This window comes from Mchenga conophoros, linkage group LG22, assembly GCF_057382185.1.
Source record: "Mchenga conophoros isolate Kocher_MC1m ecotype Shallow Benthic linkage group LG22, M_conophoros_male_GT1.1, whole genome shotgun sequence".
Taxonomy (NCBI): domain Eukaryota; kingdom Metazoa; phylum Chordata; class Actinopteri; order Cichliformes; family Cichlidae; genus Mchenga; species Mchenga conophoros.
The window spans coordinates 15,112,943-15,172,008 of record NC_140546.1 but is presented as its reverse complement, the minus strand read 5'-3'; the positions used below and the strand labels follow the sequence as shown (position 1 = coordinate 15,172,008).

General features: G+C 42.1%; 2 protein-coding genes across 3 annotated transcripts in view; one reads left to right on the top strand and one right to left on the bottom strand.

Moving 5' to 3' along the window:
• The first annotated feature begins 34,073 nt into the window (after window positions 1–34,073).
• efna1a (ephrin-A1a) lies at window positions 34,074–47,011 on the top strand. 2 transcript variants are annotated; one of them, XM_085262356.1, is made up of 5 exons: window positions 34,074–34,419; window positions 45,363–45,658; window positions 46,450–46,515; window positions 46,629–46,724; window positions 46,847–47,011. In XM_085262356.1, exons 1-5 carry the CDS (start codon window positions 34,322–34,324, stop codon window positions 46,969–46,971), a joined length of 681 nt encoding a protein of 226 aa, XP_085118482.1. In that variant the 5' UTR covers window positions 34,074–34,321; the 3' UTR covers window positions 46,972–47,011. The 2 variants fall into 2 exon arrangements, with proteins under 2 accessions (XP_085118482.1, XP_085118481.1); XM_085262355.1 differs by having other exon boundaries at window positions 34,075–34,419; window positions 46,844–47,011.
• An 11,965-nt stretch (window positions 47,012–58,976) lies between these two features.
• dpm3 (dolichyl-phosphate mannosyltransferase subunit 3, regulatory) overlaps window positions 58,977–59,066 on the bottom strand; it is a 1,836-nt gene continuing 1,746 nt past the window's right edge. The window contains exon 2 of the mRNA XM_085263128.1: window positions 58,977–59,066. This exon is cut by the window's right edge and continues 1,452 nt beyond it. The gene's annotated coding sequence lies outside the window, so the exon portion shown is untranslated.

The window sequence follows — 59,066 nt, the reverse complement described above, 5'->3', positions numbered from 1 at the left end:
TTCCGCTCCCCCTCCAGATTTAGCTGTAATCCCTCATTTCTGGTTGTCACATCTGCGCAGCACTCAACAGCTGGGGAGCGACACACAAACAGCCACAGGCCTCGTGCGTGTGTGTGTGCGCGCAGATATGTAGGCTACATGTGCCCACACTTTGGGCATCTGGTCAAAACCTAAGCCCAGGAATAGCTAATCCTTGACTCTGAAAAAGTTGTTGTGACAGAGTATTTGTGTCAGGCTGATGATACAGGATGTTGCAGACTGACACGAGTAAGTCTCAAAGGAACTAGATAATACTGTCTGAAACTTAGAGGAAGCTATAAAGAGGATACATCTTGTCTGGTTTGTAAACAAATCCAGAAATCCAGACCGAAAAACAAGTGCTACACGCCTGTGAACACGGCTTTAACCATTTTGATTTGAGCCTCTGAATTTCTCTGAGAAGCTGTAGATGTAGTGAAGATGTGTTTACTTTTTCTTACTTTTCCTTGCCTCACATCTTTTTTATTTATTCATTTTTACATCACTTCATTTCCTCTGCTTTCCTCCTCACTGATTGGCTCGTGTGCTCCTTTGTCACCTGACTCAAATCCCCTGCCGCTCCTTATCTAAGGACCGCACTCCCATTCACCTTCACATGGGGTGACGGTTATGGTAAGAGGTTATGTTACTCATTATTTGGTATCATTTGTTTGCTATGTAAATTGAGAATAAGTGGATAAAAGTCTAATCTTGTTTTCTTGTTTACTTTCCAGACTGAGCCGTACACGTGTGTCTCTTCCCTTGTTTACTCTCACAACAACAATAAATCTGAAGGACTGGATTGTAATTTCATGGCTTATGCCTCTCATACATTTTGAACAGATGCCTACAGCACAAAGAACTTGATAGTTAACAGAGGACCCGGCATGACTTTGACATCAAATGATGCATTTTAGAGCTTCTTCTTTTGCTTAAACTTTGAAGCGACCAAAGTGCTCGGTGTATATTTATAAGGAGACTTTTAGATCAGCTAATTTCATCACTGAAAAAAATTATAGCTTTTAATCTCCACCAATCTACTTTTTTCCACTTTTTGAATTCAGGGTCACAGTAGCACAAGAATCTATCACAGCTATCACAGGTTGAGAAGTGGGATACACCTGGGCAAGTCATCAATCAGAATCAGAATCAGAATACTTTATTGATCCCTGGGGGAAATTATTTTTTGTTACAGTGCTCCATTTTAAACCAACATTAAGACAAGACAGACAATACACTAACTAAGAATAGTACAATATATACATATATATACATACATACATAAGTCACTTATAAATAAATATTTGGAAAAGAAACATGTGTAGCTGTAGCAGCAAACAGTGTGTTAAGTGGATGCGTTGTACAGGGAGATGGCCACAGGCAGGAAAGATTTCCTGTGTCGTTCAGTGGTGCTTTTCGGTAATCTCAGTCTCTCACTGAACGTGCTCCTGTGACTGACCAGCATGTCATGGAGTGGGTGGGAGGTGTTATCCAACATTGTCTTTATCTTGGACAGCATCCGCCTCTCCGACACCACCTTGAGGGAGTCCAGCTCCATCCCCACAACATTGCTGGCCTTACGGATCAGTTTATTAAGTCTGTTGGCATCTGCGACCCTCAGCCTGCTCCCCCAGCATGCAACAGCATAGAGGATCGCACTGGCCACAACAGACTCATAGAAAATCCTCAGCATTTTCTGGCAGATGTTGAAGGACCTCAGTCGCCTCAAAAAATAGAGACGACTCTGGCCCTTCCTGTAAAGTGCTGTGGTGTTTTTAGCCCAGTCCAGTTTATTGTCAATGTGTACTCCAAGGTATTTATAGTCCTCCACAATGTCAACACTGACCCCCTGAATTGAAACAGGGGTCAAGTGTTTCCTGGTCTTCCTGAAGTCCACGATCAGTTCCTTGGTCTTTGCCACGTTGAGCTGCAGATGATTCTGCTCACACCACGTGACAAAGGAGTCGACCACAGCCCGGTACTCTGTCTCATCATCCCTGCTGATGCATCCAACCACCGCAGAGTCATCAGAAAACTTCTGAAGATGGCAGGTCTCTGTGCAGTGGCTGAAGTCTGTGGTGTAGAGGGTGAAGAGGAAGGGGGAGAGGACAGTCCCCTGTGGTGCCCCTGTGTTGCTGATCACCTTGTCAGACACACACTGTGGGAGACGTACATATTGTGGTCTTCCTGTCAGGTAATCAACAATCCAGGACACCAGAGAAGCATCCACCTGCATTGCTGCTAACTTATCACCCAGGAGGGTCGGCCTGATGGTGTTGAAAGCACTGGAAAAGTCAAAAAACATGACCCTCACAGTGCTCGCCGGCTGGTCCAGATGGGTGTAGACACGATTGAGCAGGTAGATGATGGCGTCCTCTGTTCCGAGACGAGGCTGATAAGCGAACTGAAGGGGATCCAGATGTGGTCTTACTATGGGTCGCAGCTGGTCCAGGATGAGCCTTTCCAGGGTCTTCATGATGTGGGAGGTCAGTGCCACGGGCCTGTAATCCTGGGGGCCACTGGGACGAGGCGTCTTTGGTACAGGGACGAGGCATGATGTCTTCCACATCACCGGGACCCTCTGCAGACTCAGACTCAGCATAAACAGTTTATGAAAGACTCCACACAGCTGGGGGGCACAGGTCTTGAGGACAAGGGGACTCACTCCGTCTGGTCCAGCAGACTTGCCTGAGTGAAGTCTCCTCATTTGCATCTCAACCTGGTATTGAGTGAAGGTGATGGGTGGGGGAGGGGTGTCAGGAATCTCACAGGAGGCAACAGCGCCATGTGAAGAGAGAGGCTGGCACAGTGGTGTGGCTCTGGATTCCAGGCTGACTACAGGTGAGGTTGTGGGGGTAGGAGCAGACACTGTGGTGTCGAATCTATTGAAAAACAGATTCAACTCATTGGCTCTATTCTCACCTCCCTCAGTTCCCCTGCTGTTGGTTGGCCTGAATCCAGTGAATCCAGTGAAGTTAACTGACTTACATTAGTTTCTATCAATTAACAGTTAACCTTGCACGCATATCTTTGGTTGGTCAAAGGAAACCTGAGTACCTGGAGTCTCCACACAGGAAGATCCCAGCTGGCCAGTGGATTTGAACCCAGGACCTTCCTCCTATGAGGGGACAGTCCTAGCCACCCTTGTGCTGCCTAGCTTGAGGTCTTTCTACCTGATATTATAAGATAAAGTCCCTTGAGGAAACTGTTGTTGAACTGAATTAAATTGAATTGAACATTCAATCATCACAGAATAACACAACATTTGAAGACATAACGCTGTCCAGCTTTAAACCTTAAACTATTGTGAATCCATTTCATCTGATTTGGTGCAAATGAAAGTGACAGCAGGCGCACTGAGAGGCAAGACAAGACAAGACAACCTCCAAAAAGGGAATCGTCTGACTGATTTTTCTCTTGTTTGCTTCTTGCCAGTGTCCCTGCCAGTTAAACAGACTTTGTATTACACTGTAATAATCAAGTGTTTCCTTTATTTTACGAGCAGTGTTTGAAGACCAGTGAGTAAGGAACCACAATACTGTACCAGATTTCATTGGAGCAGTGGTTGTGGTGCAACAATGTGGGGAACTAGAGGAAATGTCAGGAAATGCTTGAGATCACCAAAGTTTGGATTCATGGTGGGAATCATGAATATTTAAGATTACAAACGTCAAAAATCAAGCTGCAGAATTCAAGTGGACACAAGTGCAGATAATTTTGGTTTCAATGGCATGTTGGTTTTGTCAAAATATTGATATGAGGAGGGATTTAACTCAACTCAAATCGGTTTACTTCAGCTGACTTCTTCAGACGTCACAAGATATCCTGACTCACTTCCCCGTGGCAACGCTTTTCCAAATGTCACATTGACAGGCTAACTTTGCTTCTCTTCTGTTTTCACGTGCTTTGATTCAACATCAGACAGACATCTTGTCTCATTTGAAAGCATTCAAAACGAAACAGGGGTACAGAGCATGATTTCACATACTGTGTTGTTAAGTTGTCATTGTTTTCATCGCTTTTCACTGCCAGCCCTGCACTGGCTTCAGCAGATTTTATTTTTTTGGCTGCAGCATAAATACTCTTTGAGACTGGAGCCAAATGCCCATCTAAGCCACATAAGACGTGTGAGTGGCACATTACACCAGCAGGCCACAATGATGAGATGAGATGTTAACACAGACTGGTGAAGAATTTAAATGAAGGAAAGAACAGACTGACATCTGGTTATTAGAAGTTGAAAGTGATAGTAATGTATACATAAAAAAAAACGGTAATTTTCTATTTATATTCAAAATCAAACATTATTAACTAAATATTTTTTGCAGTCTGTATAACTGTCTTTTCATTTTTGCACAGGCAGTCTTTTTTTTCTTTTTTTTTCCCAGACAAAGAGCCCCGCCTCCTCTCCGGTGAAGTCATGGCCAAAGGTTTTGGCAGCAACAATTTGAAAGAATATAATTTTTTAACAGAAAGAGCTCGTTTGGCCCGGAATATCTTTTATTTACACATTTAATTGCAATTTTATAAGAAGAAAAAGAAGAACAGAAATGGATCTGACTCTTGTTAAAGTGTGTTTGAAAGTGTCCTATTTGCCTTTTCTGTAGTTTGAATAGAAGCATTAAACTACTCACGGTCGTGCTGTAAATGTCACGGTCCTGGGTCTCCTGACCCAGCGTTTTTAGTTCTTTGTGATTTTTGTATTATTGTACTTGTGTGTGATTTATTCTATGGCTTCTAGTTTTGATCCCTTGCCCTTCATGTCTCTCTGTGTCCCCTCTGTTCTGTGTAATTGTGTGTCTTTGCATGTTTGAGTTTCTTGTTTTCTGTCACTCTGCATTGTGCATTATGTTCTCATGGTTGGTTTTTTGTTACTCTCTCTAGTCTAGTCTCTTGTGTTCCCAGCTGAGTATTTCCCTGTGTATTTTGGTTCTTAGACCTCTGCCTTATGGTTTATGTCTCTGTATTTCTTAGTTGCTGTCTCCACTGTGTCAAGTTCGCGTCTCTGTGTGATACTTCCTGTTTTACTTTGATGGTCCGTGTCTCATGTGAATGCGTCCTGCTTTGCTTGTCTCGTCAGTCCTGATTTCTCCCAGCTGTGCCCTCCTTCTGTGTCTCATTCCCCTCGTTACTTCCCAGTGTATTTAAACCCTGTGTTTCTCTGAGTCAGTGTCGCGTTGTCCCTCATGCTGTGTGTGGATCTCCCTGTGAGTTCTTAGTTTATGGTTTCCCAGTTTAGTCTAGTTTTGTATGTTTGTTCTACCAGCAAATAAAGCTGTGTTTTGAGTTCACCTCCCCGAGTCTGTGAGTCCTGCATTTTGGGTCCAACTCCTGCCTGCCGCACAGCGATTCATGACAGTAAATAAGTGTGGATCTCACAGGAAAAGGCAAACTGTATAGCTGTGTGACATCAGCTGTTACAGGAAAGGAACTATGAAAACACTTTGGATTTCCATTATGTTTCTGCTGCTCATGCAGGACTATTGTTATTCAGCTGTACAAGGACAGTAATAGCAATGAAAGAAAATAAACTGTGGCTGTTTTTGCTGATGTTTTCCAGGAGGCGGTGTATTATTTTGTTTCTCCTGGGTTTTATTTATTTTATTTATTTATTTATTTATGTAATTTTTTTTTTTTTTTTTTTTTTTTTTTTTTTTTTGTTTGTTTGTTAGTGTGTTGTTTGTTTGCTTGTCTTAGTTTGTTTGTTTGTTTAGAAACGGACAGAGAACTGACAGTATGATTATTGCAGTTGTATATTTATTTATTAATGTTTCTGTCCATCCAAAAATATTAATAAAAAAAAAAAAAAAAAAAAAAAAAAAAAAGAAAATAAACTGTGGCTGTTCTGTATGTGTACTCACTAAACATACAATCCTTACAAATGAGGCCACAAAACTATTTCACTTGGATATGCAAAGACTTTATTAACTGTTCTCAGGTCAGATTTTGATCTGAATGGGACGTTTTATTAATACCTGCACAGCTACTCGCATTAACTCCAGTTTTACTTTGTGGGCACTGGTATTAAGTATTTGCATGTCAACAAACTAGTCAAACAATGTTAGCATTGTTTGGCTGTTCGACTGACACCCTAAGGAGACAGGTGTTCCATATCTGTGATAAATACATTTGATTTTGAAGCCTATTTTTTTAACACACACCATATCACACCATATCACACTGAATTGTACAAGCACCTTAATAATTATGGCTCATTTTCTTTTTCAGGCAGTCTTTGTATAGTTTTCATGTAGCATGACCTATCCCCATATGAAAGCTTTTCCTCAGTTGGCAGCTTTCATTTATGGGAAATCCAACGTGGCGTGAATGCAGCATAGCTGTTGGTAGAAAGCCAGCAGAGGTCCGGGCTTTAACAAGGCACACCTGTGCCTAATCAAACCCCGTCTTTATATCTGTGAGTTTCAGTAAACACTGAGGGAGGCTGGGACTGAAATAAAAAATGACTTTCATTGTACACACACTACATGCAGTGCTACAGCCTCTGTGGTATGTTCCATATGGTGCAGCCCATCCAGAGTTACTAATCATGTACCAGGAGGCTTATATTTGAAAGATTAACCAATAAAATCAGCGCAGACTTTTTATTACTCCCATCACTCCTCCCCTTTAACTGATTCCCCACTGATTTATACTTCAAAAATGGATCTACTCAAAATCTCTCAACAGACTCAAGATAACTAAAGGGGTCTGAGTTGGATCAACATTTACAGAGTTTGACCACCTATCAAGTCAGAGTTTATATACAAAGGAAGGTCACCAGAATGGTGATGCACTAGGATGTGTCAGTGTGAGGAAAAACAATATAGATCCTAGACACCTTCCTTAAAACTCATGAGTAACATTCAAGCTGGTGGATTTACAACTTCATGATCATTACGTTATGTGGAAATGAGCCATCTTGAATGAGTAAAAAAGTTTTGAATTTCAATGGATAATCAGTCATACATAAATATTTGCTTGCTACTAGTAGGCATATGTTTGGAAAGGTACCAAATTCATCTAATATCAATCATGAGAAAATCATACAGCCAATGGAAATGAAGTATTTTACTCACTGTTGCAAACTAGAGACGGTGCTTTAGTGTAGGATTATACACACACATTATCAGTGATGCCTGGCTTGTACAGCTTATTTTCAAACTTAGGCGGGTCATAGTTTCTCAAAGGCTTTATTTATTTGTTTAACTGCATTTATTTATTTATTGCCCATACCCATATTAATAATCTCTCAAATGTTTTGTTTTTATAAAGGTTTTTTAAGCATTTCTGTCAGTTATTTTTTTTTTACCATTTGTGCCATGAATAGAAATGTACTGTAATAATAAACCCCTATGTCATGTTGAACACTTACTAAAAACTTTGAGCATTTTCCCCTATAAGGCTCAGCTTTACATTTGATCCCTGAACATGTCTATTAAATTTATTTAATAAACAGATGTGCAGTCAAACTATTTCAGAGGCCTTTGTAAGAGATTATCAGGAGGTATAATTTAGAAATACCCCCAAACACCTTTGTCTGCTGTCACAGTGGGTGTTGCTACTGTGTGTTTTGGAACTTTTTTCCACCACATTTCGCCCATTAACATCAATTGTGGGATAATCTGAAAGCATTAGCAACTCCATGGTGAAAACTGTGATCTCAAAAGTAATTTTAAAGATTAATTGATGTTAAACTGCTGGTTCAGACTTTTTAATTAAAGTAGTCTCTTAATGGGTCTAACTTTTTTCATCTTAACACATCTTATTTCACTTTTATGAATGATGATAATGATGTTCAAGCATTTTTTTAATCCATTTCTATGCGATTTAAATACAAGAGACTGTCATCCTAGCTCATTTCCCCCTAAATGACCCAGAACAAACCTCACTCCCGCTGTGGCGCTGAATTCCCAGAATGGGTGCAAATGTCTGTATTGACAGACACTGATGACTTCCAGGCACTTTCTCAGTTTATCTCCATATTGCTAATGCTGCTATCCTCAGATACATCCTATTAGCTGGAGTTTGAGAACATCGTTTTAATAGAAACCTTTTTGTAAACAGCAAGAATCATTAAAAGACCTTAGCTGGCCTTTTTTTCCCCCATAATCAACTGGCTTATTAAGGGACGTCTGGCCGGAAATGCATGGAGCGAAGCTCTCATAGCTAGCATGATGTGTTGTGCAATAACATTGATTTTATTGAGTGGCGTGAAATGAAAGGAAAGATAAAAACATCTGCAGCGAACATCTGTTTTAGATTTTTAAATATAAGCAAATGAAGTCTACGCAGGATGAATTCAGAGGATTGGCGTGTGAGGTGTATGTATCAGCAGGGGCCGGTGTATGTGTGTGCGCGAGTGGATACATGCTCAAGGCTGCACTTTATTCAGCAGAATGAAAACAAGATAGAACATGGTTACATGGTTCACCTGTCCTGGAAGAGCTGTTACACAATCCCTGCTCAGTTTAGAAAAACAACAAAACATCATCTTAGTGAAACAGAATAAAAATAACCTTGTATGACTTTCATGTGATATTCACGTCATCTTAATATCTTTGTTCCTTTCCCATCATTATCACACAAGCAGAGCTAGAGCTCGCAGCCTTGAATTGTGTCGAAGTTTTACATAACAAATATTCCTGCCTGCAGTGCCGCAGCGTATTATTTTTTAGATGAATTTGTCATCATTTTCCCCGCATGCACTGAGGGTGCATATCATGCCTTCGAGTTGGGTTATGTTTATTGTATTTAAGATAAGACTGATATTTAAATGTGTATTCAGAATTGCATAAATGGAAATTTTGCAGTTGCAGCAGTTTCATGACACATCAAGCCATTTGCACACGCAGGTAGGAAGCTGTAGGTGTAGTGTTTCTGTTTCACATAGTGTGTGCGAAGCAAGAGATTATTGCAATAGTGAAATGCATGTTTCTGAATTGGAGATTCTTAAAGCAATTAAGCTATTGCGAGCCTTCAGAGCAAGGGATGATTTTGTTATGGACAAAATGATGCTTAAAGATTAGAGAAGTACACTCATAAGTCCGGCCCTGCCCATTTCCCAAATATCCGAAAGTCAGCTGTTGTTACACAGTGAGTGAAAAGCAATTGAAAACACAAATCAATGAGTGGAAAAAAAAATGGCTTCACAGCTTAGTGGGTTACACATTGACTTAACAACTTCCCCAGTTTGATTCCGGGATTAGACCCAGATCCCTTTGGGGGGTTGCATCAGCAAAGGCATCTGGTGTAAATGTGTTTCCAAATTAAATATGCGGAGCTTCCCACTGTGGCAACGCCTTGTGAACAAGGGAGCGGCTGAAAGTAGCTTAGCCAGTGGAAACAAAGAAAAACCAAGTGTAAAACACAAAAGCCCAAATATGGTCATCAGTGATAGGTGGCCAGTATGGTCCTACCTTTGTGTGTACTGGTGAGACTTGGATTTCTATTTAAATTCCCTTAAAAATGCAAATGTGCTGAGCCACACAAGTTTATTATTAAAGGAAGCACGATGGCGAGATGATCAGTTTCTTTCAGGAGAAACTCTGGGAGGTCCAAGAACTTTTGTCTTGTGAGTTATCACAAAACAAAAATCAAAGTGGATATGGTACAGTATAGAAAAGTAAAAGACACAACCATAAAAGTGCCAAAATGTGCAAATACAACTGTGTAAATGTGGTACAAACAAGGATGGCCTGGATATATGGAATATGGTTTAGAGTTGCTCATTGCTCCTGGCAATATGGCGTAACCAGTGGAAAGGTTAGATGTTTTAAAAAACTTTTTAGGATGCCTTGGTTCTGTCTGTTTGCACAGTTGTTTGTCTACAGAGAGCCTACAAAAAAGGGTTTTTTATACCTATGCAAACCTGCCCCCACACTCCCAACAGCATGTAGCCTGATGTAGATCGTGGTTTGATTGGTTGATTGGCTGACAATTGTGCCTGAATAGGGGAGGAAGCAACAGCAGAGATCATCAAGGTAGGGAGAAAAACATCAAAGATTAAAAAGAGAAATCCAGCACAAGAAGCACAGACAGTGGTGACACTGGACACTTCGTTGTTTTTAACACTCACTTTCACTTCGACCCTTTAAGTTATAACTTTGCTCTTTTTTGGTGGTTGGCTGACAGACCAACAGCACAAACAAGAGCAGCTCACAGACCAACTGTACAACACACACAATGCCTCGACAACAAACACTCTCTGCAGGTAAAAGGACAGCTCATAGGTACCCAAAGTCTGCCAGCGCACTGCGAATGGAGATCCACATTATACAGCCATAACACTGTAACTTAGGGGTGTTTAAGTTGTGCCCCATGCAATGTTATCTTAAAAAGACACTGTAAATAAGTAAATGGCCTGTATTTATAGCATATAAATAAGCAACAAGGAACATAAATACATACATAATATAAAATAAATAAAGGGTTTTAATTTAAAGCTTGGCTGTGTTACCATTTATAGTGTTAAACTGCAACGTGTTAGATCAGACGATAAGCGAATGCTCATCTGTAAAACATCCTCATTGTTTGTAACATCTGTAAAACAGACGAAAGACATCCATTACAAAGTGTGTGTGTGTGTGTGAGAGAGAGTGAACATGTGTGCGTGCAACTAATTTTTAGCAGCAAACACTTCATATTATGAAGAAACTGTAATGCCAGCTGGTTTATATTAATATGAACATAATACTGACATATCTTTAATTATAATTTATGGCAAACTGTTTATGAATGCTCACTGACATTGCGCAGCACTTCTCCCACCAAAACCTCAACATCTTGCAATATAATATCTAAATATAACCAACTGTAAGTAGTGACATGGGTCATGATGCAAATCCTAGTTTTGCTGTGAAATCCTACACTTCTTTGCCCACCCTGACCCCCCCTCCCTTTGCAATTCTGATAAATGTTGTGCTTCAAGCACTCAAAGACATTAACTTTGCAGCTATACGTGTGTTAGCTGCGCATGATTTACAAGTAGTCACTAGAACCTGTCCCACCTACAGTATTTCATAATTAATTCCAGTGTCACTTTTGGATGTGACTGTGTACTGACTGTACCGTGCTTCCTGAAACAAATGGCCCTGCTATACTCATCCATTACTAGACCACCATCAGGTCTAATAAAGCTTCATAGTATTCCCCACCCTACTGACCAGCATGGACAGTATGATAAATCCGCCACTAATACGATTTTTCACTGAAACTGTGAAATTTGCTGATAGCAATGGGATGATTTAGAACAGGAGACAGTGCTGATCCTCCTACATCTCCTGGGATGAACACAGTGCATTAATGCCTCCTTGAAGCCCACAAGTGGAAATCCAGAATAAAAGCACATTATCCCAGATAGCATCCATATGTATCACCTCAACAAAAGGTCCAGGAGGGACTGCAAACAGACCATCCAGCTGTTGTGCCAGTTGTTTGGTAAATACAGCTAGGATTAGTCCCTGCTCTTAAGCTTGAAGATAATGATTTGAAATGGCCCAGGGTGAAAGGTCGATTGCATGTGTGCTATTCTGTGGGCGGGATAATATGTTTTCAGAAATAGAAAGACCTCTGCTCCAGGTCAGCGCCCGAGCATCCGCCGTCACACCACAACCGCCAGACTGAGATCGACATTTTAGATTTTTGGAATTAAAGTGACAAACTAATGTGAATGTCTTGCACATGCAAGCACGCACACACACAAACAACACTGAATGAAGCACATAATTTTCACCTTTCTGTTTCAATGAGCAACAGGCTGACAGTGACCTTACAAGCAACATCTGGATGAAGTCTATAATTCACACTGCAGGTCATGAGAGGTCTCTGCCAGCATAATGGACATTAGTGAGTGTTCGAATATAGCTCGGCCAATTGAGGTCAACTGATAAATGAATATAACCTTAACTTCCCTCAGATATTAAATAGTATTGTAAATAGACTGGAAACAATAATCTCTTTCTGCTGCAGAAGCTGCTGTTGAACTGATTTGATAAATTCATAGTAAAGGTCCTCTGGTCTGGATGTCAAGAAACTCATGGAGGATTACTCATGCATTTACACTTCATAGTTATGAAACACTGCAACACTTATTCATGATAGAAAGAATGATTTTGGCCCAAAATAAATCGTGAATCCATGTCCTGCCCCTGCTTTAGTGTCATTCTTTGTCATTTCTGTACAGGATGTTTCAGAAATGTTTCAGAAAAAAATTACTTTCAGAAACTCATAACATTGTTCCAATAACTACACAGTGAGCGCGTGCGTCATTCAGGCACTCTTGAGTAAGTAACCCTTCAGTAGTAATGATATCTTGAAAATTACAGCGATGCTATCTTCAGTTCAGCTCTGTAATAATAAGTTGTTGAAGTTCCTTTCGATTTTAGGTTTTGGTTCATTGACAACTTGTTACATTTTGTTTTCAGAAATAAAGCAAGAAAATTAAGTCAACCAAACATAAAACTGAACTTAGATACTCCCAGTTCAAAGTCCACAGAAACATAACTGCTAACATTTATTGGTTTACTGTTACAATCCATAAATGTGAGTTATTTTTAAATTCATAAGCATCACAAAGATTAGCAGAATGTTTACAAAAGGTGTGCAGCAAATGAGCTTGAACCTCAACAGCTAAGAGAAATGGAAGAACAACAGAGCTCCTTGCCAATTCTGTCATGTCCAGTCACTTTCTCCCGAAAAACCTGTTTAACAGACATGACTTGTCTCTCTTACAAACTGCTTTCCCTGCACAAACATGCTTCTTTTTAAAGACTCCTACTCCCCTGAGAAGACAGTAAAGTGAGCATGCATATTCATGACGGGTGCGTGTATTTTCCTGTCAGGGCAAAAGAGAGGAAAGCGTGTGCTGGGTAGCCCTTTCACGGATGAATCAGTAAAGGTTTTAGCACATTAACTAACAATGCATAGTGGTAAAGATGCACAGGACGCCATGCAGCAAGCTAGACTACAACAGTAATGAATGCACCGCGCTAGCACGAGAATTCAGCGTGTTTAAAAGTGATTGCTGAAAGCCCAGCCATTTTAGGGGGCACATCCGTGATGCAGACATCCCAAGGGGCAGCACCTGCCTTCTTATACAGGCAAGTATTTTTTGTTCAAACACACACATGCCTGCACACACAGCGTGCAGCGCCAGTTGAGGCTGTTGCTGAGGTGCAGAGTGGGGCCCACTTGGGTTGAGGGTCTTTGTTCCTCTTTCATGGGCTCTGCTTCCCTCTGATGATGGGCCCCATTGTCCATGCCTCCAGTGGACCTGCACCATTCAGGCCTGTCGATAAAGCCCCCTTTCACAAAACCAAAGCAGGGGAAGAAGGAGGGAATGAGGCACAGACGGGAGGGGAATGCGTTGAGGGAAGTCAGGAAAGGCAAAAGGAGATGGGAAGAAGAAATTTCACAGAGAAGCAGATGAGGGTTAAAAGCAGAAAAGAAGATGGAAGAAAGAATTAAGCAAGAGGTGTGTGAGATTTTTAGCTGGACCGAAGGAAAAAGAAAAACACTAGAAATTTAGAGAAACTAAATAATAATAGGATTCGAGTGGAGTATTTCAAAGTGAATGAAAGAATGAGGTGTCACTTCCTCATCTGCTGATCTGTGGACAGAAACTCTCTCTAGTTGTTTCCTGTCAAACCCAGAGCACATGAAAAGTCCATTGCATGACCTGTAATGAAGATCCACATGGAAATTAAAAACTCCACTGAAAAAATAAATTGGATAAGCAAAAGCAATTTTTTTTTCACTTTAAAGAAAGCCGTCCATAATGAGAGCTGTCATCAGCGCTGATTCGCAACAGTTTCCATTGCCGTTCAGCAAAACACTGCTTACGTAATTATGCAGATTTATTTATTTATTGTGTGTAACCATGCCACTGAACCAAACAGGGCCTTTTTTGTCCAGAAAAGCAGGAAAGGAGGAGGAAGAGAAGGCAAAAAAAATTGACCACTGCTGCTGTCATGCAGAGCCGGAGGGGATGCTGCTGAGAATGTCACACGGTGTTCGGTCATAGCAGCAGGGCTTGGCCTTGAGGCAGCCTCTTCCCTTTCTCCTCCGCAGGATTACAGGGGTGAATGGTGAGCACTCATCATGGTCATGTGTTTTCACTGCTACACACGGAAAACGCACAAGCAGAGAGCAGTCAGAAGTGGTAAACAGTAGCCAAGTACCGCAGGAAGACATGGATTGGGGCCACAGGCCGAAGAAGGACAAGGAAAGAATGAGGCAGCTGGTCACTTCAGATGGCAAATGAGCTAGTCTTCCTTCACTCTGACTCAAAAGCAGGAAATCAGAAATAACAGAGTTGAGATGAGAGCTATTTGGCCCTAAGGTTTAATGAGATCTTTCACCTTGTGAGGCTTTTTACCAAGAAGTTCATTAATCTGGCCAGAGAAGTAATCTAAAATTAGATGCTCTAACGATGAGTGTTTCAAACAGATTCTGTGTACTATTTCTGGCTAAAGCCTTGTGACGTGATGCGTTGCAGCAGAGGTGGTCGTCATAACATAATCTGTACTGAGCCCATCCAGAATGCTCTATGTCAGAGTGCAATATCCCGAACTGAGGCATTGTGCATTAATTCCTCGGTTATAAATACGCATCATGCGCATAAAATGCAAAGTAGGAGAACCGAGAGCAATCTTGTCTGGGCTGACACTTTAGATGAAGATGCCCTTCCAGATGAAAAAACAAACAAACAAATCAAAGCTGGTGACTCAGTTTGGCAAGTGAAACACTTTCATTTAGACATTTTTAAAGCTCAAATGTTAACCGCATCTGTGAGGGAAAAAAAACCTAACAAATTGCTTTGCATGGACTCATCAGAGGGAGTTCAAAGCAGCCTGGTAGTCATGGTATTTAAAGTCAAAATAAAAAGTGAACTTTCTGAAATGTTAAAAATATTCAGTGATGATTACAAAGCACTGCCAAAAGCTTCTGAGGGTGCATTAGTGTGCCAAAGCAATGAGCCGTTTCAGAGGTGCAGTGTCCGTAGAGTTTTCATTTTCATTCTGTCATTTTAATCCAGTGACTGAACCCATTACATGTCTGATATTTCACAGGCGAGTGTGCATGTGTGTGTGCAGGGTCATTCATAAGGCCAGGATAGATTTAACAGGTATCAGGAATAGAACTGAACAATTATGTAAGCTAAGACACCCACTAAATAAGCATTTGCATAAATCCCTGTCAAAAATAGACATCATTTGCAAAAATAAAAATGTTTCTCACTCACACTTGCATAAAAATACCAGTTTTATGAATGGAGAGGGGATTGCACATCCATAGGTTATGATGGTAATTACAGGCGGGTAAGAGTCGGAGACAGGAAGCCCTGAAACTGAGTGGCGAGTAAAGCCGCAGAGAGGATATGTTTTTAGAGGAGCCATAGATGTGTTTAGTGCCTGCACAGCAACAGGCACTGGTACAAAACAACAAGACAAGAAAACAAGAAAATGTAGTAAAAGCAGAGGAAAAATGATGAGGTGATAGTGTGAGAGTGTGAGAAGGAGAAGATTATACAGGGAGAGAAGTCATGCATCTGGTGACTGAAATATGTAGTCCTGCCAGCTGGTGCACGGTTTAATACTCGTTAAAAAAATAAGACTTGTTGAGAAAGTATACATAAATGCAAATTAGGGAGGCGAAGTAGATTGTGTCATTTGAGTAAGGGAGGTTTAGCAAGATGGGGGAGATAAAGAAAGGCGGAGAGAGAAGGATAGAGCAGGAGGGGTAGGTAAAGTACAAATTTGGAACCGCACAAGCCAACCACATGCTGAAAGACTGTAATTTGGATTTTCCCAGAATAGCCAGTAAACGAGGGATAGACGAGGGACAGAATAACATAAACTCTTTAGCAGCACGCAACAACAACACACTCCCCAAGGCGGTCATCATGGCACACACACACACACAAATGCACATATAGGAACAAATATAGGCAATGCATACACCACTGTACTTACTTACATGTCCACATACGTGCGCACGGATAAGGGCTAAATGCGCAGTGGCAAAACACTGTGCATAATTGGACTGTGTGCTCTCTGTTGAAAACATATAAGGTACAGCTCTAAATCTCACTTTGAATCGAATGAGATCAATGCCGCTCTCACGTCTGTATAGCTATGTAACTACACAAAGACGGAAATCATGCAAATGGGCAGCCTGATTCTGTCATGAAGTAACCAAATCCACCCATCAGCACGTCTAACGCTCACTCATGTTTGTTTAATCTGCACAAAAACCAAAGCATAAACACGACATGTTGCGGTTTTACAGGGGACTATTTCTTGGCTAGTCACAATGACTTGGCTCTGGGAAGTCACCACAACTCTTTTGTGTAACTCCAGAGTGAAATTCAACTGAATCTTGAGTGTAAATGTGGCATTATATTAGCCTCCCATTCAGCAAGACTGCCCTGCACTCTTCTCAGCCCTGAAAAACGGTGATGTTACAGTGTGGGTGGTAAAATACACAGTAAAGCGATCCCAGTTGTAAACAGTTTATTAAACTAATGGTGCTGACCAAAAGTGCATTGTGCAACTGTAATAATCTACATTTGATGACGCACTTCCACAATAATGACTTTTGTATTGAAAAAAAAAAGCATGTTGTGTTAATTAGTAAACTATAAGTTTTTTAAACTTTTGGACTCAACCAGGCGAGCTGTTCCGCCCTCCGTCCATTCTCCGAGATAAGACAAGCTACACATCGTGCACTCGTATAAATCCTCTCTTGTGGAGAGCGGAAATGAGAACAAAACCAAAACATAACAAAAAATGTTGAACGCCTCGTTTATCTTTTTTTCCGTTTCTCCTCTCCTCTCTCCAAACATTCGTGGTCTGACTGTAATCACTCTCAGACAGATTGGCGAAGGTTTACAAATAACTGCCGTCTAATTTATAAACACAGACCGAGTGCCAACAGGTTGCAATCAATCGGAGTCAGTCTGCGCCGATGAGCATCTCACTGGAGTAAGACACTCAACTGCCAACTTGTTGTATTCTGGTTATATTTCTATGTAAAAGCTAGCTTGCTGAGCACCTATGCTGCCCATATGGCAGTTAAATCCTGCAGCAAATTTAAGTAGTTAATGTGAGTCATGTGAAAAAGAAAAAAAGAATGACAATATATTACACATTATACCATGTCATTATTTATTTAAGTGAAGCCAAGTACACCCGAGATTGTAGAGCCACCTTTAGCACCATTAGCTTAGCAGGCATTTGTTTATGCACACATCTCAAGCCCCACCACAGTATTTTAGATTAAAGTCTAGACCTCAACTGGACCATTGCAACACCTTGAGTCTTTTCTTGTTCACTGTGATGCGCTTTTGCTCATTGTCCCTTTGCATGAACAAATTTCAGCCAAGCTTTAGCTGTTAGATGTCCTCACATTAGACTCGAGAATACTTTCACATACACAGTTCATAAAGTGGTCAGTGAATACAAAGTGCCTAAGTACTGTGGCTGCAAAACAAGCCAAAATCAAGGCTGATTATCAATTAATCAAGTGCATTTAATTAGCATTTTATTCTGCCTTTCTCCCCTCACCCTCAACTGGTCACAACAGATGGCTACATATGTCAAAGCCTGGTTCTGCCAGAGGTTTCTTCCTGTTAACGGGGAGTTTTTTCTTCCCACTGTTGCCAAGTTCTTGCTCATAGGGTTGGATTGTTGGTTTTTTTCTGTATTATTGTCGACCTTACACTATAAAACACCTTCAACACTGTTGTTGTGTTTCGGCACTACATAAATAACATTACATTTAAATTTAATTGGCTGCTACTTACCCTCTGAATTCCTGTGGAACTAATAAAGGTGTGCTTTTTTAGTTTTTCATACACTGCTTCTGAATTTGGGCCTATTTTTCTGTCAATTAAATAATGACACAATGTAATGTGTCATGCGTGACCACATCTGGGTTGTATTTAAATCATTTTAGAGTCTGCCAAGGACCATGTGACTCTTTATTATGTCCTGATTAGTAAAAGTTTAGAATGTAAAGAGGGTGTGGTTTCATTTTCATGTAACTGTATGTAGATGGCAACAAGTTTGTGTTTTATGCTGTTTTATCACAGTTAATTTCTGCATTATCATAAACAGATTGCATGTAAACTCAAATTTGACACCATTTAATCACAGACTGAATATATCTTTTTGCCTCCTTATCGCCATCTTAATGGCCCAAAGTTGCTTTTAAGGCAGCAACTGACTGTGAGTGAGTACCACAGTTTGAGACCATGGCTGAAGAAAAAGGTGACAATTTCTGTCTTGATGCCTGAAGTCGAGCATTTTTTGGTGGATGTGTCCAAGAAACTGGGGGACACTCAGTACTCACAACTTGTCAGTCACATCACCTTTCTTTGTACTAAGACCACAATTTACTAATTAAACATTATCAATAGTTAAGAAGAAATAAAACTAGTGACTGAGACCATAAAATTACAAGGAAAGGGTTTACTGAAGTTCTAGGTCAAGGATGCTGAGAGGTCATTCTTTGCTGATGCTTAGAAAGAATGCAATTTAAAGGCACTGTTGCATTGACTTTACTTTCATATCTGTGTATATTTAAAAGAACAAAGATTCAGACAGTAGATTTTATAGCTGTTGTTTTAATGCTAACAGCACACTTGACACAATTTTTATTTCCACTGTTATCTGTGTTTCTTCTGTAATCATTGTTTTCTTTACTGACACAAATCCGCCTCTGCAGCCAATCATGCACTTTCACAAGCACCTAATACGTCCAGTACATCGGAAAACAGCTGAAACCAATAATCTCATCAGCAGCAGTTGTGTCATGGCTGATTTATGACTTAGACTTTAACACATCTACACAGGTGTGCAAGCACCACACACAATGAGCTTTCGATATCAATCTAGTTGGAGGTTATGTCCTCATCAAGATACTTTCAGCTGCATGTCACCTGTGCAGACAATGCACAAACATGTCTCCCAGCAGCCGTCTATCAAACTTACCAATGGCTTTAAATACACACAGATTCCGAGTAACTGGACACAGATGTTGTGAAAAGCTCTGCAGAATCTGACATGCTGTCTAAAACATTCACAGCATGGTTTGCAGAGAAGTATAAACAAAGTGTCAGTCATCACAGCGTTGAAAAGGTTTAAAAATCAGCTTCAAGCTTTTCCATATCTGGTTTACATCCAGCTTGAGTTAATTATCATGGGAGTGGAGGTTGAAATAGCATGACTCTGTCTGGAAGATAGCTGGTTTTAATTCCGCATGGAAATGGAAAGAAAAAAAAACCGTTATAAAACAATGCACACTTTACTTTCGAGGAATGTGTTACTGCATAAGAGTGATATGGTGTAAGTAGAGTAAGGTTTAACCTTTGTTTCCAATGATGGAGTACAAAAAAAATGCATGCGTTCCTTAGACTTTCCCTGTTTACTTTCAAAATGCCCGTAACACATGATTCACATCATGAGCGACCACTCGTGCCTGATGGATTGTGGCATTCTAATCCTGGAAAAGACCACTCCCATCAGGACAGAAACTTCTCATTATAGAGTAAGGGTGATCACTCAAAACAACCTCTCAAACTCAAGGCCCGGGGGGCCAAATCTGGCTTTTGTAAATTTGAATCCAGAAAGCCAAGCACACTGCAAACTTAGTTTCTTAGATTTGTAGTGTTTTGGGCATTCATTTTCATTTTAAAGGGCTTCACTAAATGGTTAAAAGGCTGATTTGTTGAAGCCTGTATGTGGACCAGACTGTATGTAAGATTTGTAAATGGAACATATAATCCAGTATATTCTGTCCATATATAGTTATGTCAACTACATCTGGCACTCACCGCACCAAAGAGACAAGAGGGCGCAAACCATGCCAGTCAGAGCCACAGGACCCCTTCATAGGTGTCGAACACTCACCCACCTCTACGTGTTGCTTGATTTACTGGTATTTAAAGTCCCTACTGTGTTTAAACTTAAAATGAAAACTGTGAAAAGACTTGTTCTGTTTCAGCAGGTCAAGTGGAAGAAGTGGGTCAGCTGTTGATTTTAAGTGGACCGCGCTGGTCTTCTGGTGTTGGCCCTCGGGCTAGCTGTCGCGGATATTAAGAATATGCTGTCCTTGTTAAGAAACAATAATTTTCACTTCAGGATTTTCACCCTATGCTTGATGAGTTCATCTCATTCAGCACAGCCTAGAATAAGCTTATTCCTCCACCAGGTTCCAGTGAATTTACATCTTGAGTCAAGAAAAAAACCCATTTTTAACAAGAGCTTGAAACTAATTTCCATGAGGTCGGGATATTTTCCACTGTTATTTTTTTTCTAACACGTAGCAGAGAGAAGACATCTGCACTGCTGGAAATACTTGTGAGGTTTAGGTGAGGGACGCAGTATACATGGCATCCATTTACAAGCAGTAAATGCACCAAATTATTAGCTGCACGATTTTCAGTTCAAGCCAACGTTAACTAGAGAGCTGGCAGGTTAAAGACCAGCTAATGTCAGGAGGGAAGGAGCTGAAGTGGTTTAAGGGTAAGCAAATGTTGGTATTTTTGTAACAATTAAACAACATGTAACTCATTAGTTAAGGTCAGACATGCTGGTAGGTGGATTTTATTATGTTACTTAGGACCCAGCTGCAACCCCTCAGGACTGAAAAACGAAGCCAAAGCAGAAGTGCCAAAAACTATATTTCCTCAGTGGCTACTTGGGGCTGGCTCCAGAAGACTGTCAGTTCTCATAGACTCCAATGCTGAAATTGCCCTTTGACTAACTTATGTGTGCACAAAAAAGGTAATAATGCCCATGGCTTGATAACACCTGTCTATGGCGAGAGAAGAGGGTGGTTTTGTGTAACGAGCTATAAAATTTGCAGCACATCAGTTTCGTGTTCTGCATTGGAACTACGTTAACTACTGGAAACCAGTGGATGCAGTCAGTGCAGCTCAGCTTCCATCATTCATACAGAATCTATGGTTTTACAGACTTGCTATTTCCTCTAATTTCCTGTTACCAAACTGAGTTTAACTAATGTGTTGCTGTTATTAGTTCCATGTTCCTAGGGTATAGGCACAGGGGTTGAAATAATACATTTATATACATTTTGTATTTCACATTTTTTAATTAACACAGATGAATAGTTAATAATCAGGTTAGTTTTTCCCATTTTAGTAATCTGCAAATATCCTTTTGGAGTATAAACAATTTTATTTGTCAGCTATTTTAGTGACTGAAATGAGCAAGTGGGCTCATTATGAACCCAGTATATACTCCATGTAGCAATTTTTGTTTAGCTATTTCTATTTTTAAGACAGAAAAGAAACACTGCAGATAGCAACAGAAGTTTGACTTTACTGAGTTTTTGGTCCTCTTGCCCTCACGTGCTGAACGTGGCTGCTCAAGTGGCCTGTGTTACCAATTAAACATAACCAGGTATCTTTCTGTTAGCTTCCTTCTCTTGCTCTGATGTGAGCACTCACGCTAAGCAGTCACAAGTAGATGGTTATCAGTTTGTTAAGTTTACCCATAGTTTCCTATAGTTGACTATAAGCATGTACATGAAAAGGGTGTTTTGAGCACGTGACCAATTACAAACATCTGGTGAACTCTTATCTCAAATATATCCTGGTCTTGCCTTAAAATCCAACTCCCAGGATATAGCAGCTTAGGTCTGCAGCTTAAGTTACCATGAAAATGTATCCTGGTATGAGGTGAACCACCTTAACACTGAAACCCAAAGTTACCTTGATAACCTCAATTCCTGTTTTGTAGTACAGGCCTCTGGTGAGTTGGCCATGTTTCACTGGATAACATCCCAACTGCAGTGAACAGAGAAGTGGAAAATTAGGATAACATCAAAGGGATTAATGCAATTCCTGTTTATTAAAAACAAATAAATAACCTATGAAAAGCTGTAGTAGGATAATGAGTTTTACAAATTCATTGCAGAACCCCACTCGTTCACTTGACAGCTGTACACCAGGATAGCTATTTTTCATATAGCTATGATTTCTTGCCACAGTCGTCATCCTTGCTTTGCTAGTTCAAAGAGCTCTGCAGTTCCCTGCTGCTGGGAATGACTCAGCCAATCAGAGAAAACAAGTTCTCCTCCCAACTATGCGTCATTATCTATTTCCTGAACCTTCCTGTCCTAACTCTGTCTTTTGTGGTGTTTAAAGGCATTCAACACATCTGCAATTTTCATCGTTCATTAGGCAAACCAAATCACCTGAAGGTAAACCATCATGGCTAAAGCACAAAGATGAGCCCGCTATGGCTTCAGTCATTCGGACTGATTTGATTTGAGATTGAATTTCTTACCAGCAGTAAACAAGCTGCAGGGCACACTCGACATGAGGCAAGGGGAAAGCCTTGGTTGTCATGACAAGTCATGGAAATGAGTTTGATGGTATTGTTATGCACAATGTGTGGGGCATTATTGTCCAAACTGTTGGCAAAAATAATACCGAATGTGGGTTTTTTGTTTCTTCTGTTTGGTTTCTATGACTGCTCTTTTGCTGCGATGCCAAAATCATTAGGGGGGTAAAGTGGGTAAGCTTGATCATGCACTGGCATTCTATCATTTAGGCAATACTCCACATTTAATGGTGGTGACATCTACCCAAATTGTTTGTAAGGCTATTTTGTTTCCATGTGGAACAAAACTCTCGTCATGCAGATTTGACCACATCGTTTTGCTGTCTGTGAATGGGGCAGCATTTTGTTCCTGAGTTAACAGAGATCTCACATACACAACCAATTATTTCAGTTCCCAAGGTCATTTTGCTCTTCAATCCAGAAATAAAGACATTTTTTGGCAAGCTCTGAATCACAAATGGATGTGAATAAATCATTCTAATAGTGAACACTGACAGTCACGATCTTTAAGTGGTTTTCATGCAGCTTTGAGCCAAATGTCCAGGCTAATTATATTTGATCCAGGGATCTCCTCATCACACGATTCTGTGCACCCTTAAAAAATTATGAATAGGGCCCGATGAAAGATTGTTATCACCGAGCTACATGTGTTCAAGTGTATTTACTCAGACTGCAAAGGTGCTGCAGGCCATTAACACGCCCGTCAAACCTGCGTGCATGCAGACAAAGCAAAAGATGTGCATACATGTTCATACCGATGCCTCTGTGCACACTTACTTAGAGCACACGCTTTATTTTTGTAACAAGACAATACTCGTGATTGTATCCATATATGTTTATACTTCTCAGTTTCAAATGTTATTTTTGCACCAAAGTGTTTAGCTGGTTTCAAAATTTAAGCCACCACCACAACAAAACAAGTCGTTCTTTTTTTCCCCCCATAAAACGGATGCAGCACTTCCACACTCAGAGGTCATGTCCTTCGCTCTTGTCCTGATCGAATCCTGCTGAGAGTGATTCTTGATAACAGCCATCTCCAAACACTCACTGGAAATCAAAAATGGCAGATGAATTGAACCAGTTTTTGGAAACCTCATCTGATTGATTTCATTCTCACTGACTCTCTAACACTGGCACTGTTGAGTACTTTTAATACGATTAGTGTATCTGCTGTCATGTCAATAAAGTTTTTAAAGGCTTTAAAAGATATCCCAGGAAGCCTGGAGGGTCATCCATAAAAAGAAATTTTCCAAGAAGAAAGCAAAAGCTTTTAATTGATTTTTCATCCAAAATATCATCTGTCTGGTCGTTTGCTCATCTAAAAACAAGCCAACTTTTTTTTTTCTAGAACTGTACGTGGTGATATTTGAGGATTTTCAGTTTGGGTTTTGTCTCCTAGTTACACACCCATGTCTTTGTTGGTGACGATAAACCAACTCATTTGACCCATGAATGGATTTAAATAAGTTGGTTTTCAGTTTTTTGTGGTCTTTTGTGTTTGGTATTGCACAGTGAGTGTTGTGTTTCAGCATTCGTAATGTGGTCGCCGCTCACACGAAAGGGATGTCCAGTAGTAGAGGGCGAAAGGGTGGCGTTCGTGAGCGTGAACTCAGATGCCTGCAACTGTGCAATCTGCAAATGCGGACTGAATGAAAATATCAGTGTCTTTGTTTTCAGGGTTGTCGACACATACGTTCCTGCATTTCTAAATGCATATGTCTCTGCAGTTCTAGGAAGTCTCCCTTTTTTTTCTTTAAACTTCCATCTGCGTGTGTTTGTATATTTGCACTGGAAGAAAGCTGGGAATGGCCAGAGTCTGGACAAAACAGGCAGACAGACAGACGAACATGCCAAAATGTGACCAAAAGAGAGGAAGGCAAGGTTAAAAACAAGGAAGGACAAGAGGAGGAAAAGACAGAGAGAGCTTGGATGGTGGAGAAAGTGGAGAGAGACGGGGCCCCTGACCTGACCACACTTACACACTTGGGCCTCTCTCTCCTTGCCAGCTGTGCATTGTGGTCGACTCAGAGAGGACACACTCGCACACATATATACTTATCTACGCATGCTGGCGATGAGGACATACTTGGCCTGTGTGAATGTGTGTGCATGTGTATGTGAGCATAAGTGTGTGTTTGGATGTGACAGCCTATCCATGCGTGCTAAAGAGAGTGCGAACGCTACCAGAAATCCTACAGTCTGTGTTTGTTTTTCCTTCCAGCCTTTTTCCCTTTGTTTTCACATCCCTGAACCTGTATGCACATCTGTGCATGTGTGTCTGTGCGTGTACATATATTTACATGTCCGCTGAAGTGTGCTGGTGGTCATTTCCATCTGTTTTTCTTGCTCTGCCACTCGAGCGCGCAGGATATTGGTGTGCAGCGTGTCCCCCTGAAGCACTCCATCATCTCAGTCGCTTCACTGTGCGTCACGTCTGTGAACCATTAGCAATGTTGAGCACAAATGGAGTAATTAGAAATAAGTACTCAAAGGTGCAACAGAGAGACCCTGCAACCTCCCACAATCCTTCGCCGCATTCAGTGGCCTCTGTTCCCACCATTGGATTCTGACTGTTGCCCAACGCGCACATCTCTGCAAATAGAAACGGCCCTGCTAACAGGCAATGTGGGCACCCTGTGTTTTCAGAGCAGGCCTCGGCGAGTGCTGACTGGTTATTTTTACCATGTGTGGAGTTCCGTTGGACTGGCAGGGGAGAGAGGTGCAGGGAATGCAACATGGTCAAAGATTTAGTGTGGAAAGTTCCCTCTTAAGACAGTATTTGTCATGTCTGTGTATTATTCACAGTGTGTGTAATGCACACGCTGTGTGTTTATGTGTGTGTATGTGTAGAATACACTGTAACCAAATGCGGGTGGGCTTTTACAGTATCTGTGCGCTGTGTTTAGGTGAGAACTGTCCGTGTGTTTGTTTGTAGGAGTGTTGTGTGTGTTCGTCTCCCCATTTCTAGGAAACAGGCTTTCCTTAGCAAAGCAGGCAGCAAGCAAATCTGCTAAAACCTTTGCGACCTCCACCCACAAGCACCACCTCCACCCTAACCCACCAGGAGAAGATGGGAACTGATGCTGGCATCCGAAAGTTAAGGTTTGGAGTATCAGTGAGATGCACGCACACATGCGCATTCAGATAGCCACAGATAAACTCATGCCCACACAATGCCCACATGTTCATGTTTGCATGAACGTGGGGACTTCCCCATGCAACCTCATGCCATCTCAATTCAGCGCCACCAAGTGCAAAGTTGTGTACATAGAAGAAGGAAAAATGCAGTGGAAATGTTGTACTTCTCCGGCTGAGGTCAGTTTTGGAGACAAACCCCATGTTGAAGTAGAAACCTGAAATATGTGCCTTAATCGCTGTCCTCACTCTGCCCTCCAGCGATACGTGCTCTTGCCCAAGTCAAACAAAGGACAAAGAGGGGACTCGGCACAAACATATTTGCATTTGCACACAGTTTACTCTTGAGTGAGCGCAAATGCTGTGTGCAAAATGGATCCAAATAATCGTAGGTGCAGGCTAATTAAGATAACACATTTTCCATTGCTTATAATCAGTCACATATGCAAACAAATCTGCTCACTATGCATAGATTTTATGGACCCTCGTACGCACATGCACATAGACATAAACGTAAACACGCTGGGGCCACCATAAATTACAGTCGTCCCATCTGGGAGCATTAAGAAGCTGTTAATGAATAGGGTGCTGGAGCAGCAGCCACAAGTGGAGCGAGGCAGCTGGAGGAGGGAGGGGTGCTGGAGGCAGGGAGGATGGGGGGTGGGTAGCATCTGGGCAGCAGATATGTGTGTAGTCATGTAAAAGAGGTTGCGGTAACAGTGCACGTCTTGGGGGAGGAGAGGAACTGAAAGATCTGTTTTGAAGCCAGTGCTCTCCGTGACCTGCCTGGTAGAAAATGCTCTGTATGAGCGCTTCAAACACAAATAACCATAATCATAATAATCTTCCTTGTAACGTGAAATTCTGCTGAAGGTCAAACGTGAGTACTCACATTTTAAGCTCCAACATCTAACATTATTTCAAGATGAAAAGCAAAATAAACCCAGTTCCCTCACAATCCCTGATACATAATGGGCTGCAGGGAAAGGAGAGCCCAGACTAATGACTTCACTTTATCTATGGGAGGTGTCAGAGGTTGTGTGGCAACAGAAGGGCCAGTTATCTTAAGTGACCTTTTAATACTCTAAGCCTTTTCAGTACACTTCCAGTGGCGGGCGTTCAAAGTGGACACATGGGCAATACACAGAGCAGAAGAGTGCCTCAGAAGGAGACAAAAGACACCACCTGTATGCTAATGCATTGTGAGGCTTTCAGAGAGGGCAGCAGTGCAGAAGCACAAGGATGAAGTGTGCCGCTCCTTTAAAGAAAGCCCGGGGCTATAAAATGGAAACAGAGGCCAAAAATTGATTTCGGACCTACGTTTTTTAACAAGTAGAAAGGCGAGAAACAAGAAAAATCTGAAGTGTGCCACTTTATGGGGGAGAGGGTGCTGTAAAATTGATTTTCTCCTTCTTTATAAGGCTGCAAAGAAGAGAGACAATAAGAGCAACGTGGATGAGTGAGTACAGGATGGTGCTGAGGAGAGAAGAAAGGGCACAGGCAGTAAAATTCATTTCCAATCTATGTGTTAAGTAATGAGAAAGTGAGAATGGTGGAGTGTGCCACTTCAGATGGCAGGAGGTGCCTGAGGAGACAGATAGGACCAAGGGCTGTAAAATTCATTTTCCCTTCCGCTCTTTAAGTAATGAAATAGCCAAAGTCTCTGAGGGTGAGTGTGGTGTCTTTGTCAATAAGCAGAAGGAGGGAAAATGGGGCAATAAAATTCATTTCCTTAGTCTTTATGCTGTGTTTTCCTAAGAAAGAGACAGGTTTGTCTAGCAGAGTGTGCCATGGCAAAGGGACCGCTGTTCATATGGAAAAAAGGAAGCTGGGTCAGAGGCTATAAAAGTCTTTTTCTAATTGCCTCAAGTGATAAAGCAGAGTAGCAGCATGTGCCTGTTGAATGGAGGGTGGAGTAATTGCTATTAATGTGATTTTTAGAGTAGCACGCTTGCACAAAAACCTAGACCATTCCGCCTTCACAGCCCTGGACCACACATGTGTTCCCTTTGCTCATTCATAAACAGACTTATGTAAACACATCTTCAGCATGCATGCAGGCACACCAGTCGTGTCAGCTAGATTTACCACTATCTCTGTGCTCCTTTAGACTCTGGAGCTGCAGCAGCTTTTTTTTTCTCCACGCTATCTTGTTTCAGCTGAAAAGCCCCGAGCCATCTATTTACCACACTGTCTCTCACTGTGTATACATTCCGACCTCTGCGCTGTGAATTTTTCACACCGTCTATTACTATATTTCAGCTGCAAACTCCTGAACCGTTTTTAATTATATAATGCTCTGTCAGTGCACTTTTTTTCCCCACTCTATCAGCCAAACAAGCTGCAAGAAAAAAGAAACCTCAGAGCTGGAAAGTTGCATGGATACTACATCTCATCTGTCAGCAGGAGTCTGCAGCAACTCCACTGTAGCTGTTGAGTGAACATGCATGTAAAGTATAACCTGTTAGCAACAGTGTCACTGCTGTTGCTATCAGTGTGACAGACAGAAGGGCATGATTCTGGGCAACTGCCAATATCTCCTCTTTCCCTCAAGGCTGCCGAGGGCCGATCGGTGCTAGAAAGGTCTGGGCACTTTGGACAGATCTCTGTTCTTCCAGGGAAGGAAGAACATTTTCCTTTCAGTTCAACATATTTCAGGGGATAACGAGAAAATACGGATGGCTTCTGCAGCCGTAGGCGTAACACTGTCGCCACTAAAATTTAGTTAAGATGACTATACTCTGGGATCAGGTGCATTAGCCTACAGCTTCCTCCAAAAAAGTGTCTCTGCAAGCCTTGTCACCTCTATTCAACTTCGTGCTCAGCTGGCACCTGTGAGATTTTTAGAGCTCTCCGTTAAAAAAATCTTGTTGTGTAAGTGCAGTGCGGTGCTAGGCTTTTTAAAGAACAATATCATTTTAGGTTTGCTTTCCTCTGAAAAAAATCAATACACCGTAGTATCGCTTTATTTTGCATGGCAATATTGTCGATCGATACATAGAATAAATAACTCAAGATATAGATAACTAAATAACTTAATCTAATTGCATAAAAAAGATCCTGACAAGCTTTTAACTTTCAGGACATAATCTATACCAGATGAAAGGTGATAAATCACCGTATATGTTACTGAAATATTCAGCATAACACAAAATATCAAAAATCGCAATATCGTATCGTGGGGTGAGGTGATTCCCACCTCTATATCTTTGTATGTGATGCAATAAGGTAATTGTGCTTGTGCTTGTAACTTGGTTGGCAACTTATTCACACTTAGCCCCTCATACACTCTCAGTCTGTTGTGCTGTTGTGTCAAGAAAAAGCAGGGGATGGTAAACAGAACCTCTGGGTGGTCCCCTTTCTCCGGACTCGCACTCCCTGGACACACTGTAAAGTCTGCTGACAGGAGGAGAGCTCTTTTCTTTTCAGCACAACCTGCGTCGCTGCACTCCTCTCCTTTCTGTTCTGTCGCTTGTTTGTGGCTGCCAGAGTCTATGGAACTGCCCTCATACATATTGAAGGGGCTTTTGAGGAATCCACCAGTGTGCGGCTTTTTCATCCTCCTCTCCCTATTTACATTTGAGTGTCAGTCTCTCCCTCTTTTTCTCCCTGCATCTGTCTGTATCTCTCTAAGAAGTACTTTTGCATTCCACTATTCAATTTAGGTTTTTCTCACCCTTTCCCACCTGCCCACTTTGATGCAGGCCCCCCTGTTTTCTCACACCACTTAGCGCTGCCTAAATATTTCTGGTCTTTGTTTTGTGCCAGTCCTTCTCTTCACTCCATTTTTTTTTTGTTTCCAGAGACATGTCTTGTTATATTCCAGTATATCTCTAGATTTTCTCAATGTTATTTTATGCCATTCTGGCATATTTCCATCCCTTTCTTTGGGTCCTGTTTCTTTTCTGTTCCAAAATTCAGTATTAATTTATTTCAGCTGGTTTTAAATCATACTCCCACATCTCCTCACGTCCTATTTATTATTTTCTTCCATCAATCGAGAATCACTATTGCATCCCGTGTCCCTGTCTCCCCTGCATTTGTATTTTATGCCTCATCTGAAGATCTTATTACATCTTGTGCCTCTCCTCTCTCCCTCTGTCCTTCTTATTTGTTTCCTGTCTATTTCTATCTTTCTCACCCTCTTGCCAGCCCCCTCTTATTCATTTGGCATCCGTCCCTCCTTCCGCCTCTCCCCGGCACTCACTTTCGCCTCAGATATATTTCTGTGTACACATTAAGTCTCTTTTCACCTTGATTCTAAGCCGTCCTCCCTCACATCTCTTCTTGTTATTAAAACTTCCTGTAGATCGCCATCTCACATGTAGAATTTTTAAAATGTTTTCCCACTGCCTCAACTGGAAGGGACATCTGAGGCGGAAATCCATTCATTGTCAGCCTTTCCTGAATTACTCTGCATTGCCCAGAGTAAGAACTGCATTGTTCATTTGTTTGCCTGTGAGTCACCTGCAATATCTCAGACACCATTTACCAGATTTGGACAGTTTCAGGGAAATGATGCATTGCACCTTAAAATTTCAATCTTCCCAAGGGAGGCAGCCATAATCACAGGTCAGTAAAAGTAGCATGTTGGCTAATTGCTGGCCCAAAGGTCTCCCTGCATCATTTATCGGTGAGACGTGTTTATTGCTGCCTTATGGTTTGTCCCCCTTTTCTTCATTTTTCCCCGCATCCTTTCACGTCACATATTGTCCTTCTTAAGTGTATCTTTTTTAAGCCCCTCACTCTGATCTCTCTCGCCTCTTCATTTTAGCTTTCATTCTTTGTCTTACGCTCTTGTTATCTAACATTGTGTTTGCATTTCTCCTCAGTCCTCCTCCTCATCCTCATCCGCCTCCTTCTCAGCTGCTCTTTGTCTCTCAGTATGCGCTTCTGTGATGGTGGGTATGCAGGCATACATTTTTGTGTGTCTGTGTGCGTGGGTGCTTTCCTGAATGTCTAAGCATACCGACTGACCAGCTGTCAGCAAGGCCGCTAACTGAGATGGCGCCTTAATAGTTTTACCTGATCTTCAGTCTTTCAGCTGGCAAACTGATCACTGGATAAGGCTATGCATAATCAACCGCTGCTTTATTTACCTCTGATAATTAACCACAGCTAATTAAGAACTGGCACTTACAACTTCATCGCTTTGCTGTAATGTGATCGGTTACTTACTGATTGCTTTGCTCTAAAACTGCTCCACCTAGTCATTAGCTTTGCTTTCTTTTGCCTCAGGAAAGTTGAAGAAAAATCATTTGTTCCAAAGGAGGCAGAACGAACTTCTTCACAAGCAAACCACTGGAAGGAGGGCTATGCTATCTTTACAGAGAATTTCATAAGAGGAGGTAGACCTGCGCATTGCTAATTACTGGAAACACTTCACTTCATTGTCTGCAAAGAAAGAGCTCATAGGTCCAGGAACAACTCCTGCAGAGAAGCTGCAGTGACTAACAATAGAGGACAAAAACCAAAGAGGCCGAGACACACAGTGGACTGGGCACCGCCGGGCTGCTCCAGAGTTCACACTATCACAGGTCGCTTTATGTAAATAGATGGTGGGCTCTTGTTTGGGGATGGGGACGTTATGACAGTCATTAAACCTCTCATTTGTATTCACAGCCAAGGGACCAAACACTTTTCCGTTAATGGTTATGCAGGAGAGCGTGAAGACGGAAAAGGACCAATGATCTCCAACAGAAGAAAAGGAGGCAACTTGATGTGGATCTTTTCAAACTTGCTGCTCAGGCTCACGTAGACTAACATGTTAAACAGGTTAAAAGCCCTTCCCCAAGCATAACTTCAAACAGATCACCTGAAAAGGTATATATTAGAAATTTTATACATTCGGAGAAAAACAAACCCTCCATGGTTTGATTTATCTGTTCGGGATCATGGAAAGTGCATTTCTATGACATCATCTAATTACACTGGTTGAAACGGTTGAAAAAAAAGCAAATTATGGACAGGCGAGTTCCCATGCCTGCATAAAATGGTTCTCCCTATCATTTTCCTATATCTTGTTTTCATGCCACGGAACAGGCTTGGTGCAAATCCCGTCAGGATTTGAGGTGAAAAGGGTTGTGTTTATGTGTGTGCGTGCGTTTGTGTTTGTGTCTGTGCGGACATGTACGCCTGCAGAGATCCATTTTTGCATCTGTCTGTCTGTATATATACATGCATATATATATACATGCATATATCGGGCTGAGGTGCAGTTTTGTTCTACCCCGTCTTTCTTTCTGTTTACTCATTCAGAAACTCAGGTTGGTATGAAATTAAAGGTCTGCTCATTTAAGCCCCGATAGAGTTTTGACATAAATGTCGGCGTGAAGAAAGCGTTTCCACAAAAAAATTTGATTGCAATGCAAATGACAATTATGTTTGCAGTCCCTCTCAGCCTGTTATCTTGCCACCGAGCCAGAGAAAACAATTGGACTCTCAAAAAATTGATCCACTGGGATGAGCGCTCTCCATGAATACAAAACACATTATTTTGGATGACCTGCTTGACACTGAATAGCACACAATTACCATGTATATATGCCTTTCTGTATTTGCTCTGTGTGATATGAAATGGTCTTTCTGTTTGGACAGAATTCTAAAACACAGAATGCATTGTGAATACTCAAAAGCCCCGAGCACAGAATGCCTGTAATATAAAAAAGGCTCCTCTTGAGTGTGTGACTTTTGCAAGAGAAAGTAAATAATACTCAGAGTTTATGTAAACCTCTTAGCAAAATAGCAGTGTGGGTGTCTCATACTGGCGATTATTCAAAGACGAAGGACAACAGAGCACAGAATCAGACCTGGGTTAACAGGTGATGCAAATAGATATTAGTGCTTTAATCTGCTTGGAGCGCCAGATGAGTGGGATGCATCTGCACCATGACAATTAAACTGTCAAATAAGCTGTTGATTTGCGTTCAGCAGTCTACCTGGCAGATCAATTATCTTGTTAAACTGTCAGCTACAGTCTTCTAGAATTCCACGTTTTCTTGTGGCTAAACACCAAACTGTATGAGGCGTGTTTAAACACAAGCAGAAAACCTTAAAAGCTTCGCCTCACAGATGCACTGAGCTTAACGGGCTCTGAGAAAGTAATAATTTCTTTCACTCTTCTGCTCTTATATCCTGTGGAATAAAACACCTTTCAGATTAAGTCTTACAGTGTGGTTACATCAGGAGTGTATCCTGCACCCTCTGCACTCGTTCTGCGTTTTCTTAAAAATCAGCCAAACACCTGCAGAGTTTATCCGATCCTGTCCCTAAGTCTTATTTACATCCTAAAAAAGGAATCAATCCTCTCATCTGAAATCATTATCCCGAAAGGTTTCCCCTCACCCCCTTTTTTCCCCCGACTTAATTTAGATTTTTCATGTTTTGAAAGCTGTTATGCTGCTAATCGGGCATAGCAAATAAAGTGCTGTGTCAAGTAGAAGCAGGCTTGAAAACCCCTTCTGGCAACAAGGCCTCACTATGCTGAACAAGCAGCCCGTGGTCCTGATTATCCATGTCAATGGAACAGAAAATGAGAATAAAGATTTGCAGTGTAACTGACAGCAAGAAGGTTGCATGCTTCCAGTTAAATCTGCAGACTTTGTATTTGGCCATGTAGAGCTCTTTACCATTCAAATGGCATCCACGGTTTGAAAGCTAGATCCTATTTTTTCTTCTTTTTTAAACTTTCTAACATACAAACTTAAGCCCTTATAGTAATGATAGGAATCACACAGTCATGGTCATCATTAATGTCTGTCATCACGCAGAAGAGCCGTTGGAGATAAATCTACTAGCAACAGTTTGAGGAATCACTATAAAAACATACCAGATGTTGCTCAACGAGTTCTCAAGCTAGGGGTGTTGCAATTCAATGATGGATAAGGACATATGAGAAAGGAAACACACTATTTCAACTCATGCAAGTGAAACACAAAATCATCTTTTGGATACTGTAATGTACAGATTTTGTTTATGATGAGTTGCAGAGGTAGCAGCATGACTACTATTAATTTTATGATGTAATGTGTTGTTCATGTTTCCAGGTTAGCCCAAGCTAAAAGTCTAAACAACTGAAATACTGTTGCAAGTTCACTATAGATGTAGCCATATTCAAGGATTCCTGCTTTGCAACACGTTTATAACAATCCACTAACGGAACAAAAGCATTGACTTTTGGTAGTTTATAACAAGAGCTATCAATTACAGATTTATTTGAATACAGCTGCTACATTAGGATAATGTGGACGCACGAAAATCTGCAACATATGACATGTATTTACACTTGAAGCATAATAAAGTTACGATTAAAAAATCTGGCATATAAATCACAGCAAACCCTCTGTGTGTTTACCCAGACACCCTGTACACGCCGGAGTGATGACACACACACACACACACACACACACACACACACACACACACACACACACACACAAACTTGCAGAGAAACCTGTGCAGCTCGCTTCTCTCGGACAGCCCTCTGATTGGTCTCCTCTGCCATAGGAGGCGTGACACGCGGAGGTGGGCGTTTCACAAAACCAACCTCCACTCAGCTCAACCTCTCATTCACTACGGATTTGTCGAGTAATCTCAGTCTCCCTTCACTTATTTTTTTTTTTATTCCTTTGCGAATATACAGAAATCTCTCTCAGATCTGCTGCGTGCGTTAAGTTTTTTAATTAACAGGTTCACGGATAAGCTTCCTTCGGTAAACTTTTAGGTGTTTTTTTTTTTTTTTTTGTGCACAACCTACCTGAGTTGTGTTCCGTCTCTGCACGCCTTCACTCCTCTCCACCATGGATTTGGTTTGGATTGTGGGCTTCGTTGGGAGCGTCTGCGCCTGGTTTGCTTCAGCGGAGCGGCACAGTGTCTACTGGAACAGCACAAACCCAAAGTAAATATGTTTTCCATTTTCTAATGTAGCGCACTTCGAATCGTCTTTGCGCACTCTTGTTTCTTAATCGGTTCTACAAACTGATTTACTTTTGGCATCAAACACACTTTTAACCGCATTTGCAGTGTTGGCAAAGCCGTTATCTTATATTCAGATGCACGCTGAATAGTTGCAGCTCATGTATATTCAGCGAGATGCCTGTGATGAGCGCCTGATAGAATCGACTGTCTGCTGTTGTCATGATAATGCGGGACAGTTAGGAGTATCTTCCCTCTTCGCCTCTTTCTGAGCTCTAACCTGTTATCGTGGTGTTGTTTACCTGTAATTCTTTGTTTAAACTGTCCAGATTTAATCCGTTTCGCAATCTGTGTAGCCTACCTACACAGCAGCATTAGTTACACCAGGTTATGCCATCTGTTTATCTTTCTGGGCTGATATTGAGGCAGTTAAATAGTTCACGCTTAGTAGGGAAGAGAGCTGCTTTAAATGTAAATGCGGGGGGAGTAGAGGAAACAGCGGGTTTCTGAGGTTTAGGACATTTAATCTTTGAATACTGCTTGTTTTATCTTGCCTGCATGTCAGCATGTGGATACAGTGTTTTGTATGTGCGTGTGCTTGCAGCAAACGTGTCAGTAAACTTCTCTTATGTCTGTATTCATGAGTTGCACTTCTACCCGGGTTTGGATACAATTTTTCCCTGGCAAGGGTTGTATTTTTCTTTTTCCCTGTTGATTTTTACAGGCTTGACTCACTGCAGAATGTGTTGAAAGCTCTGTTGCAATATCCTCCCCATCTGACACCGAGTCCTAACCTCTGAGTAGAGTGGGAGGTTGCCATATCTCCTAAATCAAGAGATATCACTTGGGTTCTTACGTGGCTGTCAGAGAGACATAGGGGTGTTCATATTTCAGGTGGTAAGACGAGTAATAATGGTGTATGACAGTGACAGAGGAGGTAACTTGAGGCCTGCCCAGTAGGTCACGCTGTGGGAGAGAGATAGATTGCTCAGGGAGGAGAAATTGGAGCTCAAATTGTCAGGGTTAGGGGCCATTTGGAGTAAGTGGGGGTCAATTAGAATTATGGTTGATGATGGCTGGGGTGACATGGCTCAGGGTACGAAGAGGGTTAGGTTTTCACTCCACAGATGAACCTCTACGTGCACCCCTACACAAACACACACACACACGATAGGGCAAGTACAAACAGGTACTCCTGGCAGGCAATCCCTCAATCACAAACCAGCATGTTCAGTCGCACCAAGTGACGCCGTCTGAATCAATCAGGGCTGGGCTTACACACTTTCCCTCTGGTGGGCAAACACATATTGTATATTCAAGCGTTCTTCCACACAAGTTTACGTTCAACCACTTTCTCCCTCCTCATTTCCCCTGTGGTTAAAACAGCAGTTGCTGTTCTCAGAAAGTCCGTAATTACAACGACAAAGCCTTTCACAGGAAATCAGAATGAAGTCCCAGATGGAAAGGCGTTCTGCTGTGTCCCTGCTGTGGAATGACAGTGATCATTCCCATATATATACTGATAATCCGTCTTTTTGCACTTGCTTTTTTTCCAGATGACTGTGCTAAATCTCTCCCTTTAGCTACTCTTAATCCTGTTTTCACAGAAAAAGCACGAGAGTTTTTATTTGGTGCTTTTCATCATTCACCGCAATCTCCCCTCCCCTTTGACCTGTTACTTGATAGCGTGTTTTCTTTTTGTTGGTCCGGGTTAATTGTTCCATCCAATTGGTCAGAGAGCCATCGTTAATCAAATTGATCTGAGAGTGATCGCTTTAGTCCATGTGGTATATACTCATTTCCTTTTTTCCCCATATGGGTGTGTTAAGGGATTTAGCAATACACACACACACACTTGCACAGTTTCCCTTCCTAACATGTTTGTGTGCACAGCTTGGGGCTTGCTGACTTCCAAAACTTCCAAGGTCATATCTGCCTGTACCTAAGGACTTTTTATGTTTCAGCACAACAAAATCTCCTACTGTGTGTGTTTGTGTTCGTGACCTTTTTGCTTGCTGGCATATTTGCGACCTTTGTTTCTGATTAGCAACAGTTTAATCACCAGCCAGGTTTGACTGCCAGAAAGAGGCTCACCAGCGTTCAGCTTTGGTCCCGGCATGCCAGCGTGTGTTTTTTGTAAAGGGAGTGTCTGCGCATAAGCTTACTCACATACACAGCATCGCCAGATTCAAGTGACTCACACGCTCTCATACACATTAACCCAGTCTCACACACACACACACACACGCGCGCTACACATTTGGGATTGATGTTGACATCGGCCCAGGAGCCCCCTGGACTCTACAACTTCGATGTGAGGCAATAATCTGCTCTTTCAGTGCTTCTTACTTCCTTTTCCCTTTTCCCTGTTGACAGAGCATGAGAGGACCACCACCTCCACCACCCCCACCTCCTCCTCTGCTTTGTACCTGTCTCTCCCTCTCTCTGGCACCTCCCTCCCCCTCTTCTTGGCCAGGTTCCCTCTGCAGCCTGGTTCTGTGGGCTCCGTGAATCTGTTAACCGTTTCATGGCACGCTCACACACACACACGTTTGATCTCAAAGAAGTCTTTTAACTAATCTCTTATAATTCTGAAGTGATTTTCAGAACAGCTGTTTGACATTGGGTTAGCTGCGTTTCCAAGTAGTTTCAGCTCACCGTTCCTTCGTTAAAATGAGCTTGCTTCCTGCTGGCTCACACGAAAGTTATTTAAGGTATGTTTCACCCGCATGAAGCATTTTCTCGGTTTTTATCCGGTCAATGTGGCTTTTTTGTGATGCTCCCCATACAAATTGGGGCTTGCTCTTCACGGTGGGCCACAGAAAGAGAATAGTAACTGGTGTGACTGATCGAGGGTCAGAGTTCGCTATGTGATGAAGTGGCACGGCCTCTATCAATCTGTCAGTCATTCTGTCACGTCGGTGGTCCCTGAATACTGGCTGCCACTCAGGCCAGCCCCTCTTCACACAGCCGTGGCTCTGCCTCTGGGAAACTCTTTCTTCCCTCTCCTGTCTTTTCGGTCCCCTTCACTCCTTCACCAGCTTTTATCTCAACTTTACAAGCTGTCCCTTTTCAGTCTATTATTTCCTCACCTCCAGCTCTGGTTCTCAGAGAAGGGGAGAAGGAGGGAAGCATGGTAAGAGGTGTGGAATTTTTTTTAAATTTTTTTTTTTATATATCATTCTTGGCACCCACAGCGAGCCGTCACAAGGCACTTTGCCCTTTCCTTCAGGGAAAAAGAACCCCCCCCCACTCACACATACACACACTTTGCACTTTACCTTTAAAGCTTCCTTCTTCTACTTCCTTAAGAAAGGCCACTCCACTCTTCCCAGCAAAACTGTTTTCGCTCTCCTTTCGGCCTTTTAACGTGCCCCTCTTGAACGTCTTGCTTAACAGTGGAAATGGTGGAGCCTGTCTGAGAGCTCAAGTTATTAAAGGAGAGAAATGAGAAGGAGAAAACACAGAAGTGTATGTGTAGGAGTAAGTAAAAGTGTCTGTGTGGGTGCATCCATGTTTGAGAGATGAAACATAAGACTGGCTAGTCCACTGGCGTGATTTGGTGCGGGCAATAGATATGAGATGCTTGCAGTTTCCAATTTAAATGAATAAAAATCTAGTTGTTTTTTTTTTATTCTTTCCTCATATACATCCAGAACACTTCACTTTTCAAATCCTAATCCATCTTTAACCCCCTGGAATACCCTTCCCCTCCCCCTTCCCTTTAGTTGGTCTCCATATTTCTCTCAAAGTGTCCGCCCCCCTCCCCTCTCACCACTCTTAATCTGGCTTTGTAATCTGTCTGGTGCATTCAATCTGGAAAAAAAATGCTGCCTCGTCAGGCAGATGGTAATCACCTCTTTTGGGTTCAGTGACCACTCAAGTGTGTTGATGATTCCCATCTTTACAGTCTGCAATCATAATAAAATTTTACCTCAGTGATCACATTGATAAGGTTCTTCTTTTCCTTCCAGCTCACTTGTTCTTGCAGAGTCAGAACAGGAGGGCTTGTTTTATTGACTGAGCTAGATAGTGAATCGGGCCAAAGGTTTTCACTTCCCGCAGGCGTGATGTTGGTGTTACTAAAGTCTGCACGCTGTCTGCTGTGTGTCTCCTGCGAAGTGTTGCGCTTCCTGGTTACGTTTTTCCCGGGAAAACAGCGTATCCTGTCTGCACAATAAACAATACATTTCTCACACACCAGCACACGCAAGGGTTTAAAGGTCTGGATAAAAGGAGCTGATTGAATTTCCCAGGCTCACATTAGAATGAACACATTTAGAGTAAATAACTGAGCAGGGATTAATTGTTTAATTAGGGTTTGTGTTCCAACTTTCAAGCCAAAAGGATGATTTGGGATCTTCCTCCTGTCCCCGCCCCGCTGTCAAATCGCTGCATGTCTCTATTTGGGATTCTCCTCTGATCAGTTTCACCTCGTTTGACCTCGGCCAGTGTTTCTGCCCTCTGCCCGTCCTCATGCTTCTTTCTTATCTACACACCAGACTTCCCCTGCACCTTCCCGCTATGCTGCTCCAATCTGCTCTGCTTTACAAGTGTTCAGTCCCAGACATAAAACCAAGGAGGAAGAAAAGCTCCATTAGTACACAGATTTATGATTATGTTGCAATTACAATTGCGAACAGACCTCGCACTCTCTTTATTAGATGTGTCTGAGCCAGAGATTATGTGTGTGTGCGTGCGTGTGTCCTTCAGACTTGTTTGTCAATTCCTGGTGGCATTCAGTGCACGATGTGTTTGATTGAGGAAGAATTGGCCAGAAAGAGTCGGATATTATCTTTGAAATGAACCATTGTGGTTGTTTTTGTTGTGTAAATATCAGCTATTGTGTAACTTTTTTGTTTTTCCTTCTTTTTTGGGCCTGTTTGTTAAAGGTCTAGATGTAGTGTGTAAACTTGTCTGCACAGCAACTATCGCCACCCCTGCAGGTCAGCTGTATTACCATAATTTCTACTTGACGTCATAAGCAAGAGCTACCATTTAATTAAAGGGGTTTTTGCCTGTACTCACATATTGTTAATTCTCACTGGAATTCATTAAGTTACAATCTGAGATTGTTTTTACAGGAGGAAAAAAAACATTAAACATGAAAATTTTATTTCATTGAAAAAAATCAATCTTGCAAAATCGATTTTCTTATACAGATATTTGCCTGCTGAGAAATGTGATGTCAGAGATGACCTTTCTGCTTTGGCCCTTATAAGATACAAATGGCTCAGGGGACAGTATAAGGCAGCTGGAAAGAGCATATGTATTCATCTAACCCTCCTTAGTGCAGTGGAGTCGGCCAATTATTTCTCTGCTGAACTTAAAGCTTTGTCTCTTCGCTGGGTGGCAAAAGGAGCTCAGCTAGGTCAGCAAAGCACGCCGGCAGAATGACCAATGAACCGGGCGGACAAAGGTTGAATGACAAGACCAGAGAAAGCTGATTGAGATGGATGGTGAAAAGTCACACGGTGCAAAGAATGAAGGCTGAAATATTATGTTAACGGGGTTGGATCATATTTGTTTCTATGATGACCCCTGCATACCCACATCACATTGTGCTTGGCTATGCAAACGGTGGGTCAGAGAGCTGCATAGTTGGAATACCACCAGAAAAGGCTGCGATTGGTTCAGCAGGTCTGAGTGGGGGGAGTGACAGAGTTGACACTAGGATCTGGTTTGCTTATTGAGTGTTGAGAGATAGACAGGGAGTGGGAAGGGTCGGCTGACGTTGATGGATGAATGGGTAGGTAGATGGATGAAACAAGAAGAATCCGAGCAATAACATTAAACAGTCCCGCTTAATCAGCTAAGTTTGGATCTGGAAAAAGCTTCACCTGTCATGGAGTCATGTGGTTTTGAGGGATTTATCTTGAAAAAAAGTACTCCCTTGTGTCCATTGTCTTTCAGCATTCTGTTACCACCTCTTGGTTCCCATTTTTGCACGGACACATTTGCACACACCCACACATATATAGCTATACATAGACAATGTGTCTTTTTTGAACTCCAAATCTTCAGTGAAAAGCCATAATACCCCTTCTCTATGTGAGAACAATAGATGTGGGAGTGGGGAAAAAAGCTCCACCCTGCCTGTCTCACCCCTTACTCTGTCCCCAGCCGTCATTCCCTGCTCTGGGCCTCGCTGTCCAGTCTAAGCCCCTGTATTAAGTAGGGTCTGGTGCTGATGAATGGACCTCAGTTCAGCCACTGCTCCACCCAATAATCCAGGCTTGGGCGAGCCAATTAGGTGGTCCCCACATTCCGGTTCAGTCATCCGTTGCGGAAAATAATCTTGTTTATGTGGTTAGGGTGACTGTATGAAGCTCTGAGAGACAGTGGGTTAAGAAGACAGGAACTCTTTTTGGAAGCTGTAGTGAGATCTGTGTAGTTTGTTCTACAATGACCTTTATGGACTTTAGAATAGATTTGAATGAATCTTTACAGAGATTAATTCCCATTATCCGTCTGTAGAATTTAAAATGCTTAAAGACCCTTCTTGCTGACTGTCCATGTAGAAAATTCTCTGCTGACTTGGCAAGTGTCCGACCTTTGATCTGCGCCGCAGCTTCTTCGCCTCAGAGCTCTGACATTCCACAGGGTGAGAGAGTACAGAGATGAGAGGGTGATGGATGGATGAAAGAAGGGGATAGAGGTAGACAAGAAAGCAAAATGCAGGCCAGAGAGATTAAAGAAGAGATTAGACTCCTGAAGTTTCCTGAAAAGGCTCCAATAAATTAGGAATTCCTTCTCAGAAGAGGAGGAAGAGTGGTAAGGAGCAACCTGTGACCACTTGGCATTCCCTCGCTATCATCTCTGTTCATTATTAGCATTTATTATCCACCTTATCGCCACTGAAACACACTCCCAGATTCCCCAGAGCACCAGAACAGCAACACACACACGCACACCTACTCAGACATAAACAATCCTTGACTTGAATGTATCAGGCTGAGACAGACACTTGCACACAATCCTTGTTGCATATCTGCCATAACTCCACAGATCATCCGTAAGTAGAGTATTACTCTGCTACTCCATGCTGAGTTTACTGAGGCTTCGAGTATCACTGGCATTAAAAGGCATCCTGGGAAAAAACAATGGGAATAAACCAAAACAGCCTTATTGACTCAGAGAGGGAGACAATCTGGAGGAGGGAAATAACAAGGGACACACACTGGGGAAGGCTGAAAGTGAGAGGATTTTGTTTGCTAAAGTGAAGGTGGCATGGTTTGACTTTGTTGTTAAACTGTGTGACACAGGGGCCAAAGCTCTCTTTGAAGTGAGTTACCACAATCAGTTAATTAAGCTGATGATGTGGAACGTTTCAGTGCTGAGGCGTTGGGGGGTGAACAAAAGGCAGCAGGATAATTAAAACTATTTGCCATTAATAAAAGGCACTAGCCAACATCCCCTGGTGCGTTTTCAGTGGCGGTTCTCCCTGCTAAGTGAAGCACTCCATCAGTGCGGGCACACTGTGAATAGAAACACTGTATGAAACGGTGGCATTGATAGAGCAACAGTAGCACTCACATAGAAACATTTACTGGGTGAGACTTCAAAAGCCATTCCCAATTCAAGCCCTTTGACCCACCCCCTTCGCCCACGTCTATTCATCCCCCCGCGCTCTCAAGCCTGCAGGGGCTGGGAAGTGGGGAGAGGGAGGACATAATTACCCCCTTCTAGGGCGACTTTAATACCCTTTTTTTGTGTTTTAATTGCACCCCCTTCAACCTCCTTTCTAATGAACACATTGGGACCATACTACAACCTGTTTGTAATCAGGACTAGAGGTCAGGGAGGGACTGGCTATAGGGAGTTTGTTAGTGTGCGCGTGTGTGTGTGCTCAGGGTGTGCAGTGGGCTGATAACTCTGTCAGGCAAAAGCAGAGAACAACGGTGTTTGTTCAATAGTGTTATCGATTCGCCTGGAATTGAAAGCGGCATGGGGAAAAAACACTTTAACAGCAATCTGGTAAACAGAGCATGGCAGGCAAACTGCAGATAAGCACTAAGCTGCCTGCTCCGTAGCAAAATTATAATTATTCCTCTCCCCACCGAAAGTTGGCTGGAACTTGTTGGCAAGATGGAAGTTTCATTGGTCCGCTAAAAAAGATGCTTGGTTTCTAATGGGCCCGTGTTTCTGGCTTATCTGGCCATCGGTATTGATGGCATGCAGTCAGGCAGAGAGAGGCAAAGGGATGGGGGAAGGGAGCCAGAGGGGTAGTAGGAGTCAGGGCCCACAGTTTGGAGCCACTGTGTCTATCCTTTTACCAAGGGGGTACCAGGGAGACCCCTGGCAACAAACAACAACACCAGCTAACGAGCGACTGGAGCCAGGGCCTGTGCACTTTGATTGTTAGTCACACATATGGACCTTGTCACACAAACACAAACTCCCCAAATGCTACTTGTTACATTTAAGGAGTGGGTGGAGGTGGAGGTGGTGGGTTGATAAAAGCCAGAATTCTCAAAGAAAAGCCTGTTTTAGGAAAGAAATGCCATCACTGGTGTCAGTTTAACACCCCACAGGCTTTTGGGAGCTCATAACTCCTTGAGATCTGTAGATCTGATTAAACAGCAGTCAGTTAGCTATCTCTCTTTAGGGTTAGTGTCGAAAGGCTGTCAAAATATGCGTATATTCGTTGCAAAAGCAACAAAACTCTATATTACACACACATTCGCCCTGTGTGTTGTAAAAATATTTAAGTCTGTCAAATTTCATCTACTCTCAGGGAACCCCTGGCGATCCAGAACAGTAGGAGACGGTAAACTGATAGGCATCGAGCTCAGTACCATGGGAGGAGATGTGTGTCTGCCTGTGTGGGTTCAGTGGGTGTAAATAGTAGGTAGCTACAGCTTTAGGTTGTTGATAGATGGGAATTACTGTGAAGTAAGTGTGATTTTGTGTGTGTGTGCATGCGTGTGTGTGTGTGTGTGTGTGTGTGTGTGTGTGTGTGTGTGTGTGTGTGTGTGTGTGTGTGTGTGTGTGTGTGTGTTGCTTGTGGTCAGCTACCGCTTCAGGCTGGTGATAGATGGCTTTGGCTGAGAAGAGAGCATTAGCTGTGAGCCGCCCCTGGAGCTTTCACTGAGTCAAGAGGATGGGGACAAAGCTGAAATACCTTCAGTGACAATTCCCTGGAGACAACCTCATAATATCTCTGATGGTATCCCCCTGAGGGCGAAGGACTCATGGACAGTTGAGATAAGGCCAAATGAAACTGCACCAAAGTATTCTAAATTGTTCTTTAAGTAGTCTAAGCTTTCTGCAGTAATCAGTGTTTATGTGCGCACATGTGAAGCAAACTAAAATGATGCTTTTTGTGTAAGTGCTTTTTTGAGCCAGCTCTAAGAGGAGCTGGGAAGTTTAGTTTACTTAAGGACCATAGTAAAAAGGGTGGAGAGGGTGGAAGAGTGAAGGGAGGGTTGAAGGGGGAGGCAGACAGTCTGACTGTCTCTATCTGTATTTGTAATGAGAGGGAGTGTGGTGGAAGACAGTTACAGACTGTCACCAGACTCATGTTGTATCTGTGCCTATCTATCTGACCCTAATGAGTGGGTTAAGACAACCCTGTTCTCAAAAAAAGCTGGGACGCGGTGTAAAATGTAAGCAAGAAGAGACAACAGTGATTTGTAAATCACCTGCATTTATTTAGAAAATGAATCAAGGCAACATATCGGATGTTGAAACTTGGGGCATTTATTGTTTTGTTTTTTTGAATTTGATGCCAACAACTCGCCTCGAACAAATTGTGGCAGGTGGGTCTTTACTGCTACCGCTGTCACGTATCATCTATGAAGTGTTGTAAGAGTTTTAGAGCTGAGGGATATCTGTGTTTTTGTACTATTCTCAAATTCAGCTGCTCAACAATTTGGGGCCTCCTTTGCCATTTTTTTTTTTTCAAAATGCGGTGACCAGGCCGAACTGCAATCTAGCCAATTTACCCCTCCTCAGCCCCCTAATTTTTTTTTACTACTGAGCTATGCTGCTGGAATATGTACACAATGTGGTTTTTCTTGCTGAAATCAGCTAGAGCATTCATGAAAAGGAACATGGGAGCACATGTTTCTTTAAAAGCTCTGTTTATTGTTCAGCCATGATGGCGCTTTGCTAGATGTTTAGGTTACCCCTGCTGTGTGCACTAAGACACCATCAGACCATCACAGATGCTGACTTTTGAAGTGTGTCCTGAAACAAGTGAGGAGATGCAACAGCCATAATTTCTTAAATCATTAAGATTGGTTCAGAAATTCCACTTTGCCTTAGTCCGTCTTATCCTGTGGCAGATGCTTTTGCCATTTCCTTTTGCTACCCCAGTTATAGTTTGTCTATCCTGTATGTTGTATGTGACCTTTATTTATATTCTTGTCTCTATCGCTCGCAAACTCAGGTGTGTTTCCACTTTTTCTGTCATTATGCATTCTGCTGCTCTACCTGTGTGTATGTTTGTGTGTGCATGTAGCCTGCAGATGTCAATACTCATCTCCTGTGTTGACGGGCTAACTGACTACTAATGTTTCTCGGTAAACATCATTCAACTCCAGGGAGACACGGGATCAATGTGCACTCGTTGCTAACTCTCAGCACAGCAGCATCAGCTACACTGGCCTCCCGTTCATCCATATTTATGGGCGTGTCCTCTGCAGATCACTTTTTCCCCTTATCGCGTTTTCCTTCTTCGTTCCACCTGAACACGCATATACATCCTCTCATACAAACATTCTTTCTTTCTTTTGCTCTATATCTCCCATTCCTAGACCTAACAGTCTTTCCTCTGATTTCCCTGTTGAATACCGGCGTGTAGCCGATCAATATATAATCAGAGGTTTTGAGGCTTATATTTATTACTGCTCCGATGCTATAAGCACGGTTATCAGTCTCCTGCCACTTGAGTAACCTGCGTCCTCTCCCTCATCCCGACAGGTTTCAGCGGGTCGACTATGCTGTGGAGGTGAAGCTTAATGACTACCTGGACATCGTCTGCCCCCATTACCCGCAGGGTGAGGTGCCATCGATGGATGCTGAGCGATACGTGCTCTACATGGTGGAGCGGGAGGACTACGACAACTGCAAGCCGCAGTCGTATGACCAGATGCGCTGGGAGTGCAGTCATCCATTTGCCCCTCACGCTCCTGAGAAGTTCTCTGAAAAATTCCAGCGTTTTACTCCTTTCACCCTGGGAAAGGAGTTTCGCCAAGGAGAGAGCTACTACTATATCTGTAAGTGTCACGGATCCTGTCCTAGTTCCTAGTTAAACTCATTTTCTAATAACACAGGGAGCATGCAGCCAAGATAAATGTGCTTGGAACTACATGCCAACTCTTCAAATTGACAGCGTTTTCCTGTTCAACATATTAGCTTTTGGATGTTTGCATGACACAAAGTCAGTCATAGAAATGTGGTACTTATGTAATGATGACTAGATGCTAAACACTAATGCTAAGCGATCCTTAAAGTTATCCTAATTCATGCTAAAATAAACATGGACGTCTTTTTGAGACATTTCACTTGGAAAAAAATCTTTTAATCTTAAGGTCATTGCAGCTTGTTGCCTGGAAATGATAAAAAAAACTTCATGTCAATCCATCTAATTATCCCTGATTCACAGAAATCTTATTTTTGCAACAAAGTGTGACCTGGGTGGCGTTTGCATGTTTGTGTACCAGGTGTGATAAGCTGCAGCTCAGTGGCCAGCTCTTTGAAAACTGGGGCGCTGGCTCACTTTGCCAAGTTTTATGCAATACTAGCCTTGCTGTAAACTGACCACAAAGCACAGGCAATGTTGTCACCCTGGCCATGGTTGTAATTAGATAAACGGCAGGACAAGACACACTCTGCCTGATCACAGATGGCTTCCCAGGGCTTTGTACCGTTGTTTTTCTGTTGCCAAGGGTTTGTATGTCAGTGTTTGTATGCGCGTGTGCATTAAGGTGGATTAAGGGGCCAAGAGAGGATAAGTGTATTAGTAAGGATGTTAACGCCTGTTTTGTTTCTTTCTTCTTCCCTGCAGCCAAACCTTTGCACCACCATGGCCAAGAGTGCCTGAGGCTGAGGGTGGACGTCATAGCTGCAGATGGTAAGTTTTTGACCACCCTCTTGGATGAAAGGAAAGCAGTACAGTCACCTCTTAACAGTCGTGTTTTAGGCTATTGCAAGACAGAATGATTGATGGCCTTTTTTTTTTTCCAGGCTCTCAAGAGGCCAGAGTGGCTAAAGGGGGCACAGGTGGGACTGCAGTTGGAGCCGGTGGCGGGGTTCACAACCCATCCAACGGTCTGCCTGCAGGTATGTAGCCCAACCCCGTGTCCTATCTAATTATCCCTGACCCTAAAACAATCCAGGTACATTTGGGGTTTATGTAAATTTATGGTACTAATGTGTTTTCTTTGTCTCCTGTCCTCAAGCAGATGACCCGGTGGTTATCCTGCCAGATGTTCAGAAGAGTGTACGGACAAACTCCGCAGCGGCAGCTACATCCCTCTCAATCCTCTCAGTGCTAGTCCCATTTTCGTTACTGTTTTTGTTGCACTGAGAATACATAAAAAGGATTTCTGTTGGCAGACTTTTTTTTGGGGGGGGGGGGGATATTTTTGGGGTTTTTTTTTCAGAGACTACAATGAAGACAGTCCGTGGGGTTGAAAACCACTGACTTAAAAAAACAAAACATGCCCAGTGCTGGCCGCAGGGAGAGACTTTTGAAGCTTGCAGAGTACAGATGGACTCGCTTGCACAACATGTGCTGAGCAACTTTGAGCGTTTGAGACAAGTACTTGTGCTTTGTCTTATTATTTTTTTGTCCAAAAGATGACAGTATTTTTCTGGAAAGACTAAGCTCTCCTTGATTTGTGCTATTTGGGGCTCCCCCATCAAACCGACCGCTCTGGAGGAATTCCTGCAAGAGAGAAGAAAGAAGTTGAAGAGGAACCTGAAGTGGCTGAAGGACAATCAGGAGCTACGACACCAAGTTAACCAACTTTGAATTTTATACTGACATGGGGGACAGGGAGTCAGCATTTAAAGAAACAAGAAAGGAAGAAAATAAAAAGTAATCTCAAGCCTTTTGAGCCAAAGATCAGTCATCTCTCCAACTTGTACACTATTCCACCCTGAGTACTGCGTACTATTTGTTGTATTGTTATTGTAGCGGTATTGCGTGACCTTGCTGTCCCAGGTGATTGCGTTCTCTTAATGTAGCATTAACAGACACAAAAGTTGTTCTCATGACCACCATTCCTTCGCAGACCATGTGCTTATATACTGTAGCACTAATACTGCACATCAACATACACTCCATTTAAAACAGTGCTTAATCCAAACACACACACACACACACACACACACACACAATCATCAGACGCTCTGTAACACATGGAAACACTACGTTGAATCATGTTACGTGTACATTCTGTGAAGATAATTTATAACATTTGCAGCTGAGACGTTTTACTGTATATACCATGTGCTCACAAAATGAAATGTTTACTGTTGCCGATGGGGAGGGCCCCCGGTGGAGGTAGTATTTGTGTGAAAGGCAATATGTGCGCGTTTAATTGAGAACAGGAGAATGTGTGTAAGCTGTGCAGCGTTTGATTGAAAGCGTGTTGAGACAAATGTTGTTGGTTTTTTTCTGCCAAAAGAAACACTGAGATGTTGTGTGAACCGCAGAGAGGCTGGACTTCTCTGTTTGTCGCCTTGAAATGGTTAAAACTGTCTGACACAAGGAGCTGGTATTAAATCTTTCTTTTTTAGCGCAGGACTCACCCCTGTGTGTCATGGTGCTTTCCACCCCGACTGGAAAACAAGCAAACACAAAGTGGGGCAATCAGCTATTTAGTTTTAGAGCAATTTAAAAAAAAAAAAAAAAAAAAAAAAAAGTTATAGTCACCAGTTCACAACAGACGAGACACAGCATCAAACCCAGTTGCCAAGCACATCTTCACCTGACAGGCTGGCTTGATTCAACAAAGCACAACAGTGTATGACTACCATTGAAGTCAGTCTTTTTTTTTATCTGAATTCTTGTTACCTAATTTTGTACATGTGTAAGTAAGAGAAATGTATAATATGTGTACATATAAATATATTATAGATTCTATAAAAAGCCTGTTTGATAAATGTGAAAACTTTTCATGTGAAAATAAAAAAAAAAAGATGTTTTTGAGAAAACTAGAATGACTTTCTTGTGATTATTTTTAACCGCGGCAGTATTTAAGCAGTGTTGGCCCCACCCCTTTGAGCTTTAATAACTAATGGATGCATTAGCATAGAATTTTGTTTTTCGTGGTTACCTGTGAGGCTTTTCCAGAGCATTGGTATAGTTTGGAGTAAAGTGGCTCTGCAGCTAATTGGCAGACATGCATTCTTTTTCAAATGCCAGCAGGGGGCGACTCTTCTGGTTTTCCAGTTGTACAGAAGTCTATGAAAATGTGACCCTTGGTTCTATTGGTCCGAATAGAACATGAAGTCCATGGTTTTAATAATGTCCATCAGACTCAGAAAGTAAGGTTATCAGGGCTCTGTTTTCTTGAAGTATCAGGTTCTTCCACAGGCTTTCTGGGGACTGGCGAGATCGCTCCATGAGCTTAATGTGCATCTTCGGTAGCCATTAGTATTAATTGCCTTGGTATATTTTGGGTAATTTTTTTGCTGGAAAACTAGTCCCAAAGCATAATGCTTCTACCTCTGTGCTTGATTGTAGGGGTGGTGTTCTTTGGGTCATACTCAACATTTTTCTTCCTCCAAACACAGCAGGTCAAATTGATGGTAGACCAGTTCAGTTTTGGTTTCATCTGACCACCACACTTTCTTCCAACTCTTCTCTGATTCATTTAGATGTTCAATTCAATTCAATTTTATTTATATAGCGCCAAATCTCAACAACAGTGGCCTCACGGCGCTTTATATTGTACAGTAGATCGTACAATAATATATACAGTGAAAACAACCCAACAATCCTATGACCCCCTGTGAGCAAGCACTTTGGCGACAGTGGGAAGGAAAAACTCCCTTTAATGTTCACTTCCAAACTTAGGATAGGTCTGTACATGTGCTTTCTTCAGCAGGGGGATTTTAGTTCTCTACATGTAGTGTGTTACCAGTGGTGTTCTTGATGACTGTGATCCCAACTGCCTTCAGATCATTAGCCAGCTCCTCCCAAGTTGTTTTGGCCAATCAGACATTTTTCTCATGATCATCCTCACCCCATGAATGAAGATCTTGTGTGGAGCTCCAGACCGAGAGTGATTGATGGTCATTTTATATTTCTTCCATTTCCAAATGATCGCATCAACAGTTCTCTCATTCTCACCAAGCTTCTTCCTGATGGTCTTGTAGATCAAAAAATAATTTCTCACACTGTAGCAGTATTATTAAGCTGTTTCTCTCTGAGATGTTTTGGATTTTTTGGTTTGTTTTTTTTTACATAGATTACAAATAAAAGTAATGAACATATCTCCTCAAAAGTTGCAGAACATTCCCCCAGTGATCTCCTCCCTGCACAGAACCTGAAATCAGCTGTATCTGTACAGGAAGAAAAAAGATATGTCGGATGTTTCTTTGTTTTTAGTCCATCGCACAAACAACATCTTTTGTAACAGAAGTAACAACACATTACTCTACTAATGTATCACATTATTGTATTACCAAAAAACACAATGTGACTGCATTACTTTACATGCATTGGATCTAACACTGCCAGTGAGTGATGTCACAGTGGCTGCATCCATCTTTTATAACCTGTTTGTTTATCTGCAAATATCAGTAAAACTAAAAATAATTCTAATAATTCCAGCTGTGGACACATTTGGGGTGTCTGTGGCCGAGCAGGTCATCGACCAATCAGAAGATTGGTGCTTTGATCCCTTGCTGCTCCAGTTTGAATGTAAACATTTCCCTTTGGCAAGATACGAACTCAGAGTTGCTTCTGATGCATTCATTGAAGAGTGAATGATAGATAGAAAGGACCAAGGCATAAAAAAGTGCTTGTATGACTGTGTGTGTGAATGGGTGAATAAGGATTATATTATAAAGTGCTTCGAGTGTTCAAGCTAAGTAGAAAGGCACTGTATCAGAATCAGTCCATTTACCATGTAAGCAAGTGGAAATCAGAGACAAGCACACCTGCTTAACACCATAAAGCTACCTGGAACATCAATAATAATAATAAAGTATTATAAGTTATCTTAAAGCTGCCCTCAGCCTTGCAGAGCAGACCTATTTTCAATCCTGGAACACAGTAAAACATCTGAGACAAAGTTACAGTGACACTTAGCTTTCTGCTTGGCTGCACTCTTTCACACAGTAACTGAAGCAAAACATTCTCAGATAACTTCTCAGGAAGGTGAGGAGCAGATGACATTTAGGTGTACAGCTGAGGCAGGTACAATTCCTCCACTATGTATGGCATCCAACAACAGATGATCACCACAGGATAGACACATTAAATATAAAGGGGTAGATATTCATACATACTCTAAAAAGAACCAGCAATCCAGTTTGCCACTATCAGTAAAAAGAAAAATGCATCTTTAAATTAAGGGGATTTTTGTGCTAAAAAGCTTTCAGGAAACCAAACTCCATTTTGCTTTTTCATTATACTGGAAAGATCTCCCGAGCAGCACATATCACAGATAATGGCTCAGATACACTAATGTGACAGGAGACAAATAGAATAAAGGCTAAGATGGTCACAGACAGGAAAAGCTGCGAATGAGATAAAAGAAAAATGAGGTGCAGTCTGTTTGTTATTACCATTAGCATTGTCTTTTGGCAGGAAGATTGAATACGCCTTAGTGACCCCTCTGCTATCTTTATTTCAACCGTATGGTGAGTTTCCACACTCAGCCCCAGCATCAACACACCTCCTCCTCTCCAACCATGATAGTTTGCGTGTCTGCAAGCTGTATGACAAGCCATTGTTCTCATCTCTTCTTCTCTTGTCTCACCCTTCCCAGGGGAGCTTTATGGCCGTGACAGTAAAAACAGCTGTAGCACCAAACACTGGTGCCACAACCTCCCAACTCCCCAATGTTTTCAAAGACGTGGCCGTAAATTAAGGGCGTCGGACAGGCCCCTTAACCATCCGACCCCAAGAAGAGGCTCCAATGAGTAAAAGCTTGTCAAGAGGAAACAATTCTTTTTATTTACTCACTCGTTCGGCATACCAGCTTAAGTAAACGCGAACAGCAAGGGTGAAATCTTTAAACACCATAAGAAACGGTAAGGGGAGTCAGTAGATAACTAGAGCAAACGTGCTGCACAAACAGCAGGAACAATGACTTTACAGACCTTGGAGAAAAAAAACTACATGGATTTTAAAGCTCAAATTTACAGACCAGAAAGATTAAGTACAAGCAACTGAAGCTAAACTACAATAAGGTGTGACAACACCTATCAGTTTACAGAAATAAAAATGAAAAAGTTCAGTCAAATACGTCAATACATTTAGAGGCTTTATTTCATATTTTTAGTAAAATTTTGCCCCTTACATTTATTCCATGCAGGGTTGGCACCGTATATGCATAGTACATTGACAGAAAAATGTAGTTGCAGTTATGAAAGTGCAAAATAGTCTGTCCTAGATTTTCGAGTCAAAGCAGAAGACACACGGAGGAAATGGAGAGACATCATCGGTCGGTGCAGAAGTAGATCAATGAACTCATCTCACACACTGGGGCAGCTGACTGTGAGTGCACGATATCCTCAACACATCTTCATTTGTTTTGCGATTTTTGAGTTTAGGGTCACGCTTTAAAACCAGCTGCACAAACTGATGAATGACCTCCCTTAGGTTTCAAAGAGATGTAAGGGGCACTTCCTAAAATCTGACCTGCATGGGTTCATCCGCTCAGTGTCCACTTCAGTCATGCTGGTTACCACGTTTTCTGCAGAAGAGCTAAACTACTGTGAATTGAATACTTAGATTGAGTTCACATTGCAGTATCTTATCAGCGATATGAGTGTTTAAGTTTTCCATTACCAAATCGTATGAAAACCTCAATAGGATATACAACAGCCTCATTTTGGGACCTTTCTCATTAAATTCGAGTTACAGAGCCAGTCATCATTTAATCAATAGATTAACAGTAACACAAAACAATGTTTCTGGTGTATTTCTAATATCCTCAAAGACTTTTCTAACCACCTGCATTTAAAAAAAACTGTTTCCAATAAATTCCATTTCCTAAACTGTAATTATACTTTATACAAGCTGTCTTTGAAGCAGAGCAGTGGTAGGTGTAATTAAACAATCCAGTATTTTTGGTGAAACCAGCAGCAGGATGCTAATGCTCTGAATTAGGATGTAACAGCTCACATCTAAATGAATTCTCACCCACAGGATGAATCATAATGACTGAACTCATAACTTTTCCTCTAGTATAAGAAATAGGTCACAATTTTAATTTGTTGTACTTTTAATTTAGGGAAAAAAATACCTGCAAAACAAATGACTTTAATATACTTTGTGTTTAACGTTAATTACCAAATATTAGCATGACACACAGCAATCTTATATGAGTTTCTATTTAATTCAAAGCCTCGCTTTGAGCGAGCATAGCCTCACAGCGCATCTACATACTGTTAGTTTTAAATTAAAAGAAATCACAGACAAATAATAATATTTCTGAAAGATAAACGCTTGGCAATGCAACTCAAATAGCAAAAGTTGCCAATATATAATGGCAATACACAAGAGCTGCAATCTGGTGCAACTGAATGAAATATTTCTTTTCAAGCAGAAAAACGGACTGGATTTATCAATTTATCTTCAACAAAGTGAGGACTTGCCAGCAGTGTGCAACCCTAAAACCTGGGTGGAGGCTGTAGAGGACACAATTCAGAGCAGGCTTGGCATGGCCAGCTGGTCTGTCTCTGCATATCTGTGCTTAGTCGAGCCTCCTATCAGCAGGACACACGATGATCCATCCCTGTCTGCCTGCTAGCGTATGTTACTTCTAACAAGAGCCAGGAGTATCTAGCTTACAGGACCTCTGGGAGGTTACCTAATGTTATTGTAGCTATTTGCAGCATTTATACGCATTCACACTGCCCTAGATTGGCAACCCAGTGTCCTGTAAGTATCAACGCAGCAGTGAAAGAACAGTAAGCTGACCCATGAGTGACTTTTTAAGCAGTGTTCGCCTTCCTTTTATGCAGTAATGATGCACTTTATATTAGGATTAAATGTATTTTTAATGCAGCAGCGCTGTTTAAAGTGCCCTTTATGCTCTTTTCTGCTTTAGTGCCTGCAAAAGCATTAGCAGGGAGAGACTGATAGGGCCGATAAGGAGAAAACACCTTGATTCTACAGAATAAGATGGCGTCTCAGGACCAGTTGAGACACGTTTTGGTCCCCTGCCATCAGCAGCGGTTGGGGTGTGGTCTTCTCTTCCCGAAAAGCCCTGTCATACACTCTCCGTCACCACTGCCAGGGTCATCTGTTTTGTTCCAGCTCATGCTTCGGTTTCCTGTTGGCGTCACTTAGTCATTTTCACCCATTTTTATTCATTCGTACTTTCACACATCTTTTGTTCTGCGTTTTTAATTCACTCGCTCTCTCTGTATCTATCTCCTGTTTCAATTTGTCCCCAAGTGACTCTCGTCCCGTTATTACCGCTCCTCACAGTTTCTGTATCTGTATCAAATGTATCAAATCTCCATCTTTTTCAGCTCTGAGCCCTCAATAACTCCATTTCCATCTCTCTTTCTGTCCGTCTCTAGATGGGTTTGAGGTTTTGCTGTGAAATGTGTGGGTGGGGAAAAAGAAGTCTTTTCTGTGCAGGAAAAATGATAACCTATCATTTTTCAGTCTTGGTTCTCAGCCTGTCGAAATGGATTTGCTCCCAGCAGTGTCACAGAGTGTCTCTAGAAATGTTTTTTATAGTGTCTGAAGGTCTCAGTGGGGCCATGCTGTGGGCACAACCCCGTGGCCTGGCCCCTTCTCACCGTCTGCCTCAGTCCCCATTAGGTTTCCTCCAATTTTTTTGGCTCCTCACACAATTTGGTCGATGCTTTTCACCTTGCGGCTTTGGAGCAGAAGGTGAAGAACACTCTGTGCACTTTTGTCATCTTTCCCAGCCTCTCTTACTGTCAGACATACCAATTATGAAAAGCTGGAAAGCGGCTCTCTTACCCCAAAGATCACCTGCAAAAAAACCGCAACAAAAGGATTTAAAGTTTTCCACTTATTCACTTTACAACACAGAGATTTTAGTTGACTTTGACACATGAACAAGTCTACGGAATGATCCACTTTGTATTACGAGACTGAATAGCTACTTTAAATAATGCATGGCTTCGTATCTTCAGTGTGAAAGAGAGCAGAATCTCAAATCTGAATTTCTAATACTGCAGATCACATTGAGGTCTTAAAGAGATCTGCTAATGTAGGTGATACAATGATCATAGGGCTTTGCAAAGGTTTGATTTCCTTAAGGATAAAAGTAAAATATGTAAGCAGTCACGTTACGCCTACATTTTTATTTACCATAGCCATGTTTATATTGCTAGTAGCCCTGCATGGAAAAGGCATGTGGTGATGAGACAAAGCTGTATATTAATAAGAAGCATATCATGACTACCTACATGTAAAAGAATGGAGATGCGAGAGTGAACACCAGGAAAGCAGCAGGACCAGCAGGACCAGACGGCATCCCAGGTCGTATCCTAAGAGACTGCGCATACCAGCTAGCTCCTGTGTTCACTGAGATATTCAACATCTCTTTATCTCAGTCGGTGATCCCCACATGCTTCAAAGAGTCCATCATTGTTCCTGTCCCGAAGAAACCCCACCCTGCTTCTCTCAATGACTATCGCCCTGTAGCCCTCACCTCAGTAGTGATGAAGTGCTTTGAACGCCTGGTCAGAGACTTCATCATTTCTTCACTACCAGACACACTGGACCCACTACAGTTCGCTTACCGTCCAAATCGTTCCACAGACGATGCCATCTCTCATCTCCTCCACACATCACTCACTCACTTGGACACTAGAAGGGGGAATTATGTTAAAATGCTCTTCATAGACTACAGCTCTGCATTTAACACCATAATTCCCTCCACACTCACCACCAAGCTGGAGCATCTGGGACTCAGCTCATCTATGTGTCAATGGATCTCCAACTTCCTAACTGGCAGACCACAGGCAGTAAGGATGGGCGGACATGTCTCAGCCTCCACCACTCTCAGCACTGGAGCCCCCCAGGGGTGTGTTCTGAGCCCCCTGCTGTACTCTTTGTACACATATGACTGTGTGGCCACTACCAGCTCCACCACCATCATCAAGTTTGCTGACGACACCGTCGTGGTGGGCCTGATCTCTGATAACAACGAGACGGCCTACCTGAAGGAGATTAGGAATCTGGAGAACTGGTGCCAGAGGAACAACCTCCTTCTAAACGTCAGTAAGACAAAGGAGCTGATAGTGGACTTCAGCACTAAGCAGGAGAGGAACTACCAGACCCCTGTCATCAACGAGTGCCCAGTGGAGAGAGTGGACAGCTTCAAATACCTCGGAGTTCACATCACGCAGGACCTGTCATGGTCCTGTCACATCAACACCGTGGTGAAAAAGGCCCGTCAGCGTCTCTACCACCTCAGACGCTTGAGAGACTTCCAACTGCCCTCCAAGGTGCTCAGGAACTTTTACTCGTGCACCATAGAGAGCATCCTGGCGGGAAACATCTTAACCTGGTTCGGGAAATGGTAAATGGCCTGTATTTATATAGCGCTTTACTAGTCCCTAAGGACCCCAAAGCGCTTTACATATCCAGTCATCCACCCATTCACACACTGGTGATGGCAAGCTACATTGTAGCCACAGCCACCCTGGGGCGCACTGACAGAGGCGAGGCTGCCGGACACTGGCGCCACCGGGCCCTCTGACCACCACCAGTAGGCAACGGGTGAAGTGTCTTGCCCAAGGACACAACGACCGAGACTGTCCAAGCCGGGGCTCGAACCGGCAACCTTCCGATTACAAGGCGAACGCCCAACTCTTGAGCCACGATCGCCCATGCAGGACAGACGAGCTCTACAGAGGGTTGTGCGGTCAGCTGAGCGCACCATCCGCTCCGAGCTCCCTGACCTGCACTCAATCTACAGCAGGCGGTGCTGGACCAAGGCCAGGAAGATCGTGAAGGACCTCAGCCATCCCAACAACGGACTGTTCTCTCTGCTGAGGTCAGGAAAGCGATTCCGCTCCCTGAAGACCAACACAGAGAGACTGAGGAGGAGCTTCTTCCCGCAGGCGATACGGTCTCTCAATCACACCACCACACAGTACTGACCCACACATATGGTTCTTACACACACACACACTGGACATTCTGGACATTGTTTTTGCACAACACTGGTCACTATATTCTTCATTTCCGGTTAATACTTTTACAGCTGCTGTTATTGTGTATATATTTATTTATACTTAGATTTCTTCATACATTCTTATATAGTTCTATATTGTGTATTGTGTATTTTGTTGTACAGTTATTTTATTTTCAACTGTAATTTATATATTTTATCTTATTCTTTCCCAGTTAAATTTACCCTTCATTCTAATTTGTGTTGTACAGTTATTTCATTTTTGACCTTAATTTATATTTTATTCCTTCCTAGTTAAATTTACCCTTTTTAATTTTTCATATTTATTTCCTATCTTATTCATAGCCTTTTCTTTTTTTGTTTTCTTTAGGTCACGAGCAGTTGTCCAAGCATTTCACTACATATCGTACTGTGTATGACTGTGTACATGACAAATAAAATTTGAATTTGATTTGAATTTGAGATGCTGTATGTCTGCTGTTTGCCTTGTAAAATTCAATCTTAGAGTCTTACTGCCAACTGCACAGTGCTGAGAAGTTTTCCAGTGATGTAAAATTCTTTGTACATTTTCTATTTGTATCACTGGTACCTAAAGTAGTACATCCCCATCACAGTTTGCCCTACTGTTGTCTCCCTGCTAATTCAAAGTTTTGGCAGATGTTAAGTGTTGTTTTTTTCATGACACATTAATTGTCACCCGTGTTTGTTTCCCCTGGTGCACATACAGTAAACCTGCACAGCACAGCCAGGAAATTGAGCAAAGAATAAAATGAAATGTAGTTCTACAGAAAAAAAGAACCTGCCTTTCCTATTTTTTTTTTTAAATCGTTCTTCGAGAAAAGCTAACGGTGGAGGAACAATAATGGAACTCGAGTCACAACTTCAGACTAGCGACAGAGGATAATCAGCTCTCGATTTCATTTTTTTCCCCCTCCAGTCATCTGGCAGCTGCAGAGCCCAGGTAACAATTTAAGGCCTGTTACTGCTGCTCCTCTAAAATGCACTCTCTAATAACAGCTCTCAAAGTTGACAAAGCTGAATCTTTAAGAAGTCAATTGAAATGCAAAGGAAGCTCTCCACATATTTCTCACGAGAGGAGCGAAGCTCTCACCTCTAAGCCAAAAAGAGTATGCAGACAGACAAAATGAATTACTGTGCAATCATTATTATAGATTTTGCACAGTGTGTCATGTTACTTTACTCTATCAGGTGCATCCTCTCCTGTGAATACTGCCACTTAAGCACCAAACAGCAGCGGTTTTGATGGCAATCACTTCACATTTAGGACAAATGAATTGCACAGAGATGTTTTAAAAGAGCATTAAAGTATTTTATGTAATTCGTCTCTATCTCTATCTCTGAATAAGATTACACCTACATAGATTTGCTGTTACGTAAATGCAAAAGTCAGGAATGGAGCTTATCTTCTGCATGTTTTGAAGAAGGGATAAAACGGCACAAAACTCCCTGCACTGTTCACCTATCTAACATCTTTGGCCCATTCCGAGGTATACTTTCATCCCAACAACCCACGTCTTCAAAGTTGGATTTGGGGAGAGTGAAAACAAAGGAAAGTGATCAACTACTGTACATGTGGCTACGAGTAAGAACATAACGGCATACAGAGGGAAGCCTTTGGTGTATATGCCAAAGTAGAAGATTTTCTGGTAAATGAGAGGTTTGTCTTTCATCCAGTCTGCTCCAGCAACAGCTTGCAGACATTCATGGGGGTGACGTTGCAAGGCATGATGGAGCTGCAGCCAAACAGCACAACGGGCAGAGCCTGCACAGAGAGACCTGCCAACTCTTTTGCATTTGTTCAGAAGTTATGGGAGCTTTTGAAGCACTATAATGATGCCTTTGGCCAGGCTACGCTTTGTTTATGCGCAGCAGGCACTCACTGGAAATGAGCAGAGGCAGCCTTTTTAAGGCTTTCACAAAAGAACTGCAACTGCCAAAATCACATTTAGTTCAGAACTACAGACTTAAGCGTACTTTTTTTTTTTTCCAATTTATGAACCAAACTTCTGTGTGGGAAGACGTGGAACTGCTGTGTAGCGTATAGTTCGTCATTAACTACGACAGACAGATACAGATCAGTCTTTCACACAGAGGGAGGCATTGAACAGTTGATATAAGCCCCCAGGCAGGAATTCATCATACACAAAAGCACTCATGCATATACTCATTCAAACCAACAAAGACACATTTCTAGACCAAATAAAAATGAGGAAAATAGATTTAATGAATTCTCAGTGTTACCTTCAGGGTACAACTCTCAAACTGGACAATGGAATGTACATTCCTTTAC

What these genes read in the sequence shown, in the direction of transcription:
- efna1a (XM_085262355.1), top strand. Translation starts at nt 34,322, where the DNA reads ATGGATTTGGTTTGGATTGTGGGCTTCGTTGGGAGCGTCTGCGCCTGG. An exon ending in TGGAACAGCACAAACCCAAA is followed by an intron (nt 34,420 to 45,362) that starts GTAAATATGTTT and finishes TCATCCCGACAG; the next exon opens with GTTTCAGCGGGTCGACTATG. An exon ending in GGACGTCATAGCTGCAGATG is followed by an intron (nt 46,516 to 46,628) that starts GTAAGTTTTTGA and finishes TTTTTTTTCCAG; the next exon opens with GCTCTCAAGAGGCCAGAGTG.